The 72,089-nt window shown below is 42.2% G+C and overlaps 4 protein-coding genes across 6 annotated transcripts in view; all 4 read left to right on the top strand.

The window, feature by feature from the left end:
- Positions 1–9,414, top strand: part of lonp1 (lon peptidase 1, mitochondrial) — a 22,406-nt gene extending 12,992 nt beyond the window's left edge. Inside the window, exons 13-20 of the mRNA XM_061888518.1 lie at positions 2,655–2,777; positions 2,836–2,952; positions 3,029–3,169; positions 3,234–3,399; positions 3,463–3,546; positions 8,673–8,800; positions 8,866–9,030; positions 9,107–9,414. Of these exons, the coding sequence (XP_061744502.1) occupies positions 2,655–2,777; positions 2,836–2,952; positions 3,029–3,169; positions 3,234–3,399; positions 3,463–3,546; positions 8,673–8,800; positions 8,866–9,030; positions 9,107–9,271 (1,089 nt within the window). The 3' untranslated portion in view covers positions 9,272–9,414. The remainder of the gene's footprint in view (positions 1–2,654; positions 2,778–2,835; positions 2,953–3,028; positions 3,170–3,233; positions 3,400–3,462; positions 3,547–8,672; positions 8,801–8,865; positions 9,031–9,106) is intronic.
- A 7,454-nt stretch (positions 9,415–16,868) lies between these two features.
- LOC133543645 (leucine-rich repeat-containing protein 24-like) lies at positions 16,869–25,517 on the top strand. 2 transcript variants are annotated; one of them, XM_061888329.1, is made up of 9 exons: positions 16,869–17,677; positions 19,908–19,997; positions 20,530–20,708; positions 20,806–20,892; positions 20,948–21,139; positions 22,287–22,455; positions 22,530–22,792; positions 22,854–23,411; positions 23,541–25,517. In XM_061888329.1, exons 3-9 carry the CDS (start codon positions 20,547–20,549, stop codon positions 23,925–23,927), a joined length of 1,818 nt encoding a protein of 605 aa, XP_061744313.1. In that variant the 5' UTR covers positions 16,869–17,677; positions 19,908–19,997; positions 20,530–20,546; the 3' UTR covers positions 23,928–25,517. The 2 variants fall into 2 exon arrangements, with proteins under 2 accessions (XP_061744313.1, XP_061744312.1); XM_061888328.1 differs by having other exon boundaries at positions 19,905–19,997.
- Positions 25,518–31,433: 5,916 nt separating this feature from the next.
- Positions 31,434–33,447, top strand: LOC133543771 (small integral membrane protein 24-like). The gene is made up of 3 exons (XM_061888555.1): positions 31,434–31,560; positions 32,717–32,846; positions 33,096–33,447. Exons 1-3 carry the CDS (start codon positions 31,497–31,499, stop codon positions 33,184–33,186), a joined length of 285 nt encoding a protein of 94 aa, XP_061744539.1. The 5' UTR covers positions 31,434–31,496; the 3' UTR covers positions 33,187–33,447.
- Positions 33,448–62,831: 29,384 nt separating this feature from the next.
- Positions 62,832–72,089, top strand: part of nfic (nuclear factor I/C) — a 50,571-nt gene continuing 41,313 nt past the window's right edge. The window contains exon 1 of one of the 2 annotated variants that reach the window (XM_061888133.1): positions 62,832–63,077. In XM_061888133.1, the coding sequence (XP_061744117.1) occupies positions 63,027–63,077 (51 nt within the window). In that variant the 5' untranslated portion in view covers positions 62,832–63,026. Of the gene's footprint in view, positions 63,078–67,485; positions 67,777–72,089 lie in introns of those variants that run through there. The other variant, XM_061888132.1, reaches the window with a different exon arrangement.

Below are 72,089 nucleotides of genomic sequence, written 5' to 3'. Positions count from 1 at the left end.
GGCAAAGAATCAAACAGAGACAGCATTAAATTTGGACTCAGATCTGAGGAGAGACGTGGCCACTGTACTCTCTGTACAGTCCTGCACCACGCTCTCCCCCAAGATCGTACTCCTCCTTCTTTTTTTGACTTTCTCCCCTATCCTCCCCACAGCTGCTTCCTGAGGGAAGTGGGTCGTAAACAGCGTTGCCTACGGTTACCGAACAGTTCGAAGAGAGTTCGTCAAATAGTTCAAAAAGAGTTCCATAAAATAGTTCAAAGAGTTCCATAAAATAGTTCAAAGAGAGTTTCATAAAATAGTTCAAAAAGAGTTCGGAAAATACTTCAAAAAGAGTTCTTCTGGAAGTTGGGCATATCCTGCTATCTGTCTGCTTCGAAGTCCCAATGGAGTTTTACGAGCATTCTTCTTGGTAGATTTCAGCCTTTTGTCTTCTTGTCAGTAACACAATGTAATACAACGTTTTTTGTGATGATTTAGAAACAATTATTCGAACAGTCAACAAGCGGTCCTAATCACGTTGGTCTTCTAATGTCAATCAGCATCCTGTTGCCATGGAGACAAAGTTTTATGAGGTTGGGCGACAAGGACAATATGATAGAAATAAATGTGGCCGACCATATAGCTTTTGATACTATCGTAGTATTGTGATCATTTAAATGAAGGGAAAACTATTGAACACTAAAGAGCAATTATTATTTTTTTAAATATATGTATTAGCCGCACCGTTTTATAAGCCGCAGGGTTCAAAGTGTAGGAGAAATGAAGCAGTTTGTGGCCCGGAATTACTAAAAATGAATAGGGAATAAATCCAATAGAAATTAAACAAAACAAGTTATCATCCAAAATAACTATTCTTTTGTTGTCGCCTGCTTTTTGTGCATTACCCTTTCCATCCTTACCCTTTCCATCCTTTGTACCTAAGCTACTGTGCGGAACTGTAAACTTTGTCTAAGTCTAATAATGCGTGTTGTTGACGTATCCTGGCTGTGTGTAAATTTGCATCCTAAACGCAATGTAGCGTCCTCGTTAGCGGCTAATGTCCCTCCACAGTGCAGCTTCTCAATGTGGGAGACAGGGAATAGCTAAACATTCTTCACTACACAGCGGACAAGGATACAAAAAAGCTCACCGCTAAGCTAGAAAAGTTGGTCTAAGCCAGGGATGCCAAACTCGAGGCCCGGGGTCCAAATCTGGCCCGCCACATTATTTAACGTGGCCCGCCAAAGGCCGGAAATAATATACCTTATTAAAATGCTTAATATTTTCTTACTGAATATATTTGTTCTTTCCTTTTTAACATTAAAAATCATGTACTGCATGCAATTGCATGTCTTTTAAAATTTAATATTATCAAAATATGATCATGTATTCCCAAACATTTTTTTACTAAAATAAAGATAAATACTGTACTTAAATATCTGCTTGACTTATTATTTCAAAACAAATTACCAATGAAATTGTAGACTGTAAAATGGACAATAGGCTACGGTTAAATTACGATTGACTTTTTTTTACCGTAAAATCAATTTTGCTACTTTTTTTTATTTACAGTAAGACACTAAAACATTAAAAAATACAAAAAAATATATATTAAAACATCTATTTTACAGTAAAAACAAACAAACTGGCAGCTCTGTTGCTAAAAAAAAAGTGCTATTGTTTCTCCGTTTATTCCAGTTTTTATATGCAGTAAAAAACCCACTGCTTCTACTGTAAAATTCTGGTGTCTCAGTTGCCAGTTTTATTGTTATATTTTTGTTGCAGCTCATGTAAAAAAATATATTGTTGATGTATTATAGTCGAGGTTACTGTGGCTGATCCGTTACACAGTGCTCAATAATGGGGTAGAGCGGAATATTCTGTATGTTAGGTCAGGAAAAAACTGAGGCTATTTCATCCCTACAAGCCTGTTTCCCTGCTTTTCATCGTCTGAAGAGCAGGGAAACAGGCTTGTAGGGATGAAATAGCTCATGCAAAAAAACTGGATATTTCATCCCTACAAGCCGGTTTCCCTGCTTTCCATCCCCTGAAGAGCAGGGAAACAGGCTTGTAGGGATTAAATACCCTTTCCAAAAAAACAGAGGCTATTTCATCTCTACAAGCCTGTTTCCCTGCTCTTCATCCCCTGAAGAGCAAGAAAACAGCCTCTTTATTTTTCCTGACCTAACGTATATTGTCTGTGCGTGCGTGTGTGTGTGTGCGTGTGTGTGTGCGTGTGTGTGTGCGTGTGTGTGTGCGTGTGTGTGTGCGTGTGTGTGTGCGTGTGTGTGTGCGTGCGTGTGCGTGTGTGTGTGTGCGTGTGTGTGTGTGTGTGTGTGTGTGTGTGTGTGTGTGTGTGTGTGTGTGTGCGTATTTTATATATATATATATATTTACTCATTGTTAAAAGCAGCCCTCTGAGGGCAACCATAACTGCCATGTGGCCCTCAATGAAAATGAGTTTGACAGCTAAGCTGTTTTTCTAATTGCTATATTATAATTATCATACCAAATAATCCATTGCGAGAATCGTGTTGACTCGGATCGTCGTCCCAAGAATGTCGTAGGATGGTTCAGTGAGTAAGACTGTCCTCTAGAACTAAAATATTGTCTTCTCAGGAGGATGTAATAAATAATGCGATACAAACTTCAGGCCGTCCCTTATTTGTTGCCAGGTGGACAAGATAGGCCGCGGGTATCAAGGCGATCCGTCCTCAGCTCTGCTGGAGCTTCTGGACCCGGAGCAGAACGCCAACTTCCTGGACCACTACCTGGATGTTCCTGTGGATCTTTCAAAGGTGAGCGCGTGCTAAGCTGAGCGTCTGCGTTGAGCTAACGGTGCTCCCGCCCCCCCAGGTGCTCTTCATCTGCACGGCCAACGTCACCGACACCATACCGGAGCCGCTGCGAGACCGCATGGAGATGATCAACGTGTCGGGATACGTGGCGCAGGAGAAACTGGCCATCGCTCAGGTAGCAAGCTAGCCGACCTTCTTTGGCGGGCGCGCACCTCCTCTGTGTGCTAACTCGGTCCCGCCTTGTGCCGCAGCGCTACTTGGTGCCTCAGCTGCGCTCGCTGTGCGGCCTCAGCGAGGACAAGGCCTCCATCTCGCCCGACGCTCTCAGTCTGCTCATCAGACAGTACTGCCGAGAGTCCGGGGTCCGCAACCTGCAGAAGCAAGTGGAAAAGGTCAGCAGATCCAGAAGGTACCATCCGCGCCGTGCCCTCCCTTCACGTGGCTCCTCCCCATCAGGTCTTCCGCAAGGTGGCGTTCTCCATCGTGAGCGGAGAGCGGCAGACGGTCAGCGTCTCCCCCGACAACCTGCAGGAGTACGTGGGCAAACCCATCTTCACCGTGGACAGGATGTACGACGTCACGCCGCCGGGGGTGGTCATGGGGCTGGCGTGGACGGCCATGGGTGAGTGGCGTGCGCACGCAGGCGGCGCCCCTACGGGCACTAAAAGCTGTTTTCCCTGCGCAGGAGGATCAACGCTGTTCATCGAGACCTCGCTGCGTCGGCCGGTCGGGAAAGATGCCAAAGGGGAGGGGTCGCTGGAGGTGACAGGTTAGTGCAGCGTTGCGATCGCTCCTCCGCGTTAACACACTCATCATAGAGAGGTTGCTCCTCCAGCATGGAACATTCAATGGGTCAAAAGAAAGAGGTCTATGAAGCTACTTAAAGGGGATGTTTCTTACTTCCTCACAGTTAGTTTGCAAAGCAAAAAATACAACAACACAATTGGCAAGCTTTTTTTTTACATGCTTTTAATTTTTCTTTGCTATTTGGGCTTGTTGGACCCTAATTAGAATAAAAATCATATTTTGATTTGATGTACTTGTATGTGTACTTCATGTTTAGTGACATGCTAATTCTTATTTTTACACTCTTTTTTTTTTTTTCCCAAATTCCATTGTATGTTATACTCTTCTGACACCACCAGATGGCAGTATAAGTGTCCACAAAAGTGGCCATAAGACTCCAATTCAGTAGTGTACACCAGTGGTCCCCAACCTTTTTGTATCCGCGGACCGGTCAACGCTTAATAATTTTTCCCGCGGCCCGGGGGGGTGTCCTTTTTATTTCTTTTCTTTTTTTTTTCTTCTTTGTCATGAAAAAGGGACGTTTTTGTCATGAAAAAGGGAGCTTTTTGTGGTTGGTGCACTATTTGTAAGTGTATATTGTGTTTTTTATTTTGATTTAATAAAAAATAAAAAACAATTTTATTTTTTATTTTATTTTTTATTTTTTTTTATAAAAAATTCTTCTGCGGCCCGGTACCAATCGGGGCACCGCGGCCCGGTGGTTGGGGACCACTGGTGTACACCATTTTGGAAATAAGAGCTAAAAGGTGTTGTCCACGCATGTGGCCACTAAACCTTTAGAAGTTAGACCAGGGGCTGTTCTTTACTTCCTCAGTTACAGTTTGCAAAGCAAAAAATAGAACACCACCACAATTGGCTAGCCTCACCTCTTAAGGCCCAAGCTGTTTGTTTACATGCTTTTTTTATTTCTCTTTGCTATTTGGTCTTATTGGATCTTGATTAGAATAAAAATCATCTTTCGATATGATGTACTTAGTCCATAAGTACACAAACGTGTACTTCATGTTTAGTAACATGCTAATTCTTATACTTTTTTTTTCCAAATACCATTGTGTGTTATACTCTTCTGACACCAGCAGATGGCAGTATAAGTGTCCACATAATTGGCCATAAGACCCCAATTAGTTAGTGTACACCATTTTGGAAATAAGAGCTAAAAGGTGCTGTCCACGCATGTGGCCACTAAGCCTTTATAGGTTTTAAAGGGGCTATTTCTTACTTCCTCACAGTTACAGTTTGCAAAGCAAAAAATACAACACAATTGGCAAGCTTAACCCCTTAAGGCCCAAGCTGGGTTTTTTTACACTCTTTCCCCCCCACCCCCCAAATTCCATTGTATGTTATAGTCTTCTGACACCACCAGATGGCAGTACAAGTATCCACATAAGTGGCCATAAGACTCCAATTCAGTAGTGTACACCATTTTGGAAATAAGAGCTAAAAGGTGCTGTCCACGCATGTGTACACTAAGCCTTTAGAGGTTAGACCAGGGGCTGTTTCTTACTTCCTCACAGTTACAGTTTGCAAAGCAAAAAATAGAACAACAACACAATTGGCTAGCCTCATCTCTTAAGGCCCAAGCTGTTTGTTTACATGCTTTTTTTATTTCTCTTTGCTATTTGGTTTTATTGGATCCTGATTAGAATAAAAATCATCTTTTGATATGATGTACTTAGTCCATAAGTACACAAACGTGTACTTCATGTTTAGTAACATGCTAATTCTTATTTTTACACTTTTTTTTCCAAATTCTATTGTATGTTATACTCTTCTGACACCAGCAGATGGCAGTATAAGTGTCCACATAAGTGGCCATAAGACCCCAATTAGTTAGTGTACACCATTTTGGAAATAAGAGCTAAAAGGTGCTGTCCACGCATGTGGCCACTAAGCCTTTATAGGTTTTAAAGGGGTTGTTTCTTACTTCCTCACAGTTATAGTTTGCAAAGCAAAAAAATCAACAAGAACACAATTAGTGGTTTAACACTACACATTTTTTTCTTAGATGATGTAATAACGCATGTTTGTTTCGCAGGCTGACAGAAATGTTGAAATAGAATATTTCTAATACACATTTTTACAACATTGGAAAACATTAGTAAAATGGAGGCTTCTCAGAGGGCGAGATAACTCCTGGATATGAGTGGCTCAGAATGGCCAAAAGTATAGATGTGTGTGTCCAAGTTAAAGGAAACATCATGCTGTCGTTTGCTGTGGTCTGGAACAACATGGCGCACAAACAACTATGAGAAATGCAGCCAATATTACATACAGATAATGTGTCATGAGACATGCAAATATGTTAAATACACAGAGGACATAAGTAAAGGAAATGAAATATAGCTACAAACGAGGCATAATGATGCAATATGTACATACAGATAGCCTACATGCATGTTAGCATGGATTAGCTTGCAGTCAAGGATCGACCAAGTATGCCTGATTAGCACTCCAACAAGTCAATTACATCAACAAAGCTCACTTTTGTGCATTCATGCACAGCATAAAACGTGTGGTGGACAAAATTAGACAAAGGAGTGGCATAAAACACGTCTTTCTCTGGCAGTTTCAGAGACAATGGTGAATTCCAGGGAACAATAAAGTACTTTCTATTCTATTCTATTCTATTCTATTCTATTCAAGGACGGGTGAAATGAGAAGGACAAAACGGCGCTGGCCAAATCCTCTCATGAGTGAAGCATGTTTAATATAAATACTAAACATTTATATTAGGAAGCTTTGTGTCATGTTTGTCCTCCAACAACCAAATTAAAACAACAAACATGTTCTCCCCCCCCCCCCCCCATCTTTTTCCTTTTTCATGCATTTTTGTAAAAAGCTCCAGGGAGCCACTAGGGCGGCGCTAAGGAGCCATGGGTTGGCGACCCCCGGGCTAAAGGATTAACAATGTCTTTATAGTGGCCTAGTGGTTAGAGTGTCTGCCCCGAGATGGTAGGTTGTGAGTTCAAACCCCGGCCGAGTCATACCAAAGACTATAAAAATGGGAGCCATTATCTCCCTGCTTGGCACTCAGCATCAAGGCTTGGAATTGGGGGTTAAATCACCAAAAATGATTCCCGGGCGTGGCCACCGCTGCTGCTCACTGCTCCCCTCACTTCCCAGGGGGTGATCAAGGGTGATGGGTCAAATGCAGTGTGTGTGTGACAATCATTGGTACTTTTAGCTTTAACTTTATTATCAAAATAACACATCAACGGCAAGCTGAACTGTCAATGTGTGCGCTCGCACACACTAAAGTACCTTTGGTGCTCTCAAACATTTACAACCGGGGTGTCCAAAGTGAGGCCCGGGGGCCATTTGCAGCCCGCAGCTAATTGTTTACTGGCCCGCCACACATTCTGGAAATTTTATTGCAAAATTAAAAAAAGACATAAAAAACTAGAAAAAGTTGCTATTTTTTCCACACAAAGTTTATTTTTTTTGTCTATCTTTATTTTTGTTTTTTTGCCATTGCTCCAAAAAAAAAAAATGTTTAAAAAAAAAATCTATATCATAATGAATTATTGACCTGTTCAAAACTCCAATTACTTCAAATATTTCACTTGAAAATGTTGTTTGTGGAAAATATTGCATATATTGTGTGTTTGCCATATAAAAACAATGTTTTTTTTTTGACAAAAAAAAGCATACAAAAAATAAAATAATAATTAAAACGTTAAATCGACAGATATATCTGAAGTTGATCTCATGACTTAAGTGTTGAAAGTTAAAAAAAATAATAATAAAAATGTATAAATTTATGAGTGGGGGACCATTTGGATCCCAAAGATATTCAGTGGGATTTTATTGATCTTTTCTCTGTTATTACTCAAAAATAATAATTAATTAAAATGGATGGTGTCCTGCATTGTTGATCTTTTTAGGGCTCCAATTACTTCACGTCAAACATTTTGGGTGGTGGGGCAAATACTGCATATTTCAGTTCTACTACAAAAAACAAAGTTGTCTTTAACAGAAAAGGCTTTTTTTTTTTTTTTTTACTGTATATCAACCTGAAGTTGATATAGAGATTTAGTGTAAATGATAAATAAAAATGATAATTAGACTTGTTTTTAACATTTTAATGACTGAGACCCTTTATGGTCCCCGGAAGCTCTTAAAGTTAAAAAAATTATTTAAAAAATGTTAAAAAATCCATATATTTTTCCGTGTGCAGCCCTCAGTGGAAAAAGTTTGGACACCCCTGGTTAACAACAATGTTGCTACTTTAAAAACAAATTCCCATTCGTCTTGCTGTTGCCAAACAACTTTTTTGACCCCAGGGGTCCGACTTTTCCACTACAGAGGAGCTCGGGGCCCACTTAAACATTACCTTTGATTTAATAATCTTAGTCTTGATTTTTATCTTATTAACTAATTATAGTTGACCAGAATAAACCTTGTGTAATGATATGAAAGCCAGTGTTAATACATGAAGTGTAGGCTTAGGTCAGGCTGATTTAAAGAAAGAAGTCCTAATCAAATATTCTGCATTAGAAAGGGCTCATTAAAAACTGATGAAAAATTACAATTATCCATCCAATTTTCTACCGCTTGTCCCTTTTGAGGTCATGGGGGGGCTGAAGCCTATCCCAGCTGTGTGTTGTGCTAAAACAAACGAGATTAATAATAAATAGGTTTCTTAACTAAACTGTCAGTACAATTTTAGTCCAAATGAAAATACAGCTTCACCACTTTAGGCATCATTTTTGCGCTTAAGAAACTTCTCTATGACCTTTTGAGATTGTCATTACTGCCACCAGTGGTGGAAAGGTGTATTACAACTTTGAGGAACAAATGTTTTTTGTCGCTTGCTAGGAAACACTGTCATGTTTATGTAGCATATTACCCAGAAGGCTTAGCGCTGGGGCTGGAAGGAATTCGAGTGTTCGTTACGCATCTTTTTGTTCCTACTTTGTTTCGATTGGACGGTTGGCGTTCTCCAAGACAAATTCCGTGATGCTGATTGGACAAAACTGCACATAATTGGCAGCGATCTCCTGAATTGGCGTGATTTGGAAGCCACCGCGACAACGGTGAAGATCAGGAAATGACAATATTTTTCTTGCCACTTCACTTTTTCCGCAGGTCAGCTGGGCGACGTCATGAAGGAGAGCGCCAAAATCGGGTCCACTTTCGCCAGAGCCTTCCTGATGCAGCGGGAGCCCGACAACGACTTCCTGGTCAACTCTCACCTGCACCTGCACGTTCCTGAGGTGAGCGAGCACCGTCACACTTTAGGCGCAGTTGAGAGCGGACGCCTTCTCTTGTCACCTGTCAGGGCGCGACCCCCAAAGACGGCCCGAGCGCCGGCTGCACCATCGTCACGGCGCTGTTGTCCCTGGCAACCGGCCGGCCCGTGCGCCCCGACGTGGCCATGACGGGGGAGGTGTCCCTGACCGGGAAGATCCTTCCTGTGGGAGGGATCAAGGAGAAGACCATCGCCGTGAGTCAGGTCACATGTCCGCGCCCTTCTAGTCCGGGCAGGTCGACCACATGTCCTTTTTTTGGTTCCCTGCCAGGCCCGCCGTGCGGGGGTGACCTGCCTGGTCCTGCCCGCCGAGAACCGAAAGGACTTCTCGGACCTGCCGGACTACATCAGCGAGGGCCTGGAGGTCCACTTTGTGGATCACTACAGTCAAATCTTCCCGGTGGTCTTCCCTCTGGCTGCGAAGTCCAGGTCGTAGCCACCGACCGCCTCCTCTCTTTAGCCAATGAAACGCTGCGACTCTGGTGGGCCGCAGCTCCCACAATGCACTGCTGTGGACAGACTCTTTCCTAGATAAATATTATTTTATATTCATGTCAAATAATAAATCCACTAGAACAATTTCCGCATGTTGGAAGGAGGACGGTGATGACTATGTCATTAAATACCACAATCGGTACAATTTTAACATTAGCATGCTAGCTTTTTAGCAAATTTTGCAGGTAAACACCTTCAAATATTTCGTCACTTGATGAATGAGCACTGTTAGCATGCTAACGCTAGTATGTTGTTTTTTTTAATTTAGCTAGTTATGTAGGTATCCACCTGAGTCATATTTTGGTACTTGTTAGCGTTAACAGGCTAGCATTTTAAACAAGTGACACACCTCACCGTAATATATTTTTGTTATAGTTAGCATTTTAACATGCTCACGTTAGCATGCTAACTTTTCAAGCTAATTTAACAGGCATACACTTCAGTGTCAGATATTGTTGCTTGGAACGAATGATCACTGTTAGCATGCTCACGCTAGTCTGATAACCTTTTGTTAGCTAATTTTGTAGGTATCCACCCTACTCATATTTTGGTACGTGAATAATGTTAAAAGGCTTGCATTTTAAATTACACACCTCAGAGTAGTTTATTTTGGTAATTAACGCAGGTGCAGTTAGCATTTTAGCTTTTCAAGCTAACTTAACGGGTGTACACGTCTGTCAAATATTTAGTTACTTGAACGAAGGATCCCTGTTAGCATGCCAATGCTAGTATTTTCTTATTTTTATTTAGCTAATTTTGTAGGTATCCACCTGAGTCATATTTTGGTACTTGCTAACGTTAACAGGGTAGCAATTTAAACGAATGACACACCTGAGCGTAATCTATTTTTGGTACTTGACGCAGGTACAGTTAGCATTTTAACATGCTCAAATAAGCCTGCTAGCTTTTCAAGCTAACCTAACAGGTCCACGCCGTTTTTAATGCTAACTGTAAGCATGCTATTGTTAGCATAATACTGTTAGAATGCTAGCGTATTTCTTTTTTAAGCTCATTTTGCTTAAAATTGTTTTGTTACTTGACGCTACCTGGCCTGCGTGCTAACTGTTAGCATTTCAGTTCGACTTTGGCTCTTTCAACATTCACACACAGTTACTACCAAAATCGCATTTTGTAGTTCTTTGACAAACTTCTTTACATTGTGTAGGTTTTGAAGGTGAAAACTACCAAAATGGCCACCGCAGCCTTTATTTTATACACAAACCGAGATGATGATGTGGCTAGCTCGCCATTTGTGTACAAGTTCTACTTTTAAGCATTCAAGTCGCCTTATTTGCACCAGGGGAATGGAAGATGTTACCATGGAAACACAAGGGGGTGACGCAGCATCAGGACCAATCGGCAACATTGCTGGCCACTACATTAGGTACACCCTCTACTGTAATCACAAATAGAAATGGTGTAAGAGTAAATAAAATAATATACTTTACGTAGATTAAAGAATGAAGAAGTAAATCGTTGCCGGTGTAAAAAAATGTTGATTGAGAATCACAATTCACAAATTGAGATTTGGTAGTGAGAAAGATCATTTAAAAAAAATTATATTGGGAAAACACTTAAAGGGGAACATTATCACAATTTCAAAAGGGTTAAAAACAATAAAAATCAGTTCCCAGTGGCTTGTTGTATTTTTTGAATTTTTTTTCAAAATTTTACCGGTCCCGGAATATCCCTAAATAAAGCTTTAAAGTGCATTATTTTCGCTATCTTCGAAACCACTATCCATTTCCCTGTGACGTCACACAGTGCTGCCAATACAAACAACATGGCGGTTACCACAGCAAGATATAGCGACATTAGCTCGGATTCAGACTCGGATTTCAGCGGCTTAAGCGATTCAACAGATTACGCATGTATTGAAACAGATGGTCGGAGTATGGAGGCAGATAGCGAAAACAAAATTGAAGAAGAAATTGAAGCTATCGAACGAATAGCTATTGACGCTATTCGGCCATAAAATTGGTGTACCTAATGAAGTGGCCCATAGCATGGCTGCCTTATTAGCGGTAAAATGTGCGGACCAAACGATCAGGACTTTCGCATCTTGTGACACTGGAGCAACTTAAATCCGTCGATTGGTAAGTGTTTGTTTCGCATTAAATGTGGGTATCTAGTTTCAAATGTACATACAGCTAGCGTAAATAGCATGTTAGCATCGATGAGCGTAGCATGTTAGCATCGGTTAGCTGGCAGTCATGCTGCCACCAAATAAGTCAACAACATCAACAAAACTCACCTTTGTGATTTTGTTGACTTAATGGTTGCAAATGCATCTGCAGGTTATCCATACATCTCTGTGCCATGTCTGTCTTAGCATCGCCGGTCAAATGTGGAGACACTCTGGCACATTCAATGGGGGTCTGGCGGCAGATTTCTTGCCAGTGGTGCAACTTGAATCCCTCCCTGTTAGTGTTGTTACACCCTCCGACAACACACCCACCAGGCATGATGTCTCCAAGGTTCCAAAAAATAGTCGAAAAAACTGAAAATAACAGAGCTGAGACCCGGTGTTTGTAATGTGAAAATGAAAATGGCGGGTGTGTTACCTCGGTGACGTCACATTCTGACGTCATCGCTACAAGACCGATAAACAGAAAGGCATTTAATTTGCCAAAATTCACCCATTTAGAGTTCGGAAATCGGTTAAAAAATACATGGGTCTTTTTTCTGCACCATCAAGGTATATATTGACGCTTACATAGGTCTGCTGATAATGTTCCCCTTTAAGTCCACACTATTAAGCATAAACACACACACAATTAATTTCAGCACCATATTTCTGACATGGATACTCATTAGTATGCAAGTTATCAACATTAGCACGTTTGAATACTGTATAATTGTCTAGAGATCATTATTAAGTTATATTTACTTACCATGATCGACAAGACCTAAATGTAATGTAGAAATGATACTTTACAAGACCAGACCGCCGACGGATCAGCCGGTTACAGCGCTCCTTAAAAAGATAAGAAAAGGGTGACGTTATGGGGGGTGTAAAAACAATGATCAGTCCTAGGCTAGACCCTCAGGAGAGGTCTAGACTGAGTCCAAGGAAAAAACCTCACATAGCATGGCACACATTAAACATACATACATCACACCAACTTGCAACAGAGGGAGCGGCCTCCTCTGGGGCCGCTCAGCCATCCACAGCCCCAGAGGAGATAAGCGGTGGTGATTCAAGGGTGGGGGTCGTGTGTGTGCGTATATGCCCGATTAACTCGGGAGAGGTGGTGAATGTTTTTGTATGGCTGAGGCCGATAAAGTTTGGCTACAGATGTTGTTGACAAAAAGGGAGGACAAAAGCGTCTATCTTTGAGGAGTCTTCAGGAGATTTCCTTCAGAACAGCCTGTTCCATGCCAAGGCCATTCAGGGAGTCCAAATAGATAGATAGATAGTACTTTATTGATTCCTTCAGGAGAGTTCCTTCAGGAAAATTAAAATTCCAGCAGCAGTGTACAGAGTTGAGATCAATTTAAATAAAAGTAAAAAGTAAATAATGGGGGTTTACATGGAAACAAAATAGAGAAATATTACAATAAGAATAAAAACTAAAAAGCAACAATGGGAATAAAAATATAACAGTAAAATAAGAATATAACAAGACAAAGTAGGCAGTAGTGACCATGTTATGAAAACGTATCGCACTGTTATTGTTTTGCATCCCCTGTCATCCTAGTACCCCCCGCCCCCCGTCCCAGAGAGGAGTTGTACAGTCTAATGGCGTGTGGGACAAAGGAGTTTTTGAGTCTATTAGTCCTGCACTTGGGATGAAGCAGTCTAGCAGATAGATAGATAGATAGATAGTACTTTATTGATTCCTTCAGGAGAGTTCCTTCAGGAAAATCGTAGATAAAAAGTTGTTTTCCTTCGAGAAGACAAAATATTGACTTATCTTCTCTGTTGTCCATGCTGGATCTCTTTCAGTTCCAATAATACAAAAACAATATATTTTTTACATAAACTGCAAAAAAAAATACACATTTTACTATAAAAACTGGCAGCTCAGACATTAGAATTGTACAGAATCAATCAATGAATGTTAGCTTGTATAGCACTAAATCACAAGTGTCTCAAAGGGCTGCACAAACCACTAGGACATCCTCGGTAGGCCCACATAAGGGCAAGGAAAACTCACACCCAGTGGGACGTCGGTGACAATGAGGACTGAGAACCTTGGAGAGGACAAAAGCAATGGATGTCGAGCGGGTCTAACATGATACTGTGAAGCAGGAAACTGGGTTATACTTGGATAGCGCTTTTCTACTTTTAAGGTACTCAAAGCGCTTTGACACTATTTCCACATTCACACATTGTTGATAGGAGCTGCCATGCAAGGTCCTGACCACCACCCATCAGGAGCAAGGGTGAAGTGTCTTGCTCAAGGACCTGACTTGGTTGGTGGAAGCTGGGGATTGAACCAGGAACCCTCAGGTTGCTGGCACAACCGCTCTACCAACCGAGCCACCCCGTCCAAAATCAGTGTTCTGTTTTTTTTCAGCATAAGGTTTTAGTGGTACGTTCTAGCAACAGAGCTGTCAGTTTGTTTTTTACCCTGAAATCTTGTTGATTTTATGTATTTCTAAGGTTTTATTATCATTATACCGCCGCCTCTTTGAGCTGTAATTTGACCCCCTTAACATGCTTCAAAACTCACCTTATTTGACACACAACAGGAATGGCGAAAATTGCCATCTAATAAAAAAACAAACCCCAAAACTCAAAATTGCGGTCTAGCGCCCCCTAGGAAAAAACACAGACAAAACTGCTTGTAACTTCCCTTAGGAATGTCGTAGAGACATGAAACAAAAACTTCTATGTAGATCTGACTTAGACCTACATTTCATACTCTTACATCATTCAGCAAAAATCAACAGGATGTTGGCAAACACCCTTTCAAAACAAAAGTTTCCTAAAAAATGTCATTTTTGCCTCTTTGAGCTGTAAATTGACCCCCTTAAAATGCTTCAAAACTCACCAAACTGGACACACACATCAGGACTGGTAAAAATTGCGATCTAATGAAAAAACCAAACCCCAAAACTTAAAATTGCGCTCTAGTGCCCCCTAGGACTAAAACAGACAAAACTGCTCCAAGGAAGAAAACACAGACAAAACTGGTGGTAACCTCCGGTGGGAATGTCGTAGAGACATGAAACAAACACCTCTATGTAGGTCTCACTTAGACCTACATTTCATTCATTGACATCCTTCAGCAAAAATCGACAGGAAGTTGGCAATCAGCCCTTCAAAACAAAAATGTTGTAAAAACCCGTCACCTTTTTTCAAACATTATCTCCTCTTGGCGCGTTTGTTGTGTCGGCTTCAAACTCGCACAGGAAAGAGATTGAACTGTTCTCATTAAAAGTTGCGCAAATAGTTTTTTTAACTGCTCCGGTTTTGATTTTACGAGCCTTCAAGATGGCTGCTTAAAAGCAGGAAGCACCAGCGTGACCACACAATGCAGAGAAGGTAAGTACTGTGCGGGTAAAGATATGTTGACTAGGTGAAAGAAGGAGGCACCAGTTTGACTCCAGGATACAGAGAAGGTAGGTAATGTGCAGGTAAAGATATGTTGTCTGGATGATGGCAGGAAGCACCAGCATGTATGGGTGACAGAAAGAAGCACCAGTGTGACCCCAGGATGCAGGGAAGCTAGGTAACGTGCAGGTAAAGATGTGTTGAATGGGTAAAGGCAGGAAACACCAGCAAAAGTCGGTCCCGTCCATCGCTGCTTGCAGCTTTAATTTTGTTTGTTTTTTAATGTTCTGGTGTCTTACTGTAAATGGGAAAAAACAGTAGGAAAGTCGATTTTACGGTAAAAAAAAACTCAAGTATGGGGTATTTAACCGTAACATCTATTGTCAACTTTACAGTCTGCAATTGGATTTATCAAAAGTCAAGCAGATATTTTGGTGTAAATATATTTCATATTTGTCTTTATTTGAACAAAAATATTTTTAATACATAGTATATTTATATTTTGTTGATATGGAATTTTGAAAGTTATGCAATTGCATGCAGTACGTGATTTTTAACGTCGAAAAGGAAAGAACAATTATATTTAGTAAGAAAAGATTAAGCATTTTATTAATGCATGTTACTTCCAGGCTTTCACGGGCCACATGAAATAATGTGGCCCCCGGGCCTTGAGTTTGACACCTGTAAGCTATGCAGTAAAACAGTATAACGGTTTATAAACTCCTTATGCACTTATTTGGAAAATATGCTTAGTAAATAATGAATACCGCATATACTAATGAAATTTTTACCGGAAAAAAGATAAAATAAAAATACAAGTAAACGCATGAATCGTAAGTAGTTTATGAATACGTGTCAAGTAGAAATTAATAAATATATTTCTTGTTTGTAATATTCTTAGGTAATACAATCTCCGAGCGGTCCCTGAAGTACACACGAATATGATTGGCCCAAGGAATGAGGTACTTCCTGTTGTAGCGTTGCCTCTCATACGGAACAAGACATTGTTATTGTACAGTTTTAGGCAGGGGTCACCAACATGGTGCCCGCGGGCACCAGGTCGCCCGTAAGGACCAGATGAGTCGCCCGCTGGCCTGTTCTAAAAATAGCTCAAATAGCAGCACTTACCAGTGAGCTGCCTCTATTTTTTTAATTGTATTTATTTACTAGCAAGCTGGTCTCGCTTTGCTCGACATTTTTAATTCTAAGAGAGACAAAACTCAAAAAATATTTGAAAGACTTGGTCTTCACTTGTTTAAATAAATTCATTAATTTTTTTACTTTGCTTCTTATAACTTTCAGAAAGACAATTTTAGAAACAAAATACAACCTTAAAAATGATTTTAGGATTTTTAAACACATATACCTTTTTACCTTTTAAATTCCTTCCTCTTCTTTCCTGACAATTTAAATCAATGTTCAAGTTTTTTTTTTATTATTGTAAAGAACAATAAATACATTTTAATTCTTCATTTTAGCTTCTGTTTTTTCGATGAAGAATATTTTTGAAATATTTCTTCAAACTTATGATTAAAATTTAAAAACAATTATTCTGGCAAATCTAGAAAATCTGTAAAATCAAATTTAAATCTTATTTCAAAGTCTTTTGAATTTCTTTTAAAATGTTTGTTCTCGATAATCTAGAAGAAATAATGATTTGTCTTTGTTAGAAATATAGCTTGGTCCAATTTGTTATATATTCTAACAAAGTGCAGATTGGATTTTAACCTATTTAAAACATGTCATCAAAATTCTAAAATTAATCTTAATCAGGAAAAATGAGTAATGATGTTCCATAAATTATTTTTTTTATTTTTTACAATACTATTCGAATTAGCTAGTTTTTCTCTTCTTTTTTTCGGTTGAATTTTGAATTTTAAAGAGTCGAAATTGAAGATAAACTATGTTTCAAAATGTAATTTTAATTTTTTTCGTGTTTTCTCCTCTTTTAAACCGTTCAATTGTTTTTTTCATCATTTATTCTTTACATAAAACCTACCGTAAAAGGAAAAAAAATGTACGACGGAACGACAGACAGAAATACCCATTTTTTATATATATATAGATTTATTTATTAAAGGTAAATTGAGCCAATTGGCTATTTCTGGCAATGTATTTAAGTGTGTATCAAACTGGTAGCCCTTGGCATGAATCAGTACCCAAGCAGTAGCTCTTGCTTTGAAACAGGTTGCTGACCCCTGCTTTTAGGCATATGTTGTGATTTTTCTGTTCCAGTCCATTGTTGATATTTGGTGTCCATCATTTTGCTGAAGTCAAGTCGGTGGTTGTCAACATATGTCCACTTCCTGCACGTCTTTCACAACAAAGCACTTTTGTGTTCCTCTCCTTCGCCACTGAGCGACAGAACGGTCGTGCAGGTGAGATACGAGACTCGCAGCCGTTTGTAAAACTCCTTCAGAGTGTGAGAAAGAACAGCTCTGGACGTGATGAAGACACAATTAGACGCTGAACTAGGACGGGGCTTTTATTGTGGAAGCGAGGTGGGCGGAAATGAGCAGTGTACACGAAGGGGGGAAAAGGCGTGAGGAATCACCTGCGTGTATCGGCCGTGGTTTCGTGCTAAGATCCGCCAAACCAAGAACGACAACAACCTTCGCCATCCATCCTCCATCATCCATCTTTATCCACCTCCTCCACCCTCCACTCTCCACCTATTCCACGCTCCGCTCGGACGACGCCACGGGCCCGCCGGCTGCGCGCAAGCGTGGGAGCATCCAGCGATGCTCCATCCTCCGCATCCACAATAAAGGTGGACGATGAGCAGGTGCGGCGCGGGAAGACGTCACCTTCCTTCTCAGCGTCCGCCATTATTATCAGCAGCAGGTAACACAATAACAACACCACCTATTGGCAGCTTCACCTGTGTGTGAGTGTGTGTGTGTGTGTGTGTGTGTGTGTGTGTGTGTGTGTGTGTGTGTGTGTGTGTGTGTGTGTGTGTGTGTGTGTGTGTGTGTGTGTGTGTGCGTGTGCGTGTGCGTGTGTGTGTGTGTGCGTGTGTGTGTGTGTGTGTGTGTGTGTGTGTGCGTGTGTGTGTGTGCGTGTGTGTCCTTCTTGATTGAGACATGAAGAAGGTAAAGTAAATTATTTGCACCTCAAAATGAGGGTGGTCCCAAAAAGGAGGGATTTTTCTAATTGACTGTGTGTCGTTTTTAAAAGTGCTCCCCCTCTGGTCAACATCTGAAATAACAAGTGTGTGCAACAATTTGAAGTGCTCCCTCTCTGGTCAACATCTGAAATAACAAGTGTGTGCAACAATTTGAAGTGCTCCCCCTCAGGTCAACATATGAAATAACAAGTGTGTGCAACAATTTGAAGTGCTCCCCCTCTGGTCAACATATGAAATAACAAGTGTGTGCAACAATTTGAAGTGCTCTCCCTCTGGTCAACATATGAAATAACAAGTGTGTGCAACAATTTGAAGTGCTCTCCCTCTGGTCAACATATGAAATAACAAGTGTGTGCAACAATTTGAAGTGCTCCCCCTCTGGTCAACATATGAAATAACAAGTGTGTGCAACAATTTGAAGTGCTCCCCCTCTGGTCAACATATGAAATAACAAGTGTGTGCAACAATTTGAAGTGCTCCCCCTCTGGTCAACATATGAAATAACAAGTGTGTGTAAGAAATTGTAATGCGCCCCCTTTGGCCAAAATTAATAAAATAACTATGTATATAGAGACCTGTAATAACTTGAAGTAAATAAGATTAAAAAACAATTACAAACAAAATAATAAAAATAATGTACTAAAAGTAGTCTTTTTCCCACAACTTTTTTATTATAAAAATCGGGAACAATTTCTCATATTCTTTCTGTTTCTGTAATATTGCAACATTTTCTCATAAAATGATTACTTTTTAATGCAAAATTGTGACATTTGTCAAAATTCCGACTCATCACAATATTGACAATTTTTTTTTAATTGTTCTTGTAAAATGGTGACATTTGTTGAGTAAAAATTAGTAAAATTCCGATTATTATTAAAATATTGCCAAAAGTTTAAGGTTTTTTTATACAATTGTGACTGTCGTCGAGTAAAATGATGACTCTTTTCATAAAATTGCCTAAATTTGAAGCTTTTCTTGTCAAATTGCGAGTTTAAGTGAGTAAGTATATAATATTTCACAAATTGTAACTCCCTCCAAATAGCACAGACACAATGGCTTTCTTGAACTGATTTATTGAAGGCTTTCTTTCCCTTCAATTCACCGTGAAAACTGTTAATAAAATAAAGCACGTTACAAACGTAAAAATAACATGCACAGCATGTGGCTCAAACATTTACCGAAGTAAAATACAAACAGAAATGACAAATACCTCGTTGGCCTGCATGCTTCTTTTAGGAGGAAATTGTGATCTTCTGGCTGTCATAGCCCAAACGCTGAAAGTCCTTGTGACACTTTTTAGTCCTTGTAACCATCAGTCGCTCTCTTTATCCCTTCTCATTGCATCAAACAGATTTTCCTCATACCCGGAAGTAGCTTCCTTATGTCCCTTCACAGACCAATCGAGACACTTCAAAACAAACACATGCCCACAAACCCAACAAAAAGGCATGAAATTACATTTTTAACCATAGTAACTTAAATAAAGCCTTCTTATGAACTTTTATACATTTTGATTTAAATTCCCTTTTGTGAACTTAACTTATTCTGTTTTTAGAGAAATAAAACAAATTATAATTATTAGTTGCAACAGTTACACAAATATTCAGTTTTTCTTGTAAAATTTTGACGCGCGTTGAGTAAAATGACAACTTTTATTATAATACTGCCAAAATTCTCACTTTGTCTTGGGAAATTCCAACTCATTTTTCACGACAAGCTTTTTTATAGGTGCATAGTATGTATATATTATTCATGTTGTAAATACATAAATTGTGTGTGTGTGTGTGTGTGTGTGTGTGTGTGTGTGTGTGTGTGTGTGTGTGTGTGTCTCATTTTCCAAAAAGCAGGTTAAGTGAAAGAAAAAAGTTTTCTGTGTGTCAAAGTGAGAGTCAGTTACCATGGTAACTTAGTCTGTGAGCTGTCCCTGCTTTCTTTGTCTCCTAGCAGAATATTTATTGCTGAGGATTCATGTCAAGAGAGGACTTTGAGCCACCAGGTGTGAAGTTGGCCAAACATTCAAATAATTGGCCAGTTTGTGTAAGTTATTCTAAAGTACATTTTATGACTAGTGATGTCACACACACACACACACACACACACACACACACACCCTTCCTGGCAAAATCCCCCCAAACTAAAGAAAATAGAAATAGAAATATACCTCAGATTTTAGTACATAATATGTATGCAAAGTGACTTGCTTTGTTGTAGAATAGATACAATACATATATATATACATACATATTTGATTATATTTACTTTGCATTGACTTGACATGTCAAATATAAATTAAAACAAATTAAACATTTTCAGCAACCTCCATTTTTTGTTGAACCTAAACTAAAATGAGATTTTATTCCACATCAATCCTCCACTTTATTCAAGCGGTGTCACAATTCAACTTGTGCATGGAGTCTGGTGGCAATGATCGGTCACTTCAGTCCAATAGGATTTTATTATTCATTTCTCCTTAAAAATAGAAACAAAACCAAGCGTTTGTTAATTTATGGCGCCAAGAGTGATCATTTCGCCATCAAGCTCGTTTGTGAACATTTGCTAAACTCCTCAGCTTGGTCCGCCGTCGCCATGGTGCCGCCCCTCCTGTCCACGTTCCTCCTCTGGCTCCTCCCCCAGGCCGCCGCCGCCTTCGCCACCTGCCCGGCGAGCTGCCGCTGCTACAGTCTGACGGTGGAGTGCGGCTCCACGGGCCTCCAGAGCGTCCCCAAACACGTGCCCCCGCCCACTCAGGTGCCCTCCTTCCCCTCCAGCCCTGCAGGGGGCAGTAACCAGTGGACAGTGGGTTCTTTGTTTTGATTGGCGCGTGTACCTCTTTGTCTCCCGGCAGACGGTCTTCCTGCAGGACAACGTGATTGGTCAGATCCGCCGTCAGGACCTGGCTCTTCTCCGACACCTGCACTACCTCTACCTGCAGGTGCGCACATTACGCCAGGTCTTGCTTTGCAAACGTCAACATCCGTCCTTTCCAGAACAACACCATCTCGGCCGTGGAGCCCGGCTCCTTCCAGAACCAGGCCAAGCTCTTGGAGCTGGCTCTGAACGGGAACAGGATCCACTTGGTGACGGCCGACATGTTCCAGGGACTGGAGCACCTGCGCATTCTTTACCTGGCGGGGAACGACATCACGCGGCTGCTCGACCACACCTTCCGTGGCTTGCAGGTCAGACTGACCCCTTCTTGGTCTAGAACTCCTTAGAACAGGTCAAACCAACCGGCGGCTTGTGGACCACATCCACAGTCAAAGACTTTTTCGCAGCGAAAACACTTGAGTGGTCCTGTTTTATGGAGGAACTTGGATCCTCGCATCTCACCACACCTGAAGTCACATCATTGGTACCTTCACCTTAACTTGCACTGACATTTGAACCTTGCTAGCACCAAACTTATGATTTGCATTGTCAGGTTCAAACACCCACGACATCTATTAAACAGACAAGAAGCAAGGAATTAAACAAAGACGGGATTCAATTTAGCTCAATGAGGAGAGCTTGTACACCTGTACTCTTCTACAGTGTCGTCCCACGCTCTGACCAAAGGATTGCAGGCCTCTTCTTTTATTTGGACTTTCCCTGATTACGTGGCAACGGCTGTTTATAAGGGGAGAGGGGGTCGTAAACAGCTGTTGCCCTCGGTCACAAAACAGTTCAAAGAAAAGATGCTTGGAGCTTGCGTCAGGTCCCGCTTCCTCTCTGCTTTTTAAATCTCGGGTCAAGACAATATCTTCCTGTTGGATCACAATAGATCAAAGAAACCGACACCTTCATGTCGCTTCCCATCGTACACAGTGGAGTTTTACAAGCCTTTTGCTTGGTAAGATCAAAGACAGCTTTTGTCTGCTCGCCGGGAACTCATTGGAACAGAAAGTTTTGTGATAACTTACATGAAATTATTCTGACATGCATAGTTCAGGCGTTCCTCAAGGCGCCCCTTTAAGTACCCTCCTTTTTGCCAGTTAAACATTTCTTTTATAATCAGATTTTTCCAACTGCTGTAGCTTGTTTACTTCCGATAGAGTCAGCAGTCAACGTCTTCAGTTATACAGGAGGTGTTCCTCAAGGTTCCGTTTCAGGTCCTCTCTTTTTCATCGTTTGGGCTTTTCAAATTGTGGCCTCCGAGTTCAGTTCAAAAAACATTTTTTGCAGCAGATTCTTAAAAATTACGTGAGTGTTGTCATTGAGATGATCTTTTTTTGCAGAAGGTCCTAAAAACAGCCTGACTAAATAAACCAAAATGAACAGATCTCCAGGATCTAGAAAGTAGGAGTGGTGGTGGTTTGTGGTTGAGAAGGCTGTGTGGTGTGTCTGCAGCGCCTCCAGGAGCTCCACCTGCAGCACAACAGCATTGAGGTTCTGGCCGACCAGGCGCTGGTGGGTCTGACCTCGCTGGCTCTGCTGGACCTCAGCAGGAACCATCTTCACACCATCGGCCCGGCCACGCTGCGACCACTCGTCAGTCTGCAGGTGCTCCGGATCACAGGTGATTCCCTGGCCGGGCGTCTCCTCCCCAAAAAGGGGTTTCTTTACCCGCTGAAACGGACCTGTGCTCTCCAGACAACCCGTGGCGCTGCGACTGCGCCCTCCACTGGTTGCGGAGCTGGATCGACGAGGAAGGCCAGCGGCTGCTCAGCACGGCCGAGCGTCGCATGGCGTGCTCCGAGCCGCCACGTCTGTCCCACCTGAGCCTGGTGGAGGTGCCGCTCAACAGCCTGGTCTGCATCCCCCCGCTGGTGCAGCTGGATCCCAAGCGGCTGGCGGTGCGTCTGGGCGAGAGCCTGCGGGTGTCTTGCCACGCCTCCGGCTACCCACGGCCGCAGGTAAGGCCCAGGTAACACCTGGAGTAAAGTGGATGTACGGTAAAGTGGCGCACACCTGCAGGTGACGTGGAGGAAGGCGACGCAGGGAAAGGCGGCGCCGTCTCCCAGAGGTCTGGTGCAAGAAGTGGGGGGCGGAGCCAGAAGCGCGGGCAGAGCCGAGGAGCCCTCGGAGGGCGGCCGAGCGAGCGTGCAGAAAAGCAACGGCGAGCACTTTGACCCCGACACGGGCAGCGGCATGCTGTTCCTGAGCAACGTCACCGTGGCCCACGCCGGCTTTTACGAGTGCGAGGCGTGGAACGCAGGGGGCGTGGCCAGGGTGACTTTCCAGCTGGCCATCAACTCCTCCTCTTCCTCCTCCTCCATCTGGGCCACCTGGTCGCAGGTGACCCCTCCCCACTCACGCAACTGGCCCCGCCTGAGGAGCCCCGGCCCCGCCTCCGACGTGAGCCGGGAGCCCCTCTATGCGCTGGGCAGCATGGCTTTCGGCGCGCTGGGTGCCGCCACGCAGACGGCCATCGCGGCGGGCATCTCGCTGCTGGCTCTGACGGCGCTGCTGCTGGTGGCCATGATCTACAGCCGCCATCAGCAAGGAGACAAGGAGGCCGACGCCGCTGACCAGGTGCGTACCAAAATCTTAGGTTCAAAAAGGGTGCAGACTTGGGGACTCAAAACCAGCATCATATATCATCACCCCCTCTGGTGGTTGGTTGTGGTACTGCTGTCAAATCATGTGACCTGCACCCCGCAGGAGGAGAGCATCCTGTACGTCAACGACTACTCGGACGGCCCGACCACGTTCGCCCAGCTGGAGGAGTACCGCGACGAGCGAGGCCACGAGATGTACGTCCTGAACCGGGCAAAGCCGGTGCTGCCCCCGGCCCCGCCCACCACCAGCCTGGGCTGCCCCGCCCCTTCCGACACCAGCAGCCTCAGCGCCTCCTCGGGGGCGGGCCAGCCGGCGATCCCGCCCCTCAGTAAGCAGCTGCAGGCGGACGGTGACATTCGGACCATGAGGAGAATGGCGGGGGAGGGCGGGGAGGCGGAGCCGGTGATGACGTCGGAGGGCGAGGGGATGTTTGTGAACCACACGGGCTTGTTTGTGGACTCGCAGATGGCCTACGAGATCCACTGCTGAGGCCACAGCACACCTGCTGGTCACAATGAGAACTGCAACAGGAAGCTGACACTGTGACCTCACACGCCAAAATGACTGGGGGCGCTTTTATCAGAACCCCCCCAGCAGGATTATGTTCTGGTAGACGTTATTGCTTCTCTGGCCTCTGGGGGCACTGTTGAGCAGCTTGGTCGCTCTATCGCTTTCTTTATGAGTGTTTCCCCTTATTGTTGTGCACGTACCTGCGCCGCGTTGTCCTGACCGTGCTTTTAAAGACAATGTCAAAGAGCCCCCCTGATTTTCCATCCCACCATGCGTTTTGTCGGCCGACTATAAGGTTGTGAGTTCAAACCCCGGCCGAGTCATACCAAAGACTATAAAAATGAGAGCCATTTCCTCCCTGCTTGGCACTCAGCATCAAGGCTTGGACTTGGGGGTTAAATCACCTAAATTACCGTATTTCTTTGAATTGCCGCCAGGTATATAGTATGCGCCTGCCTAGAATTTCCACCGGGTCAAACTCGTCACGTCACGAGTGACACTTCACCTGTCATCATTTTCAAAATGGAGGAGGCTAATTTGAATCATTTGAAATCGCATAAAGGGAAGCAGATTAAGAGCTATTCAGTAGGATTTAAGGTCCAAGCTATTGAATATGCTAATAAGAACAGTAAGCAGCTATGTTTTATTAATATACCGTAGCTGCGTGTGTCAAATATGAGTCATTAAATGACTCCCGCCTCCTGGTGGTAGAGGGCGCTAGTGATCCTTCTTGCGACTACTCGGCTGCAGAAGAAGTGACAACAAGCAGCAAGAGTGAGCAGCCATCCTTTATTTTTTCCTCTTGCTTGCACTTTTAACATGGAGGATTACATATCTAAAATAAAACTGTTTTCTAAACTGGACTTTCAATCGAAGCAGGAGGTAATTAAGGAAGATCTCCATCGAGACAGAGAGACTTTTAAAACTGAAGAAAGATAAGGAAGACTTCTATAAACAAGTTATCGATGCTTTTGATCAGAAGGAGCTGCGTATGGACTTCATTTATAAGTAAAGGTAAGACCATAATAACGTTTTTTTTAATTAAATGTGCTTTTCATGATAGTATCCTTACATCACACTCAAATGTATAAGCGCAGGCCTAAATTTACCGCATGCCTTTGGTAATTGCCGGAGTGAGAAGAAGTTTTAAATTAATTAGCGCCCCGACGGCAATTCAAGGAAATACGTTATTCCCAGGCGTGGCCACCGCTGCTGCTCACTGCTCCCCTCACCTCCCAGGGGGTAATCAAGGGTAATGGGTCAAATGCAGAGGACACATTTCCCCACATCTAGTGTGTGTGTGTGTGTGTGTGTGTGTGTGTGTGTGTGTGTGACTATCATTGCGACTTTAACTTAGCTTGACCTTGTTAGCATGCCGCAGCCCTCCTGGGTTTCATGTTTCCTTGTTAAAGCCTGGATGTTTTTTTTGAGGTCATTTTTATTTGAATGATTTTTAATGTTAATGTTTTTGTCTCCCAACGATGCCAACATTTCTTATCCTAAAAAGGATCTTTTTGTGCATCCACACTCACTGTGAGGGTGTCGCCAATAAACAAACTGCTGACGATGGTTAGCTTCTCGGCTTCATTTAGCAACCAAAAGTAAAGTGGATGGCAGACCTCCTCCCGCTGTAGCAGGGGTCCCCAACTCTTTGTCCAAGAGACGGAATTGTTCTCAGCGGACACTGCAGGGGCCAGAATTGTTAATAGAATACAAATAATAATATTGGTACATGTTATCTATTCACCCTGACTGGGATTTGAACCCTTTTGCCAATCGTTCAAAAACATTATGAAAGACTTGACAACGCATGTATTTTTTAAGAAGAAATCTCCGCTTATTAGTGATTCCCAGAGCCCCCCAAAAAAGTCTGCGGGCTATAGAGCGTTTTCTATTGGGGCTCCAGTACTCTGGAATGTTCTAGCAGTAACAGTTGGAGATGCTACCTCAGTAGAAACATTTAAGTCCCATCTTAAAACTCATTTGTATGCTCTAGCCTTTAAATAGACCCCCCTTTTTGTAACCAGTTGATCTGCCGTTTCTTTTCTGCTCTGTCCCCCTCTCCTTCGTGGAAAGGGGGCCACAGATTTGCTGACCACAGATGATTTGCTAGCTGTCCAAAGTCAGGACCCAGGGTGGACCACTCATCTGTGCATCAGGTGAGGGTGTCTCTGCGATGCTGACCTGTGTCTGCTCGGTATGGTCTCTTGCTGGCCCCACTATGGACTGGACTCTATTATGTTAGATCCACTATGGACTGGACTCTATTATGTTAGATCCACTATGGACTGGACTCTCACACTATTATGTTAGATCCACTATGGACTGGACTCTCACACTATTATGTTAGATCCACTATGGACTGGACTCTCACACTATTATGTTAGATCCACTATGGACTGGACTCTCACACTATTATGTTAGATCCACTATGGACTGGACTCTCACACTATTATGTTAGATCCACTATGGACTGGACTCTCACACTATTATGTTAGATCCACTATGGACTGGAGTCTCACACTATTATGTTAGATCCACTATGGACTGGACTCTCACTATTATGTTAGATCCACTATGGACTGGACTCTCACACTATTATGTTAGATCCACTATGGACTGGACTCCCACTATTATGTTAGATCCACTATGGACTGGACTCTCACACTATTATGTTAGATCCACTATGGACTGGACTCACACTATTATGTTAGATCCACTATGGACTGGACTCTCACACTATTATGTTAGATCCACTATGGACTGGACTCTCACACTATTATGTTAGATCCACTATGGACTGGACTCTCACTATTATGTTGGATCCACTATGGACTGGACTATCACTATTAAGTTAGATCCACTATGGACTGGACTCATGGTGGTCCTAAAAAGACCTGCAGATCCCCGATTGTGATAAGACACACTCAATACAACTAAAAACAGTCTTTTTTAACGCAGAGTCTGTGTGTGTATGTATGTATGTATATATATACATATGTGTATATATATGTGCCTGTGTGTATATATATGTATGTATGTGTGTGTGTGTATATATATATATATATGTGTGTGTATATATATGTATACAGTATGTATATATGGCAGCACGGTGGTAGAGGGGTTAGTGCGTCTGCCTCACAATACAAAGGTCCTTAGTAGTCAGGGTTCAATCCCGGGCTCGGGATCTTTCTGTGTGGAGTTTGCATGTTCTCCCTGTGACTGTATGGGTTTCCTCCGGGTACTCCTGCTTCCTCCTACCTCCAAAGACATGCACCTGGGGATAGGCCCCTCCCACCTCCAAAGACATGCACCTGGGGATAGGCCCCTCCCACCTCCAAAGACATGCACCTGGGGATAGGCCCCTCCCACCTCCAAAGACATGCACCTGGGGATAGGCCCCTCCCACCTCCAAAGACATGCACCTAGGGATAGGCCCCTCCCACCTCCAAAGTAATGCACTTGCGGATAGGCCCCTCCCACCTCCAAAGTAATGCACTTGTGGATAGGCCCCTCCCACCTCCAAAGTAATGCACTTGCGGAGAGGCCCCTCCCACCTCCAAAGACATGCACCTAGGGATAGGCCCCTCCCACCTCCAAAGACATCCACCTGAGGATAAGCCCCTCCCACCTCCAAAGTCATGCACCTAGGGATAGGCCCCTCCCACCTCCAAAGACATGCACTTGGGGATAGGCCCCTCCCACCTCCAAAGACATGCACTTGGGGATTGGCCCCTCCCACTTCCAAAGACTTGCACCTAGGGATAGGCCCCTCCCACCTCCAAAGACATGCACCTGGGGATAGGCCCCTCCCACCTCCAAAGACATGCACCTGGGGAAAGGCCCCTCCCACCTCCAAAGACATGCACCTGGGGATAGGCCCCTCCCTCCTCCAAAGACATGCACCTGGGGATAGGCCCCTCCCACCTCCAAAGACATGCACCTGGGGATAGGCCCCTCCCACCTCCAAAGACATGCACCTGGGGATAGGCCCCTCCCACCTCCAAAGACATGCACCTGGGGATAGGTTGATTGGCAACACTAAATGGTCCCTAGTGTGTGAATGTGAGTGTGAATGTTGTCTGTCTATCTGTGTTGGCCCTGTGATGAGGTGGCGACTTGTCCAGGGTGTACCCCGCCTCCAGCCCGATTGTAGCTGAGATAGGCACCTACGACCCCAAAGGGAATAAGCGGTAGGAAATGGATGGATGGATGGATGGATATGTATATACATGTGTACGTGTATATACATATATATAAGTGTGTGTGTGTACATATATATATATGTATGTGTATACAAATGTGTATATATGTATATGTACATTTGTGTATGTATGTGTATATATATATATGTGTATATATGTATATTCATGTATGTATGTGTATATATATATATGTATGAATGTGTGTATATATGTATATGTATATATATATTGGTGTTTGTATATATGTGTACATTTGTATATGTACATTTATGTATGTATATATATATATACTGTATATGTATTATATATATATATGTGTATATTTACATGTGTGTATATGTATGTGTTTTACACGTATGTATATATGTATCATACATATATATATATTATACACATATACATATACATATATATATATATATACATATATACCGTATTTCCTTGAATTTCCGCAGGGTGTATAGTATGCACCTGCTATGAATTACTGCAGGGTCAAACTTGCTTTGCAAAATAATTAGCGCATGCCTGGTATTACCACCTGGTCAAACTTGTGACACTTCATCATTTTCAAAATGGAGGAGGCTGATTTCAATACTGGTAATTTGAAATCGCATAAAGGGAAGAAGATTAAGAGCTATTGAGTACGATTTAAGGTTCAAGCTTACATCACACTCAAATTTTTACTGCATGCCTTTGGTAAGCGCAGGAGTGAGAAGAGGTTTTAGCGCATACTTACTTTTACTGCATGCCTTTGGTAAGCGCAGGACTAAGAAGAGTCTTTAAATTAATTAGCGCCCCAGCTAATTATATATATATATATATATATATATATATATATATATATATATATATATATATATATATATATATATATATATATAGTGTCTTTATTTTGCCGTTTTTAATTGATTAGTATTAATTAGTACAACCCTATTCGGAATTTATAGTAATTGTTGATTTTCCTTCTGTGCTCAAGTTGAATGATGGTGAGCCTGATAAAGCACCCGAGGAGGACGTGTTGGAGCGCCGAGAGGTGCAGAGCTCCACTCAGAGAAGGCCCAAAGATGGGGGATCTACCCAAACACCAGTGGAGTTTAGGGCCAGAAGAAGAGAGAGGTTGTGGAATTCTAATCTTTTTATTGACTCGCCACCTGCGGCGATCACAAGGCGCACTTTAAACCGCCTTTTGCTGCGGCAGTTGTACGGCGAGAGGGAAGGGACAAATGAAGAGGTGGATCAGTGTTGGTCAGCTGAGAAGTGCAGGCGGGGGCTTCAGGACTGTGGTGGAAGGACAGCCTGCACTGGGGCCCCACCTCGCCAGGCCCCGGGGGGGTAGAGTCCTGCCACGGAGTTTGTGGGATTATCATCAAATAATCAAAATGTTATTTAATCATTCTTTTGACAATGGAATCCAATCATGCCAATGATGATATTGATGGATTATTGGATGTTTCAGATCAATTATATTGGTGGGCGACTTCCTCCTCCTAGAATTAGGAGGACAGCCATTGTCTGTCTGTCATCCTGAAGGAGTGAGGAGTGATATAGTTTGTTTACCACTAAATATGTTTTTTTTGATTATATAGAAAGTCAACCACGGTGAATATTTTTTGTCTGTGAAAATAAATGATCGACATTTTGAATCGGGAAGTATCTCCCCGAGTGCTTATTAGGAATTTAGTGCGTCATAAAACCTCCTCAAGGCTACTCTGCTAAATTTATTTTTATTTATTCTAACCCTTTTTGGAACGACCGAGTAGCCGCAACTGCTTGGCTTTGTCTTCCTGAAATAAGCAGGGGCGTCCATGATAACGTTGCTTGGATGACAACATATGTTGCTGCAAAACCTGTATGGACCATTCAGCATTAATGGTGCCTTCACAGATGTGTAAGTTACCCATGCCTTGGGCACTAATGCACCCCCATACCATCACAGATGCTGACTTTTGAACTTTGCACCCATAACAATCCGGGTGGTTATTTTCCTCTTTGTTCCGGAGGACACCACGTCCACAGTTTCCAAATATAATTTGAATTGTGGACTCGTCAGACCACAGAACACTTTTCCACTTTGCATCTGTCCATCATAGATGAGCTCGGGCCCAGCCAAGCCAACGGCATTTCAGGGTGTTGTTGATAAATGGCTTTCACTTTGCATAGTAGGGTTTTAACTTGCACTTACAGATGTAGCGACCAACTGTAGTTACTGACAGTGGTTTTATGAAGTGTTCCTGAGGCCATGTGGTGATATCCTTTACACACTGATATCGGTTTTTGGTGCAGTACCGCCTGAGGGATCAAAAGTCTCTAATATCATCGCTTACGTGCAGTGATTTCCAAGGGATCCCCTGAACTTTTTGATGATTTTTACGGACCATAGATGGTAAAATCCCTAAATTCCTTGCAATAGCTCGTTGAGAAATGTTGTTCTAAAACTGTTTGACAATTTGCTTACAAATTGGTGACCCTCGCCCCATCCTTGTTTGTGAATTACTTAGCATTTCATGGAAGCTGTTTTTATACCCAATCATGGCACCCACCTGTTCCCAATTAGCCTGCACACCTGTGAGGATTCCTCAACTTTATCAGTATTTATTGCCACCTTTCCCAACTTCTTTGTCATGTGTTACTGGCATCAAATTCTAAAGTTAATGATTATTTGCCCAAAAAAAAATGTTTATCAAGAATGGGAAAGAATTCCACTTTCAAAGCTTCAACAATTAGTTTCCTCAGTTCCAAAACGTTTATGGAGTGTTGTTAAAAGAAAAGGTGATGTAACACAGTGGTGAACATGCCCTTTCCCAACTACTTTGGCACGTGTTGCAGCCATGAAATTCTAAGTTAATTATTATTTGCAAAAAAACAAAAAGTTTATGAGTTTGAACATCAAATATGTTGTCTTTGTAGCATATTCAACTGAATATGGGTTGAAAAGGATTTGCAAATCATTGTATTCTGTTTATATTTACATCCAACACTATTTCCCAACTCATATGGAAACAGGGTTTGTAGATGATTCGCCTGAGAAGCTGGACAGGACACAAAAAATAAAATAAATAGATAAATAATAATAGTAATGATTCAGATATTGTTAGACTGCAACAATCATAAAAAAAGGTTGCGAAACACTGTTTTTGTTTACCGACCACAAGTTTTATGTCCCACACGGATGCACTTAAGTGGTTATCAGGCGTTAATGACGGTGACAATGTGTGCGTTGCTAATGAATAACGCCGACACGCCCAGATTGGCCGCAGGAAGACAGGTGAACTTTGACCACGGTAGAAAGTCTCGGCCTGCTTGAGGATCCTGTGTGGGAAGGAGCTGATCGGAAGACTTCAGCATGATTTGGCCTTTTATTCTCTGGGCCGGCCTGCAAACTGCGGCCCAGTGCTCGGCTCACAAAGGTAAACAAACGCTTGCGTTGGGAATTTTTCATTGGAATCGGAAAGAAAAAAAGAGCGTGGATTGTTTTGTCGACGAGTCTCACGGGGTTTTACCCAGAGGATGGTGATGGTCTGCCATTGGAGCGCTTACGTGGTGTTTGTGTGTCAGGTGTCTGAGTGCACTTACGTGGTGTTTGTGTGTCAGGTGTCTGAGTGCACTTACGTGGTGTTTGTGTGTCAGGTGTCTGAGTGCACTTACGTGGTGTTTGTGTGTCAGGTGTCTGAGGGCACTTACGTGGTGTTTGTGTGTCAGGTGTCTGAGTGCACTTACGTGGTGTTTGTGTGTCAGGTGTCTGAGTGCACTTACGTGGTGTTTGTGTGTCAGGTGTCTGAGTGCACTTACGTGGTGTTTGTGTGTCAGGTGTCTGAGTGCACTTACGTGGTGTTTGTGTGTCAGGTGTCTGAGTGCACTTACGTGGTGTTTGTGTGTCAGGTGCACGAGCGGCCAGGGGGTCTGAGCGCCCTTACGTGGTCATTGATTGTATGTCAGGTGGCCAGGGGGTCTGAGTGCACTTACGTGGTGTTTGTGTGTCAGGTGGCTGGGTGTCTGAGTGCACTTACGTGGTGTTTGTGTGTCAGGTGGCCAGGGGGTGTGAGTGCACTTACGTGGTGTTTGTGTGTCAGGTGGCCAGGGGGTCTGAGTGCACTTACGTGGTGTTTGTGTGTCAGGTGGCCAGGGGGTCTGAGTGCACTTACGTGGTGTTTGTGTGTCAGGTGGCCAGGGGGTGTGAGTGCACTTACGTGGTGTTTGTGTGTCAGGTGGCCAGGGGGTGTGAGTGCACTTACAGTACGTGGTGTTTGTGTGTCAGGTGCACGGGCGGCCAGGGGGTGTGAGTGCACTTACGTGGTGTTTGTGTGTCAGGTGAACAGGGTGTCTGAGTGCACTTACAGTACGTGGTGTTTGTGTGTCAGGTGCACGGGCGGCCAGGGGGTCTGAGTGCGCTTATGTGGTGTTTGTGTGTCAGGTGGCCAGGAGGTCTGAGTGCACTTATAGTACGTGGTGTTTGTGTGTCAGGTGCATGAGCGGCCAGGGGGTCTGAGCGCCCTTACGTGGTCATTGATTGTGTGTCAGGTGGCCAGGGGGTGTGAGTGCCTTTACGTGGTGTTTGTGTGTCAGGTGTACGGGCGGCCAGGGGGTCTGAGTCGGTGACGCTGCAGCCTTGGTTGACGGGTCTGACAGCCGTGGTTATCTTCCTCTTCCTTGTCTTCGTCATTGTTGTCATCAGAAGACTGCTGCAGAAGAACAGGTCACACACACACACACACACACACACACACACACACACACACACATATATATATATATATATATATATATATATATATATATATATGTGTGTGTGTGTGTGTGTGTAAAAAATTGGACAGCACAATTATCATTTTCAGCTCAGTGTTGAATGTTACATAAAAAAATAGATGAAGTTATTGAAGATTTAAGATTTATTAACCCATGAACACAGAAGGACTAACCTGCTTGTTGTTGGCTTGTGTCACAGGTGGGAGGAAGACAAGCAGGAGGATGTGTTTGGATATGAGAACAAGGTAGTGGAGATGGAGGAAGATGACGTGAAGAACACCTACTTTTAGGAGCAGTGGAAGACTTTTGTTTGTGAGCTGACTGACATCATCAACCACTGAGCAGCTTTCTTTCAGAAACATCTTCTTCATGATGATGATGATGAATATTAGTATGTAGTTTTCACAGCCTTATTCCAAAATGGTATCCGCTCATTTTATCCCTCATAATTCTCCAAAATGACAACATTAAACACAGTTTTGGTGATTTTTGCAAATGTGTTCAAGTAAATAAATAAGAAATCATGTAAGTATTCTTGTCACAAAGCTGAATGTGGTGCATTCATTTTTGTACTCATACTCCTTGAGATGTTTCTACAGCTTTATTGTCGTCCACCTTATGGGTGAATTACAAAGTCTTCACTTGTCCAGCCGAGCATCGCCCAATTAAAAAAGGCCTAATCAAAGTAATCGAAGCCTTCAAACCTGCTTTGATCACCTATGCAGTACTCCCGCCAGCCAGCGGGGGGCAACAGCCAGGTTTATGTGTCACAGTGAGGCAGCAGCGGGGTGAGTAGAAGACAACTCATTCAAACACTGAGATTAAAAAAATCCAAATAAATTGCAAAAATTGGACTTTTAACAACAAATGGACAACAAAGTACGACAATTCTGCCCCGAGTAACTGCTTAAGTCATTGTTTTTATGTTGGACCTTTTAAGCGACGAACACAGTGTTGTAGTTAAGAAGCAACAAGTGTAAACTTCATCTTGAAACTTGGTCAAATGTCTTTAAATAATTATTGTGCATACATATATTTATTTTCTTTTGGATCCAAATTACTGGTATTGTAATGTATTTTGTATTCGGGGTCGTAGTGTTTGTTGTTTTTTTTATCTGAAAGTAACTGGCGATTAAAACGCGTTTAATACATGTAGCGCTAAATTTGACCAGTAGAGGGCAATATAGATACATCTTAGGTTTAATTGTGTGTAAAGTGGGTGTTGTTTTGCTTCTGGGTAAACATCCATATATTTTCTACCGCTTGTCCCGTTCGTGGTCGCGGCGGGTGATGGAGCCTGTTTCAGCTGCATTTGGGCAGAAGGCGGGGTACACCCTGGACAAGTCGCCACCTCATCACAGGGCCAACACATACATCTGTAGTTTATTGTGGGAATGTATTGATTGATTGATTGATTGAGACTTTTATTATTAGATTGCACAGTACAGTACATATTCTGCACAATTGACCACTAAATGGTAACACCCCAATAAGTTTTTCAACTTATTTTAAGTCGGGGTCCACGTTAATCAATTCATGGTAACGCTAAACATTCTATTTACTTCTGTAAAATACACAATGGAAATTTTTTGGTAAAATTTGCAATCAACATTATACTTTTGTAATGTTTAAAGGAATAAGTGTAAAAATAATAAAACTTAGGAAGGAAAATATCTCAATACCTAACATAACTTCTGAAGCTTCTCTCTCTTCATGCTGTCAACTATCTGTGTGGCTGCACACGCTGGACGGAGTAACAGGGGTAGAATAATAATTTATTGACAGTGCAGTGTAATAGTAGCTGATGTATTTATTTACTTTGTAATTAAGTAAACGCAGTCTCAAAGGAATAACCCGTGGAGGCACTTTCTAACAAAACATGCACATGTCGTTGTCCGGCCCCTGAGCCCCTTTGGCTCTTGAAACTGTGGCCCTCTTCACTATGTGGTTGAATAGCCCAGATTTAGGGAGTTATGTGTAGAATTGTAAAATAAACGTGTTGTTTTTCATTTTGTAATAGAGCTGTAGCTTAACATATTGACAAATATGTTAAGTGAAGCACTTTAAAAGTTTTTAGTCTCAGTGCACCAGGTGTTCTTAACTTTTTAGACCTTGGGGCTCAACTTTTTCACTACACTACATAGGGGCCCAGGCCCCACTGCATTAGTAATCTTACTCTTATTTTAATTATCTGCAAAAATGATATCTAACCTACTTACAGTTTAAGAGGAGAAACCTTGTGAAATGATATGAAACCATGTGGTATTTAAAAATATCATCAAGGCTTAGGTCGGGCTGATTTCAAAATTGATACGAATCAAATATACTGTAAAATAAGTGACTCTTAAAAAATGATTTAAAACAGATTTAAATACACAGTGCTAAAATAAATTATTTATCACTAAATTAAGGATAAGTGTCATATTTTCCGGACCATAATCCAAATCCAAACAAATTCTTTTGTTTTTCTCAAAACTCAACAGGGCGCCTTATAACCCCTAATATACGGAATAATTCTGGTTTTGCTTACCGACCTCAAAGCAATTGTATTTGGTACATGTTGTAATGATAAGTGTGACCAGTAGATGGCAGTCAAACATAAGAGATACGTGTATAAAAAATTATTTTCAAGGTAAAAGTTGATTTTCAAGGGAAAAAAAAGATTTTCAAGGTTAAAGTTGATTTTCAAAGAAAAAAAACATTTAAAGGTAAAAGTTGATTTTCAAAGAAAAAAATGATTTTCAAGGTAAAAGTTGATTTTCAAGGAAAAAAATTATTTTCAAGGTAAAAGTTGATTTTCAAGGAAAAAAAATCTTTTCAAGGAAAAAATTAATTTCAAGGTAAAAGTTGCTTTTCAAGGAAAAAATGATTTTCAAGGTAAAAGTTGATTTTCAAGGAAAAAATGATTTTCAAGGTAAAAGTTGATTTTCAAGGAAAAAATACATTTTCAAGGTAAAAGTTGATTTTCATTACAAAAAATGATTTTCAAGGGAAAACAATGATTTTCAAGGTAAAAGTTTACTTTCAAGGAAAAAAATGATTTTCCAGGTAAAAGTTGATTTTCAAGGGAAAAAAATATTTTCAAGGTAAAAGTTGATTTTCAAGGAAAAAAATGATTTTCAAGGAAAAAAATTATTTTTAAGGTAAAAAAAGATTTTCAAGGATAAAAATGATTTTCAAGGTAAAAAGTTGATTTTCATGGGAAAAAATATTTTCAAGGAGAAAAATGATTCTCAATGTAAAAGTTTATTTTCAAAGAAAAATAATTTTTCAAGGAAAAAATTATTTTCAAGGTAAAAGTTTATTTTCAAGGAAAAAATTATTTTCAAGGTAAAAGTTGATTTTCATGACAAAAAATTATTTTCAAGGAAAAAAATGATTTTCAAGGTAAAAATAGATTTTTCAAAGAAAAATAATATTTTCAAGGTAAAAGTGGATTTTCAAGGAAAAAAAATATTTAAAGCTGCAAATATGATGGCAATATGACTCAAGTAAACAAAACCAACATTTTATGTGTTCCATTGAAAATACACAACATTACACATGGCGCTCAAAAATCTATCCTATATATATATATATATATATATATGTCCTATAATCTGGTGCGCCCTATGGTCCATAAAATAAGGTAATAATAAAATATGTTTCCTAAATAAACTGTCAAAGCAATTTAAGTGCAAATGAAAATACAGCTTCACCACTTAAGTCATATTTCTTGCACTCGAGAGACTTCTCTATGACTTAATATTGTCATTACTGCCACAAGTGGTGGAAAAGTGTATTACAACTGAGTACCGCTATGGTTAAGAAACACTGCTTGTACCGCAAGGCACCACTAATGGTAAGGACATATATAGGAGATGTACGGGACACCACTAATGGTAAGGACATATATAGGAGATGTACAGGACACCACTAATGGTAAGGACATATATAGGATATGTACGGGACACCACTAATGGTAAGGACATATATAGGAGATGTACAGGACACCACTAATGGTAAGGACATATATAGGAGATGTACAGGACACCACTAATGGTAAGGACATATATAGGAGATGTACAGGACACCACTAATGGTAAGGACATATATAGGAGATGTACAGGACACCACTAATGGTAAGGACATATATAGGAGATGTACAGGACACCACTAATGGTAAGGACATATATAGGAGATGTACAGGACACCACTAATGGTAAGGACATATATAGGAGATGTACAGGACACCACTAATGGTAAGGACATATATAGGAGATGTACAGGACACCACTAATGGTAAGGACATATATAGGAGATGTACAGGACACCACTAATGGTAAGGACATATATAGGAGATGTACAGGACACCACTAATGGTAAGGACATATATAGGAGATGTACAGGACACCACTAATGGTAAGGACATATATAGGAGATGTACAGGACACCACTAATGGTAAGGACATATATAGGAGATGTACAGGACACCACTAATGGTAAGGACATATATAGGAGATGTACAGGACACCACTAATGGTAAGGACATATATAGGAGATGTACAGGACACCACTAATGGTAAGGACATATATAGGAGATGTACAGGACATCACTAATGGTAAGGACATATATAGGAGATGTACAGGACACCACTAATGGTAAGGACATATATAGGAGATGTACAGGACACCACTAATGGTAAGGACATATATAGGAGATGTACAGGACACCACTAATGGTAAGGACATATATAGGAGATGTACAGGACACCACTAATGGTAAGGACATATATAGGAGATGTACAGGACACCACTAATGGTAAGGACATATATAGGAGATGTACAGGACACCACTAATGGTAAGGACATATATAGGAGATGTACAGGACACCACTAATGGTAAGGACATATATAGGAGATGTACAGGACATCACTAATGGTAAGGACATATATAGGAGATGTACAGGACACCACTAATGGTAAGGACATATATAGGAGATGTACAGGACACCACTAATGGTAAGGACATATATAGGAGATGTACAGGACACCACTAATGGTAAGGACATATATAGGAGATGTACAGGACACCACTAATGGTAAGGACATATATAGGAGATGTACAGGACACCACTAATGGTAAGGACATATATAGGAGATGTACAGGACACCACTAATGGTAAGGACATATATAGGAGATGTACAGGACACCACTAATGGTAAGGACATATATAGGAGATGTACTGGACACCACTAATGGTAAGGACATATATAGGAGATGTACAGGACACCACTAATGGTAAGGACATATATAGGAGATGTACGGGACACCACTAATGGTAAGGACATATATAGGAGATGTACAGGACACCACTAATGGTAAGGACATATATAGGAGATGTACAGGACACCACTAATGGTAAGGACATATATAGGAGATGTACAGGACACCACTAATGGTAAGGACATATATAGGAGATGTACAGGACACCACTAATGGTAAGGACATATATAGGAGATGTACAGGACACCACTAATGGTAAGGACATATATAGGAGATGTACTGGACACCACTAATGGTAAGGACATATATAGGAGATGTACAGGACACCACTAATGGTAAGGACATATATAGGAGATGTACAGGACACCACTAATGGTAAGGACATATATAGGAGATGTACAGGACACATCAGTTGGTGGGGGCACTCTTTTAAATATTTGAAGTCATAAACTGTTCTGGAGCTTTGTGTCAGACATGAAGTATTACTGTTAAGTAGATTTTTGATAAAAGAAAAATAAACAGGAGGATAGAAATAATGGAATGTTTTCTTACACTAAAGAGCGTGCAAGTAATTGACTTCCTGGAAATGCAGACTAAATATGTGATCGGTGCCCTCATTTCACTTCATTTCAACATGGCTGGTTTTTTACACAACAAGGGTGGAAAAGGATAGGATATGATAGGACGTTATTGTCATTGCACAAGTACAATAAAAGGTTGTTTTCAACACAAACCCGTTCAGGATGAGACAAACAAACAGTGTACAGTGTTAGAGAACAGGACTGCTGATGGGTCGGCACAAGGCGCCCCGTAAAAGATGGGGAAAAAGGTCAAACGCTGGGGAAGAATGAGTAAAAAAATACAATCTAGACTGGGCTCCTAAGGGGGTCCAGTCTGGAGTGGGAAAAAAGCTCCACAGCAAAGCACATATACATATTACAACATACATCTCCAGATATCTAGCAACAGAGGGAAGGGAGTGCGGGGTCATGGTGGTAGGTCGCAGCTCTCAGGTGCTGCCCATCCTTCCACCACCCTTATGGGATTTGTGTCGAGGGCATTGGATTGGGGGGGAGGGGTATGTATGTATGTGTGTGGCGTATATTTTTGTGGATTCTTGTTTGTGTAAATGGTAAATACGTTGTACTTGTATAGCACTTTTATACCTTCAAGGTACTCAAAGCGCTTTGACACTACTTCCACATTCACCCATTCACACACACATTCACACACTGATGGCGGGAGCTGCCATTCAAAGCCCTAACCACAACCCATCAGGAGCAAGGGTGAAGTGTCTTGCTCAAGGACACAACGGATGTGACAAGGTTGGTGGAAGGTGGGGATTGAACCACTCTCCCAACTACGCCACGCCGTCCCCTGCAGCGTGTCTCTGTTCCGCGGCCTTGATCTTGTGCAGCCGCTAGTCCAATGTCAACTACAACAAGTGTGTGTCCATTAGAGACAAGAAGGGAGTTTGTTGTGTCTTCGCTGCACTGTCCTTCGGGAGAGTCTCCAAGCCGGGGAAAACAATCCAAGTTAGAATGTTTTGTATACGAGTGAAAATAACATTTGCTTTTCACTCTAAAATGTCTATGACTGGTCCTCAAATTCAACCTGCAGGGCAGACAGTCCCATGTGATCCAAAATCACAAGAGTATCCACAGTTCTTCCCGCATCCTCCAATCATTTGTGGCAGCTTTGGGCTACTTTGAAGGCGGCCAGCAACTTCCTGTTTGTGGACAAACCAGAGCAAGGCTTACTCCAATCTGCAGATATCCTGTTGTCATCATTCCCAATAGCTTGATATCTTCACCTCCTCCAATGAAAAGGGTCGCCAGCCACGCGACTCTCCTTCTTCTCCCAAGAGTCCGTGGTGTGTCCAGCAACAACTGCTCCTTCATGCAGAAACATGACCACATCACACCAACTCTTGAATCCTTCGCTGGCTTCCTGTTCCACTCAGGATTGAATTCAAAATCTCCCTACTAACTCACCAGTGCCTCTACCTCAAGGAAATGCTCACCCCCAAAATCCTCTACACGACACCTCCGCTCCAAACAGGCGAACCTCCTCCAACCTCAGAAGACAAAACTACCAACAATGGGAGACCGGGCTTTCTGTCCCGCTGCTCCCAGTCTGTGGAACGCTCTCCCTGACCACCTGAGGGCACTTCAGACTGTGAAGGCTTAAAAACCCATCTTTTTAAAAATGCCTTTTTATAGACATGCATGCTGGTTCTAGCTATTGGGCTGTTTTTAGTTTTATATTTTAATTATTTTTATTATCTTTTTATTATTATTACTATTTTTTATTTTATTTTTACACTGTGGCACTTTGAGGTTGTTTGCTCAACGTAAAGTGCTTTTTTACAAATAAAATCCATCCATCCATTTTCTACCGCTTATTCCCTTTCGGGGTCGCGGGGGGCACTGGCGCCTATCTCAGCTACAATCGGGCGGAAGGCGGGGTACACCCTGGACAAGTCGCCACCTCATCACAGGGCCAACACAGATAGACAGACAACATTCACACGCTAGGGACCATTTAGTGTTGCCAATCAACCTATCCCCAGGTGCATATCTTTGGAGGTGGGAGGGGCCTATCCCCAGGTGCATGTCTTTGGAGGTGGGAGGGGCCTATCCCCAAGTGCATGTCTTTGGAGGTGGGAGGGGCCTATCCCCAGGTGCATATCTTTGGAGGTGGGAGGGGCCTATCCCCAGGTGCATGTCTTTGGAGGTGGGAGGGGCCTATCCCCAGGTGCATATCTTTGGAGGTGGGAGGGGCCTATCCCCAGGTGCATATCTTTGGAGGTGGGAGGGGCCTATCCCCAGGTGCATGTCTTTGGAGGTGGGAGGGGCCTATCCCCAGGTGCATATCTTTGGAGGTGGGAGGGGCCTATCCCCAGGTGCATATCTTTGGAGGTGGGAGGGGCCTATCCCCAGGTGCATGTCTTTGGAGGTGGGAGGGGCCTATCCCCAGGTGCATGTCTTTGGAGGTGGGAGGGGCCTATCCCCAGGTGCATGTCTTTGGAGGTGGGAGGGGCCTATCCCCAGGTGCATGTCTTTGGAGGTGGGAGGAAGCCGGAGTACCCGGAGGAAACCCACGCAGTCACGGGGAGAACATGCAAACTCCACACAGAAAGATCCTGAGCCTGGATTTGAACCCAGGACTGCAGGACCTTCGTATTGTGAGGCAGACGCACTAACCCCTCTGCCAACGTGAAGCCCACAAATAAAATCTATTATTATTAAATCTTTTATAACCCAAGATCTTGTCGATTTGGTTGAGGCCAGGTAAATAGTTCCAATGTTGATTCGGAGAGCAGTGCAAAAAGAGGCAACAACAAAGTTGAGACGAGACCAAGAAGCAAGCAGGAGAGGAAAGTAGAGCGTCCACCCTCCTTGAGCGCCAGAGAAAAACTGAATCTTTACCCTTTAGCTGCTTCACTAGACGCGGGCCACAAATGGTCCCTGGGCCGCACTTTGGACACCACTGTGGTGCAACTACTACTTTTGAACGTGAAAGTAGAGGACTGACTGTGTGTGTGTGTGATGTGCACTCTAAGAAGCATTTGATGAAGACTCAAATCCTCCTCTCCTCAGTGACTGAGGGGCTTTTTTTGCAGTTTTTTGGAGGATGTGCAGGATCTGAGCTGCTCCTCGGTGGACCCGCTCAGTTGTGAGTGACAGGAACCGGACGGGGCCACAGGAAATAGTGGACAATTAGAAGAAGAAGATTAGCGGATATTTCCTTTACCATCTGATTTTGGTTGCTGAAACCGTGGGACTTCAATCATGGCAGTTTGACCACTTGTGGGCGTCGTCATGGCAACGCTATCCACAGGCTGCGAGGCGGCGAGCGGCTCCTCGGTGAGGTGGCAACTGTGTTACGATGTCTCGGCCAAGACGTGGTGGATGGTGAGTGAAAGTGTGGAGAGAAAGGGGGTGTGTCGGGTATCCTCAGTAGTTCTTTTGCACAAAGTACGTGCGGAGGAGTTGGTGTGGAAGAAAACCTCCGGAGTGAGCTAACCCAGCAGGCACAAGACACAAAACACCGTTGAGAACTTGTTGAATTAGGTCCTGAGGTTGAGCAACTCAAAGTCAACGCTGGAACAACATGCCTTTTTTGTTTTTGTGACCTGGATTTGACATTGAATTTTGGTCATTTATATTCTACAACAGGGGTCGGGAACCTTTTTGACTGAAAGAGCCAAGAAGCCAAATATTTTAGAATGTATTTACTTAAGAGCCATATAATATTTTTTTAACACTGAACACAACTAAACATGTGCATTTTTAAGTAAGAGCAACATTTCAAGAGTATAATAAGTCTCTTATTCTTTGTCATAACATTGTTATTCTGAAGCTAACTGTGGAGGGGGCGTGGCCTGCGGGCCTGCAGCGAAGCGGGGTGTTGCCAGGATCGGCCTTGAAATCAGCGACAGGTGCGTAGATGGCCTACCAGGGCCTTGTTATCTAATCACCTGTCGCTCTGTTATAAGCAGCAGCCAGGAGGAGAGACGGGGTTGGGGCTGGGGCTGGAGCCAGAGCGTGAGCGAGAACGAAAGAGAAAAAGACAATTGCTGGAAAGCAACTGAGGGACTAATTGAAAAATAAAACAATATTGAAACCCTGAAACAGGCTCTCATGTCAGTGCTTGGTGGTCTGAAGAACCCCCAGGAGGGCAAGCCCCACACTAACCAATAATAAATAAATAACTTCTTACCTTTAATGCAACTTCTTGAACAGGTGCGGTAGAAATGGATGGATGGATTAAAAATGCATGAGAATGTTTTAAATTTTGAACGTTATTTTTAACACTGATTACAAGTGGAATTATTCATTACTTATCCTGTTAAGCAATGTCAGCTCAGATTTATCCGAGAGCCAGATGCAGTCATCAAAAGAGCCACATCTGGCTCTAGAGCCGTAGGTTCCCTACCGCTGTTCTACAACCTTGAAACAATGTACTTTTAACAACGTTTAAAGTTAAAATGCCACTGATTGTCAAACACACACACTCGATGCGGTGAAATTATCCTCTGCATTTGACCCATCCCACAGGGGAGCAGTGAGCAGCAGCGGTGGTCCCGCCCAGGAATCATTTTGGTGATATAAACCCCCAAGTCCAAGCCTTGATACCGAGTGCCCAGCAGGGAGGTAATGGCTCCCATTTTTATAGTCTTTGAACTCACAACCTACCATTTAATCAATGTCAGTTGATCGTTGAAATTTGGTCATTTTTCAACCAATATTCTACAACACGGGCTTCGCGGTGGCAGAGGGGTTAGTGCGTCTGCCTCACAATACGAAGTTCCTGCAGTCCTGGGTTCAAATCCAGGCTCGGGATCTTTCTGTGTGGAGTTTGCATGTTCTCCCCGTGAATGCGTGGGTTCCCTCCGGGTACTCCGGCTTCCTCCCACCTCCAAAGACATGCACCTGGGGATAGGCCCCTCCCACCTCCAAAGACATGCACCTGGGGTTAGGCCCCTCCCACCTCCAAAGATATGCACTTGGGGTTAGGCCCCTCCCACCTCCAAAGACATGCACCTGGGGTTAGGCCCCTCCCACCTCCAAAGATATGCACTTGGGGTTAGGCCCCTCCCACCTCCAAAGACATGCACCTGGGGATAGGCCCCTCCCACCTCCAAAGACATGCACCTGGGGATAGGCCCCTCCCACCTCCAAAGACATGCACCTGGGGATAGGCCCCTCCCACCTCCAAAGACATGCACCTGGGGATAGGTTGATTGGCAACACTAAATGGTCCCTAGTGTGTGAATGTGTGAATCTGTGTTGGCCCTGCGACGAGGTGGCGACTTGTCCAGGGTTTACCCCGCCTTCCGCCCGATTGTAGCTGAGATAGGCGCCAGCACCCCCCGCGACCCCAAAAGGGAATAAGCAGTAGAAAATGGATGGATATTCTTCAACATGTGTGGAAGTTGCTTCCTATCACTTCCACTATTATACACGGCACGAGAGCCAAGCTTGCCGTTTTTAACAATCTTTTAATGTCCGTAGAAATTTGTTACACTTTTCTCTCCGGCGTGACGTGACTTTTCAACAACATCCGTATCCTCTCCCCCTCCTGCTCTCGGCCGCTTACTTTTAAAGACAACAGATGATTGGATTAACACGTGCCACCTGTGAAGTCTAATCACCTGCCAGCTGTGTCTCGCCCTCAGCACACGTCCCGCCCCTATCCGACGATGCTCGTCCTCTGCACCATGGACAGAGGCGGTGACCTTTGCTCCTGCAAGCGCGCTGGCCACACCTCCTTCCACAGCACAAATACAACGTTGAAACAACAAGCTTTTTAACGACGTTTAGTCAATGTCAGGTTGTGGCGTTCATTTGACCGTTGAATTTTGGTCATTTCCCAACCATTAACGTGGATCTAACGTGACACATTAAAGTTGTGTCAATTTAGAAGTCCGTTTTAAAGAACGTATAATCAACGTTGTATCAATGTCTTCCATCCCCGCTTCAGCCATCCTAGTCACTGCCGTTGTGTCCTTGGGCAAGACACTTTACCCACCTGCTCCCAGTGCCACCCACACTGCTTTAAATGTCACTTAGATATTGGGTTTCACTATGTAAAAGCACTTTGAGTCACTAGAGAAAAGCGCTATATAAATATAATTCACTTCACAATGTTGGATGCTTTTGTCGAGTGTTGTTTGCATGTTCTTCTGTGAGACCCTTTTTTCTCTGGCTTCTAGATAGTAAAAAACTGCTCAGCACAAGGCAGCTAACAATGCACACAGAGGGGATTCATCTAGTCCGCCTAAAAACCTTCTAAAACGGTGAATATATACTCTATGTATTGTAGTAACATCCATTTTTTTGTCTGTCCATTTTTTTTTTACATTTTTGAGCAGAGGTGTGCAAAGTGCTCTTGCGGCTACTTTTTGAATGGCCAGTGGTACATTGTGAAAGTAAATATTACAAAAAAGTGAAAAAAAAGAGCAGACAGGTGAAATATAAGGATGCAAAGTTGCAATGTTGACTCTACTAAAAGAAAGTTTTATTCTTTAAAACTGTCATTGCTGAAAAAAAATAATGTTCTTATGAATTATTGACCAGCCATTGCTTTCGGTCCCCTAGGAGGGGTTGCCCATATATGCGGTCCTCTCCAAGGTTTCTCATAGTCATCATTGTCACTGTCACTGACATCCCATTGGGTGTGAGTTTTTCTTGCCCTTATTTGGGCCTACCGAGGATGTGGTTGTGGTTTGTGCAGCCCTTTGAGACACTTGTGATTTAGGGCTATATAAATAAACACTGATTGATTGATTGATTGATTGATTCAGTATTTTCACTTCACATGCAGTCAGTTCAGTCGTTTGTTCAACTTCTTTAGTTACACTTGTGGTGTTCCTCAAGGTTCTATCTTAGGTCCTCTTTTTTTTTCATCTTTTTTTTTTTGTATTTCAACTGGTGGCCGGCAACTTCCGTTTGAAAAAGTTGTGAAAAATTCACATTTTTCAACACTAGAGTGCTGTCTAGAGATGATCTTTTTTGCAGAGTCCTTTAAAACCACAGAGCCCTACCATAACTAACTAAATATATTCATCAAAATCAAATGTCTGCTGTAAAAGGATGCTGGTTCTTTTGTTCTTTGGGGACGGCTTTACAGTTGGTAGAGTGGCCGTGCCAGTAACCCGAGGGTTCCTGGTTCGATCCCCACCTTCTACCAACTTAGTCACGTCCGTTGTGTCCTTGAGCAACACCCTTGCTCCTGATGGGTCCTGGTTAGGGCCTTGCATGCCATCAGTGTGTGAATGTGTGTGTGAATGGGTAAATGTGGAAGTAGTGTCAAAGCGCTTTGAGTACTTTGAAGGTAGAAAAGCGCTATGCAAGTATAAGACATTTACCATTCTTTAGGAATATACAAAATAAGACAAGTAGTGAAGGGAGAATTCCGGTTCTTAATGTCATCAATACCACAATGTTTACATGTTCTTCTTAGAGGGGAACATTATCACAATTTCAGAAGGGTTAAAACCAATAAAAATCAGTTCCCAGTGGCTTATTTTATTTCTTGAATTTTTTTTCAAAATGTTGCCCATCCCGGAATATCCCTATAAAAAGCTTTAAAGTGCCAGATTTTCGTTATCTGTGAAGCCAATGTCCATTTTCCTGTGACATCACATAGTGATGCCAATACAAACAAATGGTGGATAGCATAGCAAGATATAGCGACATTAGCTCGGATTCAGACTCGGACTTCAGCGGCTTAAGCAATTCAACAGATTACGCATGTATTGAAACGGATGGTTGGAGTATGGAGGCAGATAGCGAAAATTAAATTGAAAAATAAACTGAAGCTATTGAACAAATAGGTATTGACGCTATTCGGCCATGTTTGCCTTAGCATCGCCGGTAAAATGTGCAGACCAATGATCGGAAGTTTCGCATCTTGTGACACTGGATCAACTTAAATCCATCGATTGGTAAGTGTTTGTTTGGCATTAAATGTAGGTGGAGGGAAACGCTGGATGTAAATATAGTTTCACATGTACATACAGCTAGCCTAAATAGCATGTTAGCATCGATTAGCTGGCAATCATGTCGCGACCAAATATGTCTGATTAGCACATAAGTCAACAACATCAACAAAACTCACCTTTGTGATTTCGTTGACTTTATCGTTGCAAATGCATCTGCAGGTTATCCATACATCTCTGTGCTATGTCTGCCTTAGCACCGCCGGTCAAATGTGCAGACACTCCGGCACATTCAATGGGGGTCTGGCGGCAGATTTCCTTGACTTTATCGTTGGAAATGCATCTGCTTTGAGTGTCGCAGGATATGCACTAAATCTTGCCATCTCTATAGTAGCATAGCTTTCGTCGGTAAAGTGTGCGGAACAAACAACTGACCATTTCATCGGCTTTCCCCACACCCTCGTATTTTGAACAAATTCGTCCAATTTCTTGCCACTTTGGCATCTTTGGGCCAGTGGTGCAACTTGAATCCCTCCCTGTTCGTGTTGTTACACCCTCCGACAACACACCCACCAGGCATGATGTCTACAAGAATCCAGAAAATAGTCGAAAAAACTGAAAATAACAGAGCTGAGACGCGGTGTTTGTAATGTGTTTGAGAAAATGAAAATGGCGCCTGTATTACCTAAGTGACGTCACGTTCTGACGTCATCGCTCCGAGAACGATAAATAGAAAGGCGTTTAAATCGCCCAAATTCACCCATTTAGTGTTGGGAAATCGGTTAAAAAAACATATGGTCTTTTTTCTGCAACATCAAGGTATATATTGACGCTTACATAGGTCTGCTGATAATGTTCCCCTTTAACATTTATGTCTTAACATAGCTAAGAAAGAAACGTAGCTTAGCATAATTTAACTCACACAAAATTCAATTCATTAAATATGCTAATATCAAACTAGTTAATATTAGCATATTTGATGAATTAAACTGTGAAGAAAATCATTCTTTAACTTTCTATATGCGGTGGGGTTTAGACAACCCTTGTATTCATGCTAACAAGGCTCGCCTACCAACATGTTTACATGTAGCCAGGTGACGACAACAACTTGCTAAGAAATGTGTGTTTTTATGACATTCAAGCAGAGTGGAACTATGGAGTTTGCTTGCAAAGGCTTAGCTTGGTGGCTAACGTCCAGCGCATCCGATTTGGACTAAGCACCGCCGCTCACCACCGCCATAATGACAACCATTGGCGGGAAAAAAAGTTTGTACTATCCCGACTTGCAGGGTTTGGCAGAGTCCGTTTAAGTCAGCCCCCTGATGGGCCCAAGACATTGAAACAAGGTTGAGAACTTGTTGACTCAGGTCCTGACGTTAAGCAACTCAAATACAACATTGGAACAACATGCTTTTTCACAACTTTTATTCAATGTCAGGTTGTGACGTTGACTTGAGCGTTGAATTGTGGTCATTTCCCAACCAATATTCTACAACACAAATACAACGTTGAAACAACATGTTTTTGACGGCGTTTCATCAATGTTGGGTTCTGACCTTTGCATTTTGGTCATTTTCCAACCAATATTCTTCAACACCACATTGAAACAACATGCTTTTTGACAACGTTTATTCAATGTCAGGTTGTGACGTTTATTCGACCGTCGAAATGTGGTCATTTTCCAACCAATATATCATATTACACACACACACAACATTGACACAACATGCTTTTTGACAATGTTTAATCAATGTTGGGTTCTGACGTTTATTTGACCATTGAATTTTGGTCATTTCCCAACCGATATTCTAGACACAACGTTGAAACAACATGCTTTTTGATGACCTTTAATCAATGTCAGGTTGTGACGTTTATTAGACGGTCGAAATTTGGTCATTTTCCAACCAATGTACACACACACACACACACACACACACACACACACACACACACAGACACAACATTGACAGAACATGCTTTTTGATGTTTAATTACTGTCAGGTTCTGACGTTGATTTGACCGTTGAATTTTGGTCATTTTCCAACCAATATTCTTCAACACAATGTTGAAACAACATGCTTTTTGACAACGTTTAATCAATGTCAGGTTATGACGTTGATTCGACCGTCGAAATTTGGTCATTTTCCAACCAATATATCCCAACAGACACACACCATACACAACATTGAATAACGTGCTTTTTGACAACGTTTAATTAATGTTGTGTTCTGACGTTAGTTTAACCATTGAATTTTGGTCATTTCCCAACCGATATTCTACAACAAAATATTGAAACATGCTTTTTAACAACGTTTAATTAATGTTGGGTTCTGACATTGATCTGACCATTGAATTTTGGTCATTTTCCAACCAATATTCTTCAACACAACGTTGAAACAACATGCTTTTTGATGACGTTTATTCAATGTCAGGTTGTGACGTTTATTAGACCGTCGAAATTTGGTCATTTTCCAACGAATATATCATAACACACACACACAACATTGACACAACATGCTTTTTGACAACGTTTAATCCATGTTGGGTTCTGACGTTGATTTGACCATTGAATTTGAGTCATTTCCCAACCAATATTCTACAACACAACATTGAAACATGCTTTTTAACAACGTTTAATTAATGTTGGGTTCTGCCATTGATCTGACCATTGAACTTTGGTCATTTCCCAACCAATATTCTGGACACAACGTTGAAACAACATGCTTTTTGACGACGTTTGTTCAATGTCAGTTTGTGACGTTGATTTGACCATTACCCAACCAATAGTCTACAAATCACATACAACGTTGAAACAACATTCTTTTTACAACGTTTATTCAATGTCTGGTTCTGGTGTAGATTTGACCATTGAATTATGGTCATTTCCCGCCCAACAACGTGGATCTAACGAGCGTTCCAACGAGCGAGCTGTTTTGCAACATTGTTTTTGCCTGCTGGGGGCCGAATCAAACGGACTCTGCCAAACCCTGCAAGTCAGGATAGTCCAAACTTTTTCCCACCCAGGGCTGCACGTAGAAATGGTCAGGATACAGAGACACTTTGATACATTAAGTGCATTAAAGATGCTTAAACCAATCCATTTTAGGTGAACATATGCTAAGCTATCTGAAGAATACATCCACATCTTAGCTCCGTGTTACAGATGACAAAGCTCATGAGTGTAGAGTCTAAAATGATATTGTATTGATATAGAATGACTTTCATGTTCACAATATGCTGGGGAATCAAGGTCCTCGTTGAACCACTTCAAACGGGGGGCCGCCGTGCTGAAGTGCAGACCGGGCGGGAAGAAGCTGAGCTCGGTAAACCCAGCTGATCTGTCTTAAAAGGGATTATTCCTACAGCAACATCTGTACTCGTGTCCACTTGATCACGTCCACAGCGGATTAGCCGAGGTGGACGAGCATGTCTGCTACCAGCAGAGACCATGTGCTCACGTCCTCCCCGATGCCTTGACCCACCACCAAACAAATTCAGGAAGGCTAGCACGCTTAAAGTTAGCATGTTAACGGTCAACATGTGTCGGGTACCAGGTTATTCGACACTGATGCCTTGATCCCCCACCAAACAAATTCACGCTTAAAGTTAGCATGTTAACGTGTCGGGCACCAGGTTATTCAACACTGAGGTGCACAGCTGCAAAACTGGCTAAAAAAAAAGTTAGCACGCTAACAGCTAGCATTTGCCAATGACCGAATGATATGACCTTGAAGTGAATCGCTATAAAAGTATCTGTCAGGTTCAAACGCTGATGACATCTATTAAACAGACAAAGAAGAAAGGAATTAAACAGAATTCAATTTACTGTAGCTCAATGGAGGAGAAACGTCTGGGCTGTACAGTCTCCCACCACGCTCTGACGAAAGAATGTATGCCTCCTCTTTTATTTAGACTTTCCCTGATTACATAGCAACAGCTGTTTCTAAAGGCAGGGGGTCATAAACAGCTGCCGCCTTTGATCACAAAACAGTTCAAAGAAAAGGTGCCTGGAGGGGAGTTAGGCCCTGCTTCCTCTCCGCTTTGTAGATCTCGGGTCAAGACAAAATCTTCCCGTGGATTACATTACATCAAAGAAACCGACCCCACGTTGCTTCCCATCCTACACAGTGGAGTTTTAAAAGCCTTTTGATTGGTAAGATCAAAGACAGCTTTTATCTGCTCGCCGGGAACTCATTAAAACACAGAGTTTTGTGATAACTTAGATTCAATTATTCTGACAGTAACCAAGCAAGTTAGCGTGCTAACAGTTAGCATGTGTCAAGTCAATTGTCATGTGAATTTGAGGTGTTTGGCTGCAAAATTGGCTCAAAAAAGTTAACATGCTAACCCTTGACAATAAGACAATACTGACAAAAAATATATAATCAATCAATCAATCAATGTTCATTTATATAGCCCTGAATCACTAGTGTCTCAAAGGGCTGCACAAACCACTACGACATCCTCGGTAGGCCCACATAAGGGCAAGGAAAACTCACACCCAGTGGGACGTCGGTGACAATGATGACTATGAGAACCTTGGAGAGGACCACATATGTGGGCACCCCCCCGCCCCCATAATAATAATAATAATAATAATAAAAGGATTACTCCTTATATGTGTGTGTGTGTGTGTGTATATATATATATATATATATATATATATACATATATATATATATATATATATATATATATATATATATACACAGTACATATTTATGTGATATAGATATATTTTGAAGAGTGCATTTTTGGAAATAAAAAACTCTAAACAACTATTATTGATATATTATTACTATTATTATTGTTTCTGTTGCTTTCAAAATGTTTGCTTTTCTTTTATTGTATTTGTATGTCTTCTTAATTACTTTGTACATTTGATCTAAGTATTGTAAAACTGGGATTAGCTTGGAGTTGCTTTACTTTCTATTAATTTTATTTGGCTATTCTGTGATTTTTGCAAACATCATATTTCAAATCCATCCATCCATTTTCTACCGCTTGTCCCAACAAGATTGCGCGTATAAGTCATGCGTCAACAGCCGAGCTTTTGTAACCTGCTTTGAAAAGCTTTGATTATAATCCATATGCCAAATAATATATTATAGACTTTGACTTAGACTTCCTTTTTATTGTCATTCAAATTTGAACTTTACAGTATGAACATTGTGTTGAATTGAGGATTTATTCTGAATGGAATCATCTCTCCCAAGAATCAGAATCCAATGCAATCAGGACAATCTTCCTGTCTCTATGACGTCTTAACTCTGAAAATAAATGAAGACCACCCGACTGATGATCGACCTCATCTTCTCTCTTCTTTTTCCCCCCATTACCTCCGCGGAGTCGTTGAGGAAGGGAAGTGCTGACTCCACAAAGAGCAAAAAACAAAAACATTTCCTCCCTGCTTGCTGTGGCCATTTTTCATCTTGCCTTTTTTCACGCAATGAACGTGAGCACCAGCAGAGGGAGCCAGCGGGGCTGCTAGAGGAGGCTGAGTCAGCAGCGGCCTACAATACACACACTCGCACACACACACACACACGCACACACACACACACACGGATCATGAAGCCGGCTGGAATGCAAAGTGATTACAAGCAAAAACAACTACCGTATTTCCTTGAATTGCCGCCGGGGCGCTAATGAATTTGAAACCCTTCTCACTCCGGCGCTTACTAAAAGGCATGCGGCAAACTTAGGCCTGCGCTTAAAAATTTGAGTGTTATGTAAGGATACCATCATGAAAAGCACATTTAAAGGGGAACATTATCACCAAACCTATGTAAGCGTCAATATATACCTTGATGTTGCAGAAAAAAGACCATGTATTTTTTTAACCGATTTCCGAACTCTAAATGTGTGAATTTTGGCAAATTAAACACCTTTCTGTTTATCGGTCATTTAGCGTTCTGACGTCGCCGAGGTAACACACCCACCATATCTATTTTCACATTACAAACACCGGGTCTCAGCTCTGTTATTTTCCGTATTTTCGACTATTTTTTGGAACCTTGGAGACATCATGCCTGGTGGGTGTGTTGTCGGAGGGTGTAACAACACTAACAGGGAGGGATTCAAGTTGCACCACTGGCAAGAAATCTGCCGCCAGACCCCCATTGTGAATGTACCAGAGTGTCTTCACATTTGACCGGCGATGCTAAGACAGACATGGCACAGAGATGTATGGATAACCTGCAGATGCATTTGCAACCATAAAGTCAACGAAATCACAAAAGTGAGTTTTGTTGTTGACTTATGTGCTAATCAGACATATTTGGTTGCGGTGTGATTGCCAGCTAATCGATGCTAACATGCTATGCTAATCGATGCTAACATGCTACGCTAATCGATGCTAACATGCTATTTACCGGCGATGACAGACATGGCACAGAGATGTATGGATAACCTGCAGATGCATTTGCAATGATAAAGTCGACGAAATCACAAAAGTGAGTTTTGTTGATGTTGTTGACTTATGTGTTAATCAGACATATTTGGTTGCGGCGTGATTGCCAGCTAATCGATGCTAACATGCTACGCTAATCGATGCTAACATGCTATTTACCGGCGATGACAGACATGGCACAGAGATGTATGGATAACCTGCAGATGCATTTGCAATGATAAAGTCAACGAAATCACAAAGGTGAGTTTTGTTGATGTTGACTTATGTGCTAATCAGACATATTTGGTCACGGCGTGACTGCCAGCTAATCGATGCTAACATGCTATTTACCGGCGGTGCTAAAGCAGACATGGTACAGAGATGTATGGATAACCTGTAGATGCATTTGCAACTATATTACGTTTCCTCCCACCCACATTTAATGCGAAAAAAACACTTACCAATCGACGGATTTAAGTTGCTCCAGTGTCAAAAGATGCGAAAGTCCTGATCGTTTGGTCCGCACATTTTACCGGCGATGCTAACGCAGCTATTCGGCCATGCTATGGCTATGAATAGCGTCAATAGCTATTCGCTCAATAGCTTCAGTTTCTTCTTCAATACTTTCATACTCCAACCATCTGTTTCAATACATGCGTAATCTGTTGAATCGCTTTAGTCGCTGAAATCTGAGTTTGAATCCGAGCTAATGTCGCTATATCTTGCTGTGGTATTCCCATTGTTTGTTTACATTGGCAGCACTGTGTGACGTCACGGGGAAATGGCCAGTGTCTTCGCAGAGAGCGAAAATAAGGCACTTTAAAGCTTTATTTAGGGATATTCCGGGACCGGTAAAATTTTGAAAAAAAATACAACAAGCCACTGGGAACTGATTTTTATTGTTTTTAACCCTTTTGAAATTGTGATAATGTTCCCCTTTAAAACCACTTCTCACTCCGGCACTTACCAAAGGCATGAGGTAAATTTAGGCCTGCGCTTATGAATTTGAGTGTGATGTAAGGATACTATCATGAAAAGCACATTTAATAAAAAAAAACGTTATAGTCTTACCTTTACATATAAATAAAGTCCATGTGCAGCTCCTTCTGATCAAAAGCATCGATGACTTGTTTATAGAAGTCTTCCTTATCTTTCTTCAGTTTTAAAAGTCTCTCTGTCTCGATGGAGATCTTCCTTTATTACTTCCTGCTTTCATTGAAAATCCAGTTTAGAAAACTATTTTATTTTAGATATGTAATCCTCCATGTAGGGCTGGGCGATATATCGATATGTAAGATATATCGCAGGTTTGTCTCTGTGCGATATAGAAAATGACTATATCGTAATATTCGATTACATGTTCTCACACGTTGCTTTAAGCTGCGTGTATTACATTACTGGCATGTCTCACTCCTTCTCGTCTGTCCTTCTTATCGCCCAGCCCTACCTCCATGTTAAAAGTGCAAGTCAGACGAAAAAAATAAACGATCGCTGCTCACTCTTGCTGCTTGTTGTCACTTCTTCTGCAGCCGAGTAGTCGCAAAAAGGATCACTAGCTGCAGCCGAGTAGTCGCAAGAAGGATCACTAGCGCCCTCTACCACCAGGAGGCGGGAGTCATTTAATGACTCATATTTGACACACGTAGCTACGGCATATTAATAAAACATAGCTGCTTACTGTTCTTTTTAGCATATTCAATAGCTTGGACCTTAAATCCTATTGAATAGCTCTTAATCTTCTTCCCTTTATGCGATTTCAAATGATTGAAATCAGCCTCCTCCATTTTGAAAATGATGACAGGTGAAGTGTCACTCGTGACGTGACGAGTTTGACCCGGTGGAAATTCTAGACGTGCGCGAATAAAAATAATATTTTGCAAACGAGTTTGGCCCGGCAGTAATTCTAGGCAGGCACATACTATATACCCGGCGGCAATTCAAGGAAATACGGTATGTCAAAACCTTATTTTTTATGGCAAAAAAAGACAAAATATGCAACATTTCCCCCAAACACTTTTCAAAGTGGAATATTTGATGTGAAGTCATTGGAGTTTGAAATAGGTCAGTAATTCAAAACAAAATATATTTGAATTCATTATTACTGTTTGACCAATGACAGTTTAAAAAAGTCCCAGTAAAATTCTCAGGGATCCAAAAGGGCCAACGTATAAAAGTGTCAAAAAAAGTGATACTTTAAAAAAAAAAAATGTATTTCAACGTTTAAGTCCCTATAGATCTATAGGTCATTTTAAGTTTTTTTAATTATGGTTTCATGTGTTTTATGCAGTTTTTTGAAAAGGTAAACTTTGTTTTGTTTTTTATGGCAAACACACACAAAAATGCCATATTTCCCCCCCCAAAAATATTTCAAATGGAATTATTGATGTGAACTAAATGGAGCCCTGAATAGGCCATTGATTTGGATTCGTTATATTTTTTTAGCAATGACAGCCAGTAAGAATCAATCAATCATCCATCCATCCATTTCTACCGCTGGCGCCTATCTAAGCTACAATTGGGCGGAAGGCGGGGTACACCCTGGACAAGTCGCCACCTCATCACAGTGCCAACACAGATAGACAACATTCACACACTAGGGACCATTTAGTGTTGCCAATCAACCTATCCCCAGGTGCATGTCTTTGGTGGTGGGAGGGGCCTATCCCCAGGTGCATGTCTTTGGAGGTGGGAGGGGCCTATCCCCAGGTGCATGTCTTTGGAGGTGGGAGGGGCCTATCCCCAGGTGCATGTGTTTTGCAGGTGGGAGGGGCCTATCCCCAGGTGCATGTCTTTGGAGGTGGGAGGGGCCTATCCCCAGGTGTATGTCTTTGGAGGTGGGAGGGGCCTATCCCCAGGTGCATGTGTTTTGCAGGTGGGAGGGGCCTATCACCAGGTGCATGTCTTTGGAAGTGGGAGGGGCCTATCACCAGGTGCATGTCTTTGGAGGTGGGAGGGGCCTATCCCCAGGTGCATGTGTTTTGCAGGTGGGAGGGGCCTATCACCAGGTGCATGTCTTTGGAGGTGGGAGGGGCCTATCCCCAGGTGCATGTCTTTGGAAGTGGGAGGAAGCCGGAGTACCCGGAGGGAACCCACGCATTCACGGGGAGAACATGCAAACTCCACACAGAAAGATCCCGAGCCTGGATTTGAACCCAAGACTGCAGGACCTTTGTATTGTGAGGCAGACGCACTAACCCCTCTGCCACCGTGAAGCCCATCGATCAATCAATCAATCAATGTTTATTTATATAGCCCTAAATCACAAGTGTCTCAAAGGGCTGTACAAACCACAACGACATCCTCGGTAGGGCAAGGAAAAACTCACACCCAGTGGGACGTCTGTGACAGTGACAATGATGTTGAATTTACAACCCCCTGGCGCTCTTCTGTACTGTTTTTATAATGTTTTGTAAAGTTTATACTGTTGTTGGACTTATTTTGATCATTGTTTCTCAACTCTTTGTAAATGTTGAAATTTATAAATATATATATATTTTTAAAAGACAGTGACAATGTTTACTATGAGAAACCTTGGAGAGGACCGAAAGCAATGGATGTCGAGCGGGTCTAACATGATATTGTGAAAGTCCAATCCATAGTGGAAGAAGAAAATTTACAATTTACCCGTCGATCTACGTTCCCATCCTCACCTATGGTCATGACCGGAAGGACAAGATCTCGGGTACAAGAGTGTCCTCAGCCGGGTGGCGGGGCTCCCTCTTAGAAATAGGGTGAGAAGCTCTCCACATGGAGAGGAGCCAGATGAGGTGGTTCGGGCATCTGCTGAGGATGCCACCCAAACACCTCCCTCGGGAGGTGTTTCAGGCACGTCCGACCGGCAGGAGGCCACAGGGAAGACCCAGGACACGTTGGGAAGACTACGTCTCCCGGCTGGCCCGGGAACGCCTCCGGATCCCCTGGGAAGAGCTGGACCAGGTGGCTGAGGAGAGGGAAGTCTGGGCTTCTCTGCTTAGGCTGCTGCCCCCGCGGAAGATAAGCGGAAGAAAATGGATGGATGGATGAATGAGTGTTATTTTTTAATGAATTCTGCTCGTGTGCCTCCGGATTTTTTCAATGAAAACAAAGTTGAATAGCAGTGTGTTTGTTTGGGCACATCTACAACCCCTGTTTCCATATGAGTTGGGATATTGTGTTAGATGTAAATATAAACAGAATACAATGAATTGCTAATAATTTTCAAGCCATATTCAGTTGAATATGCTACAAAGACAACATATTTGATGTTCGAACTCATAAACATTTTTTTTTGCAAATAATAATTAACTTTAGAATTTGATGCCAGCAACACGTGACAAATAAGTTGGGAAAGGTGGCAATAAATACGGATAAAGTTGAGGAATGCTCATCAAACACTTATTTGGAACATCCCACAGGTGTGCAGGCTAATTGGGAACAGGTGAGTGCCATGATTGGCTATAAAAACAGCTTCCCAAAAAATGCTAAGTAATTCACAAACAAGGATGGGGCGGGGGTCACCACTTTGTAAGCAAATTGTCAAACAGTTTTAGAACAACATTTCTCAACAAGCTATTGCAAGGAATTTAGCGATTTTACCATCTACGGTCTGTAAAATCATCAAAAGGTTCTGAGAATCCGGAGAAATCACTGCACGTAAGCGATGATATTACGGACGTTTGATCCCTCAGGCGGTACTGCATCAAAAAGCGACATCAGTGTGTAAATGATATCACCACATGGGCTCAGGAACACTTCATAAATCCACTGTCAGTAACTACAGTTGGTCGCTACATCTGTAAGTGCAAGTTAAAACTCTACTATGGAAAGTGAAAGCCATTTATCAACAACACCCAGGAACGCCGCCGGCTTGGCTGGGCCCGAGCTCATCTATGATGGACTGATGCAAAGTGACAAAGTGTTCTGTGGTCTGACTAGTCCATATTTCAAATTATATATGGAAACTGTGGACGTGGTGTCCTCCGAACAAAGAGTAAAATAACCATCTGGATTGTTATAGGCGCATAGTTCATAAGCCAGCATGTGTGATGGTATGGGGGTGCATTAGTGCCCAAGGCATGGGTAACTTATACATCTGTGAAGGCACCATTAATGCTGAATGGTCCATACAGGTTTTGGAGCAACATATGTTGTCATCCAAGCAACATTATCATGGACGCCCCTGCTTATTTCAGCAAAACAACGCCAAGCCACGTGTTACAACAGCGTGACTTCGTAGTAAAATAGTGCGGGTACTTTCCTGGCCAGCCTGCAGTCCAGACATGTCTCCCATGGAAAATGTGTGGCGCATTATGAAGCGTAAAATACGCCAAGCCACGTGTTACAACAGCGTGACTTCGTAAAAAAAGAGTGTGGGTACTTTCCTGGCCCGCCTGCAGTCCAGACATGTCTCCCACGGAAAATGTGTGGTGCATTATGAAGCGTAATATACGACAGCGGAGACCCCGGACTGTTGAACGACTGAAGCTCTACATAAAACAAGAATGGGAATGAATTCCACTTTCAAAGCTTCATCAATTAGTTTCCTCAGTTCCCAAACGTTTGAGTGTTGTTAAAAGAAAAGGTGATGTAACACAGTGGTGAACATGCCCTTTCCCAACTACTTTGGCACGTGTTGCAGCCATGAAATTCTAAGTTAATTAATATTTGCCAAAAAATAAAGTAGCATATTCAACTGAATATGGGTTGAAAAGGATTTGCAAATCATTGTATTCTGTTTATATTTACATCTAACACAATTTCCCAACTCATATGGAATCAGGGTTTGTATATCATCCGTCCAAATGATGCTGGGCAGTAGACTGACTTTTCTTGCTATTCAAATAAAAGTTCATTTCGATGTGACTCTTATGCAGGTCCAATAAAGTCGGTGTAGTTGCAGCAGCGGGGCAGCAAGGAGCACGAGACCTCCTGGGGGAGGTAAAGAGAAAAAGGTGAACGTCCATTCTGCTCTGCCGCAGCCTGCCGGGGGGGAGGGGGAAGGGGGTGCCGGACGGGGCTTGACGCGGGACGGTTCTGGTCGTGGAACGTGTGGAGGATGGACTAAACCCCCCCCCCCCCCCCCCCGCGTCCCCGCTGGCCCGGACAGCATCGCGGCGGTGACATGGAGTGAAACGGGAGGGCGGCTGGAGATGGGCCGGCGTTGACAAACCTTCAACTTCCTCGGCTGGCGGCTCAGTTCGGACATGGTAGGACATACAAGCTGTTCCGAGTCCCCGAACGTCTCTTTTCGGTCACCCCACCCCCCCAAAAAAAAGTGTCAACGAGACGAGTTTCTGGAAAAATTGTGCTCAGCAAGTCTGCTGTCTTCCCGCCGCTCTCGTCTGTAATGTCCCGTGTTTAGTTTGGAACTGCCTGTGTGGCGTCTGCCAAACTTCATTCACAATACAGCACATTCTACAACATACGCACGTCGGCGGAGCAGCGCTGCTCATACGACACAACCGGTTACATTTTTAAAACACTAAGGATTTAAACTGGAATTCGGTTGACAAACAGCTGCGATACACAACCCTGAGCATGATAAAAGCTCCCCTTTAAGAGTGGAGTCGCCGGCCAACTGCTCGTCACACTGTCCTCGCATGGCGGAAGTTAGCGTTGGAAACGAATGTCAAACTTGCTATTTTCTCGCTTTCGGCCTTTTTATTCTTTCTCATGTTGACGCCGAATTTCGCGAAACACTACCTAAATCGAGGCTATCGGTTTTTCAACACCAAACGCCGCCCGATTCCCCCAGGAATATCGGGTCAAGTTAGATGTGTTGCTTTTTCTAAGGGTGTTCGGAGTAGGGACGGCACGGTGGTAAAGCGGACCTGTCGGTGCTGCGGGGGACTCGAACTCGCGTGTACGCGCGCGTGCGTGTGAGGCCAAGACCACTTTGGAGGCTCCGGGTTGAATTTTGGAGCGTGTCCGGGCGAGAGAAGGCCAAGTTGAAGTTCACCCGGGCTCCAACTGTCGGCTTGTTACTCAGCAGAAAATGGCCGCACTCGGACTCAGCGGGCAGAGGGAGAGTCTGTGGCCGACAGAGGGCCTCTCATCCCGGCGCACAGCTGGACAAAGAGCCGCCGTCGTCATGTGCGGCTGCTGCATTAATAAGAAGTAGCACACAAAGACAAAAGGCCAAGTCACTGTTTACGGCTTGAAGTGAAAATGTTTATTTGAACCTCCACACTCTATGCCTGCTGTACAAAATACATCCTTAATAAATACTACTAATAAATATACAGCAGCGGTGTACAAAGTGCGGCCCGGGGGCCATTTGTGGCCCGCAGGTCATTTTTTAACGGCCCCACAGCACATTTTAAAAATACTATGGAAAACAATTAAAAACATAAAAAGTGGTATAAAAGAGCAAACAAGTGAAATGTAACAAGAACAGGATGCAATGTTTAGTCTGATAACACAAAGCTGCCATGCAGGCTGTTTCTTTCTTTAAAGGGGAACATTATCAGCAGACCTATGTAAGCGTCAATATATACCTTGATGTTGCAGAAAAAAGACCATATGTTTTTTTAACCAATTCCTGAACTCTAAAAGGGTGAATTTGGCGATTTGAACACCTTTCAATTGTTCGATGACCTTTCACCTGTGACGTTACAACGGGAAGCAATCCGCCATTTTCTCAAACACATTACACACACCAAGTCAAATCAGCTCTGTTATTTTCCGTATTTTCGACTGTTTTCCGTACCTTGTCTCGTCGGTGTGTTGTCGGAGGTTGTAACAACACGATCAGGGATGGATTTAAGTTGACTTACGTGGAGTGATTAGCACGGCATGCTAATCGATGCTAACATGCTATTTAGGCTAGCTGTATGTACGTATTGCATTGTTATGCCTCATTTGTAGCTATATTTGCATCCAGCCTTTCCCTCAACCCAGATTTAATGCCAAACAAACACATACCAATCGACAGATTTAAGTTGCATCAGTGTCAAAGGAGGCGAAAGTCCCTCGTTTGTGCTGCACATTTTACTGATTATAGCGATGCTACGACAGAGATGATAGGGACGGCGTGGCGCAGTGGGAGAGTGGCCGTGCGCAACCCGAGGGTCCCTGGTTCAAATCCCACCTAGTACCAACCTTGTCACGTCCGTTGTGTCCTGAGCAAGACACTTCACCCTTGCTCCTGATGGGTGCTGGTTGGCGCCTTGCATGGCAGCTCCCTCCATCAGTGTGTGAATGTGTGGGTGAATGGGTAAATGTGGAAGTAGTGTCAAAGCGCTTTGAGTACCTTGAAGGTAGAAAAGCGCTATACAAGTACAACCCATTTATCATTTATGTGTGGATATCCTGCGACACTCAAAGCAGATGCATTTCCAACAATAAAGTCAACAAATCCACAAAGGTGAGTTTTGTTGATGTTATTGACTTATGTGCTAATCAGACATATTTGGTCACGGCATGACTGCCAGCTAATCGATGCTAACATGCTATTTAGGCTAGCTGTATGTACATTTGTAGCTATATTTGCATCCAGCCTTTCCCTCCACCCACATCTAATGCCAAACAAACACTTACCAATCGACGGATTTAAGTTGCTCCAGTGGTCAAAAGATGCAATCGTTGGTTAGAAGGCGATCGCCGAATTCGTCCCCGTTGCCTTTGTCTGTCGTGATATGGCTCAATAGCTTCAGTTTCTTCTTCAGTTTTGTTTTCGCTATCTGCCTCCACACTCCAACCATCCGTTTCAATACATGCGTAGTCTGTTGAATTTGCTTAAGCCGCTGAAATCCGAGTCTGAATCCGAGCTAACGTCGCTATATCTTTCTGTTCTATCTGTCATGTTTGTTTGTGTTGGTGTCACACAGTGACGTCACAGGAAAATGGACGGGTAGATTTACAGATAGCGAAAATCAGGCACTTTAAAGCTTTTTTCGGGATATTCCATGATGGGTAAAATTTAAAAAAAAACTTTGAAAAATAAAATAAGCCGCCGGGAAATGATTTTTATTGGTTTTACCCTTCTGAAATTGTGATAATGTTCCCCTTTTAAAAAAAAAAAACAGTGAATCAAAATCAATTATGAATTATTGACCAATTCAAGGCTACAATTACGTCACATTTGGGGGCAAATGTTGCATATTTTGTGTTTACCATATAAAAAAACTGAGCTGTTTTTTTTTCAAAGAAGGGCCTAAAACAAAAAAACAAACTACAAAAAAAACTTAGAATAGAGAAATAGATCTGAAGTTGATCTCGAGACCATTGTGTTAAAAGTAAACAGTAAAAAAATATATATATTATTTATTTTCTAACACTTGAATGAGTAAGACCCCTTAGGATCAGTGTGTTTTGTTTTTAAGTGTCATTGCACAAATGATAATAGTGAATTAAAATCAATGGTGTTATGAGTTGTTGACCTTTTTACGGCTCCAATTATTATATAATCTCAAATATTCTACTTAAAATTGTATTGGGTGAAAATATTGCCTATTTTGTGTTTTTTTTACATAAAAAACATGGTTTTCTCTGACAAAAAGAGCATACAACTTAAATCTTTACAAATGTCATATTGACAGATAGATCTAATGTTGATCTAGAGATGTAAAACTTGAATAATAATAAAAATAATAATACTGAATAATGACACATTTTTAACATTTTATTTTTACAAAACCCTTTGGGGTCCCCGGGATCAAGCCTGAGTGGAGGCCTAACTGTGCATTTTTTATACATATATTGTATTGGTTTTTAAAATAAATGGCCCCTGCTGGCTTTGATTTTTCAGTGTACAGCCCTCAGTGGAAAAAGTTTGGACACCCCTGATAGTTTTAGTACAGGGTGCATTCAAGATCACAACTTGTTTGCACACGTTCGCCTCTGCTAAAAGTCCTGAGTGGGCCCATCAAGGTTTTATTGCTCTCCAGGTTCTGCAGGCAGCATAACAAAACATTTGAAGTGTTCACTGCATACTTGCAACAATGTTGTAGAAAAGGCATCTGGAGACGACGACAGCGCGAGTCATTTTGTCGCCGAAAGAACGTTCCACTTGGCGTGGCTCAGTTATTTTGGTATAGTCGTCACAATGTTGCACAAAACTGCGAGCTGCTTTTACTTTGGAAGTGTTTCCCATGTGGTAAGTAATGGACAACATCTGACTCAAACCGTGGCTGTTCTAAACACTTTGTAAGGTTTACAGGCAACGTTTGCCACATTTTGACATTAATATGTGCCGTTCAAGTGTAAAAAGAAGTATGAAGTGTTAAAGTGGGCCTATAATGAAACACCAACTTTTCTTACCTGTCGGTATATGTTTTTGTGTATTTGGGATATGTTCCGAAAAAGGGAAATCCATGGAGGTATTCATAAAACAATCTTGCCTTCTTCCTAACTTGCTCCAACGACTCGTTGGGAATTTGAGACTTAGGTGCCGTATTTTGCCTTAGTTTTGTCATATATGGTCCAAATATGGTCGAGGTATACCAGAAGAGCTTTACAGGAGTCCGCTATTTTTATTCAGTTGTAGTCTGTCGTGGTCAATAAGCAGACTGGCTCATACATGCACATGCATGCTTAAATCCCTCGCTGTTTTGGCCATTTGAAGAAAAAGTAGCGCATAGTTTTAACTTGCAAAAAGTACAACATGGCTGACGGGACTTGACACAGACAGGGGGGTGGGGGTCGGCTTGGAAGAGGATTTCAACCTGAAAAACCTGCAAAATGTTGCATCCTAAAGACAGTCAGAAAGCGGCGTGAAGACGGTCTATAAAACAATCTGTGCTGACCAACAAACCACATTCACCACAAATAAGTGTTTTAAGTGTAGAAAAAAAAAACTTTGTTGTTTTTGGTTAATGATAACGATTTGTCGAGCTAACGTTAGCTAGCATTGAATGTGTGGTCCATCGCAGGGGTGTCCAGACTTTTTGAACGGGGGGCTGCATTGGGATAAAAAATTTGGTCGGGGCCAAAAGCTGACTGCATGCAAAGTAATCATATATATATATATATATATATATATATATATGCATATATGTGTGTGTGTGTGTGTATATGTATGTATATATATATATGTATATATATATGTACACACACATATATACATACATACATTGATATATATACACACGCATATATATATATATATATACATCAATGTATATATATAATATATATGCATATCAATGTATATATATGTATGTATGTATTGATATATATCAATGTGTATATATATATGTATATACAGTATGTATGTATATATATATATGTATGTGTGTATATATATATAATATATATATATATATATATATATATATATAAAGAGCCTTCCGCCCGATTGTAGCTGAGATAGGTACCATCGCGACAGGCGGTAGAAAATGGATGGATATATATATATATATATATATATATATATATATACACAGTATATATATGTATCAGATAGGCGACCCCCAAAAGAGACAAGCAGTAGAAAATGAATGGATGGATTTATACATGTAGATTTACTGTTTATATGTATATGTGTGTGTGTTTTACATATTTTAATGATATAATGGATATAATTCATCATTATTAAAATCGAATATTAAAAGTATGTGGAAGTTCACCTCCTACCTTCTTTTCTTCCGTGACTACCTCTTTAAAGCTTTGTAATCAATCAGAAATACCATGCATCTAAAAGTCAAACATGGATAAGTGGGGAGAGAGTATAAAGCATTTTTGGATTTAAATAGTTGTAATTTAAACAATTTTATGGTGATGGGGTGTTTTTTTAAATAATAGCCACAAAGTTCAGTAAACAGGTTGTGTTAGGTGTGACTATATTTGTCAAATGTTTGTGCTGCATCATGACTAGGAAAGGTTGTTTGGATTGGGTTATATAAATGAATGCTGTGCTTGTAAAGTCAAGATAATATCGTTAGGGTCAGCGACACGAGTTTCTCACATTGTTTATAGGCAGGCGGCAAGTGGCCACCCCTCAGCTCCCTGGGTATTAAAATGAAATATGAAAACACTCCCCAAAGACCAGTTGCATATTGAAGTTTAAAGCCTGCCTTTGTTTCGTGGGCCAAATTGGAAATACCGGCACACCGCATTTGGCCCGCAGGCTGTGGTTTGGATACCCCTGGTCTATTTAAAATGAGTTGCTTCTCTGCTAATGCTTTTGTGTATTGTGCAACAATATGAACATTTCACAACACAGTTATTGTCACTGTATTGTGGAATGTACTCTGACAAAACTTAAAATAACTCTTTTGTAAATACGCTTTGACACTATTGCCACATTCACACACTGATGGAGGGAGCTGCCATGCAAGGCCCTAACCACCACCCATCAGGAGCAAGGGTGAAGTGTCTTGCTCAAGGACACAACAGATGTTACTAGGTTGGTAAAAGGTGGGGATCGAACCAGGACAAACAAATTAAATACGATATGTAAATAGTCACACAATATTATTTTTTGGGCAGAAGAAATATGTTATATAATAATAATGTTCTTTCTACTTAAGAGCCATGTTATGCATTTTAATATGTACAAATGTGTTAGTGTTTTTTTTTTTAATGATGAAGGCAAAAACGTGTGTTGGGTGAAGTCACGCAAATTGACTTTCTGTTGTCATGTTGCTTGGAGTATCCATCCATCTGTCAGCAAGCACAGCCTGTATGTTCATTGTACGCAATTAAATATCTTAGTTGCTCAGGCAGTGATGTGTTTATACGAGTTTTAGATTGGGCAGTGTCCTCTTTTAAAGAAGAAAGACCTTCGTGTCTCTTGTTTTCACGTTAGCATTAGCTTGCGTCTCCAGTCGCTAAAGGAGCAGCGTTTATAAAAGTGTTGCTAATCAGGAGGATTTACATTTAAAATAATAATACTAAGTGTGGGGAGTTTCCTCACGGTTTGTCAATTGCTGTTTATCCTTACTCCCTGCTTGGCACTCAGCATCAAGGGTTGGAATTGGGGGTTAAATCACTAAATGATTCCATCCATCCATCTTCTTCCGCTTATCCGGGGTCGGGTCGCGGGGGCAACAGCCTAAGCAGGGAAGCCCAGATTTCCCTCTCCCCAGCCAATTGGTCCAGCTCTTCCCAGGGGATCCTGAGGCGTTCCCAGGCCAGCCGGGAGACTTGGTTTTCCCAACGTGTCCTGGGTCTACCCCATGATTCCCGGGCGTGAAACATCATTGAAAATCATGTTCATCCATCCATTAATACCGCTTATTCCCTTTGGGGATCTCAGCTACAATTGGGTTGAAGGCCAGGTGCATCCTGGACAAGTCGCCACCTCATCGCAGGTCCAACACAGATAGACAGACAACATTCACACACTAGGACCATTTAGTGTTGCCAATCAACCTATCCCCAGGTGCATGTCTTTGGAGGTGGGAGGGGCCTATCCCCAGGTGTATCTCTTTGGAGGTGGGAGGGGGCCTATCCCCAGGTGCATGTCTTTGGAAGTGGGAGGAAGCCGGAGTAGAACCCACCATTCACGAGGAGAACATGGAAACTCCACACAGAAAGATCCCGGGTCCGGGATTGAACCCAGGACTAGTCAGGACCTTTGTATTGTGAGGCAGACGCACTAACCCCTTTTTCACCGTTCTGCCCAAAAAATCATGTTGTTTCCTAGAATTTGTGTTTTAGAGTACTGGTTGAAAAATGACCAAAATCCAACGGTCAAATCAACGTCACAACCTGTCATTGACTAAACGTTGTTAAAAAGCATGTTGTTTCAACGTTGTATGTGCTTTGTAGAATATTGAGCGGAAAATAACCAAAATTCAATGGTCAAATCAACACCACAACCTGACATTGATTAAACATCATCAAAAATCATGTTGTTTCGTTGAATGTGTGTTGTCGAGTACTCGTTGAAAATTGACCAAGATCCAACAGTCGAATCAACGTCACAACTTGTCATTAAATTAACGTTAAAAAAGCATGTTGTTTCAACGTTGTATTTGTGTTGTAGAATAATGGTTGGAAAATGACCGAAATTCAACGGTCAAATCAACGTCACAACCTGACATTGATTAGACGTTAGGTTGTGAGTTCAAACCCAGACTATAAAAATGGGAGCCATTACCTCCCTGCTTGGCACTCAGCATCAAGGCTTGGAATTGTGGGTTTAATCATCCAAGTGATTCCCGGGCGTGGCCATTGCTGCTGCTCACTGTTCCCCTCGCCTCCCAGGCGGTGAGCAAGGGGATGAGTCAAATGCAGAGGACAAACTTCACACCTAAATTGTGTGTGTGACAATCATTGCTACTTTAATTTGAGCTTTACATCCCTACCACTTTAAATCATTTAAAAATGTTTTGTTAAACCACTTCTAGTTCGATTAATAACCTTTGGTTTTATTGTTATGTTTGTGTGGTTATAAAATGCGACTTTGAGCAAGTTGCCACAGCTTCTTCAAGTAAACAGGAAACTTGATATTGTATGACTGGCTATTTTGCAAAGTGCGGGGGTGAAAGTTTTCCAACCCAAAAATAAATGAAAGTGAAAGAAATGCTATTTAGTAAGAGTGCCGCACGTGAATCTGCAGCTTTAAGTGACTTCTCTGGGATGGGCTCCCTCCACGTCATCCCTCTTCTCTCTTTTTATTTTTTTGAATCCCAACTCGCCTCTTTCCTGCGTGGACGTGACACGCTCCTCGGCGCCATTAGCAACTTTTCCCTCTCCTCTTTTCCCGCCATCCCCACCGTTCCCGCCGCGTCCCCTAATATGGCGCGAAGACGCGGAGTCATCTGAGGACTCGGGGCGGAAGAGGAGGCGATGACGCGCTAATACTGCTGCCGTCCAACATGATGTGGTCTCCTCTTGCTCTGTGTCAGGTAAACAAAGACGGACAAAAAAAAGAAGCGTCGGTGCTTTTTTTTTTTTTTTTTGTTCGACACGACACTGCAGGCGCAAGGGCTTCTTTGGAAACTCGGAAGTGACGTCACAGCTAGAGTTCATAGTGCAACTTGAGTAACAAAGTTGATTGAAGTGTTGTGATATTTCTACTGTTGACTGGCTTGCAAACATGTTGTTGGACAAGAGTTATAACTTATGTGTTAGTTTGGAGACTCTGCATTAAATGCAGCAGAATTAGTCAAAAGGCTGTTTTCCTCTTTTCTCCCTTTAAGTGAGACTAAAAAAGATTATACTGTGAACAATGCAGATAGAGAAGTCAGTTAGGGTTGCCAAGTCCCCTGGAAAAAAAAACTAAGGCACCAATGTTAATTTTGACAGCTGTTTTTCATTTAGTTTTAGTCATAGTCTCCTGACGAATATGTATTTTTGTCATCTAAAATAATTGACTTTCCCTCAACGTTTTTGTGGACTAAAATTACAGTAACTCTGCGATGAGGTGGCGACTTGTCCAGGGTGTACCCCACCTTATGCCCCAATGCAGCTGAGATAGGCTCCAGCACCCCCTGCGACCCTACAAATGACAAGCGGTAGAAAATGGATGGATGGATTACAGTAAATTTTGTCGACTAAAATATCAAGTGTAGCAGACTATCTGTCTTGGCCCCGCGATGAGGTGGCGACTTGTCCAGGGTGTACCCCGCCTTACGCCCCAATGCAGCTGAGATAGGCTCCAGCACCCCCTGTAACCCTACAAATGACAAGCGGTAGAAAATGGATGGATGGATTACAGTAAATTATGTCAACTAAAATATCAAGTGTAGCAGACTATCTATGTTGGCCCTGTGATGAGGTGGTGACTTGTCCAGGGTGTACACGCATTCCGCCCCAATGCAGCTGAGATAGGCTCCAGGGACCCAAAAAGGGACAAGCGGTAGAAAATGGATGGATGAATAACATTAAATTTTGTCGACTAAAATATCAAGTGTAGTAGACTATCTGTGATGGCCCCGCGATGAGGTGGTGACTTGTCCAGGGTGTACACGCATTCCGCCCCAATGCAGCTGAGATAGGCTCCAGGGACCCAAAAAGGGACAAGCGGTAGAAAATGGATGGATGAATAACATTAAATTTTGTCGACTAAAATATCAAGTGTAGTAGACTATCTGTGATGGGCCCGCGATGAGGTGGTGACTTGTCCAGGGTGTACACCGCCTTCCGCCCGACTGCAGCTGAGATAGGCTCCAGCAGCCCCCGCCATCCCAAAAGGGACAAGCAGTAGGAAATGGATGGATGGATGAAGGCGATGCATCTTTGAAGTTTTCTTGAAAGCATTTTCATTCAATATTATTGCAGAGCATCTCAGACATTTAATGCACAAGCCCTCGGACCCACGTTTTTCTCAAAATTTGGCCCCCGTAGTCCAAATAATTGCAGGCCTGGCTTAAACTGCTGCAGACTTGTGAAGCTATTGGCGTTTGAAAGAATCTATTGATATTTTGCAGAGTATTTTTAATTTTCACGATGAAAAAATTACAGGACAAAGTGCATCCTTTGACAGCTCAACACGGATCGCGTACTTTTGTTTACAAATACAGGACAATTCAGTTTTTCAAAGGGAAGGTTAGCCACCCTAAAGTCAGACAAACTCTTCCTTCCTTGCTAAAAAAAAAGTAGTATGTATTTTGTACATAGCGGCCACTTATTTTGCTACCCTGAACATTTTTTTATTTCATAATATCAACATTTTCTGCAATAATGCAAGGTGTTGATAGATTGAGTCTTGGTTGTTATTATTTAGCTGTTTACTCTTTTTTGGATCAATTTACCACCACATGAATTATTTTCTTGTTATCATTTGGTTTCTTCCATATTATTTAAGTAGAATAAGTTAATAATAAATTAACGCACGCTTGCGGTTAACATAATAGTTTGGATGTTTGCGGTGCTGTACATGATACATTTGCACGACTACACGACCATTAAGGATGCGCATAAAAAAACGATTCACATTTGAATTGCGATTCTCATTCATCCCGATTCTGAATCGATTCACGATTTCTTCAAAATCTATGTAAAAAAAAAAAAAATGAAATTTCAATTTTTCTAATAAGAATCAATTTTTAAATTAAAGCTGCAAGCAGCGTTGGTCGGGTCCGCCTTTAGCTGCTGCCCCCGCGACTCAAGCCCTGGTCTTAGTCAGACCTACATAGAGGTTTTCGTTTCATGTCTCTACGACATTCCTAACAGAAGTTACAAGCATTTTTGTCTGTGTTTTTTCCTAGGGGGCGCTAGAGCGCAATTTTGATTTTTAGGGTTTGGTTTTTGATTGGATGGCCTTTTTTGCCAGTCCTGATGTGTGTGTAAAATTTGGTGAGTTTTGAAGCATGTTAAGGGGGTGAATTTACAGATAAGCGTTTCTGGATGTTGTTGATAAGTGGCTTTCGCTTTGCATAGTAGAGCTTTAACTTGCACTTTGAAGCATTTTAAGGGGGTCGAATTAAAGCTCAAAGAGGCAAAAATGACATTTTTCAGAAAAAATTGAGCAGGGGTTCTTTGAAGGCTAGATCGCAATTTCTGCCAGTCCTGATGTGTGTGCCAAGTTTGGTGAGTTTTGAAGCATCTTAAGGGGGTCAAATTTAAGCTCAAAGAGGCAAAAATTGAATTTTTTGCGAAAATTTTGTTTTGAAGGGGTTTTTGCCAACTTCCTGTTGATTTCTGCCCTAGAAGGTAGCATTATGAAATGTAGGTCTAAGTTAGACCTACGTGACAGTTTTTGTTTCATGTCTGTACGACATTCCTAACGGAAGTTACAAGCAGTCTGTTTTTCTTTCCTTCCTAGGGGGCGCTAGCGCGCAATTTAGATTTTTCTGGTTTGGCTGCCTAATAAGTTGAGAAGGCATGCCATACCGATGTGTGTGTCAAATTTGGTGAGTTTTGAAGCATGTTAAGGGGGTGAATTTACAGATAAGCGTTTCTGGATGTTGTTGATAAATGGCTTTCGCTTTGCATAGTAGAGCTTTAACTTGCACTTTGAAGCATTTTAAGGGGGTCAAATTACAGCTCAGAGAGGCAAAAATTACATTTTTCAGGAAAATTTGAGCAGGGGTTCTTTGAAGGCTAGACCGTTACAAGCAGTCTGTTTTTCTTTCCTTCCTAGGGGGCGCTAGCGCGCAATTTTGATTTTTCTGGTTTTGCTGCCTAATTAGTTGAGAAGGCATGCCAGACCGATGTGTGTGTCAAATTTGGTGAGTTTTGAAGCATGTTAAGGGGGTCAAATTACAGCGCATAGGTGCGCAATAAAGAAAGAAAGAAAGAATAATAATAATAAAACGCACCAGTTTCAATAGGGTCCTTTGCAATGGGCCTGGTGGACCCTGAATACGTTTCAAGTAGGCACCAGTGCCCCCCGTGACCCTAAAGGGATTAAGCGGTAGGAAATGGATGGATGGATGCTTCAAGGCTATCTCCAGGAGCTTTTCTTACCTTTAACAAGGTATGAAAATATTATGATTTTTATACCTAATAATACATTGCGAAAAGGGGTTTGAATCGAGAATCGTGTTGAATGGAGGATTCATTCTGAATGGAATTGTCACCTCAGGAATCAAAATGGGATGGAATCATTAGGTGTCCACAGATTCACCCCCCTAACGAGCATGCTCCCTTGGACAGGTGGGGGAAATAATCGATTTTTAGATGTTTCGCAATTTTGGACATGTACGATTATAAAATTGATTACTAAACAGCAATAATTAGAGATGTCCGATAATGGCTTTATTGCTGATATCCAGTATTCTGATATTGTCCAACTCTTCATTACCGATATCAACCGATACAGTCATGGAATGAACACATTATTATGCCTATTTTTGTTGTGATGCCCCGCTGGATGCATTAAACAATGTAACAAGGTTTTCCCTAAAATTAAATTCAACAAATTTCCCCCAAAAATGCGACTTACAGTATACTCCAGTGCGACGTATATATGTTTTTTCCGTTCTTTATTATGCATTTTCGGCTAGCAAAAAAAAAAGAATATTGGAAAATACAACACTGTACTTTGAGAACCACAGGTCTAAATGCTCAAAATGTGGTGTGTGAACACATAAGACATGCACTCGTGTACAAGTTGTGTGTGTTCAGCAGTCACGTTTTACATACGTCACATCTTAAACTCACATCTCTGCTTGTTCAGTCTGTATGTGCGTGTGTGCGCGTGTGCGTGTGTGTGAGTGTGTGTTTGTGTGTGTGTGTGTGTGTGTGTGTGTAGTCTCACCTGACTTAACATACT

Source organism: Nerophis ophidion, linkage group LG26 (assembly GCF_033978795.1).
Source record: "Nerophis ophidion isolate RoL-2023_Sa linkage group LG26, RoL_Noph_v1.0, whole genome shotgun sequence".
In the NCBI taxonomy this organism is placed as follows: Eukaryota; Metazoa; Chordata; class Actinopteri; order Syngnathiformes; family Syngnathidae; genus Nerophis; species Nerophis ophidion.
This window is presented reverse-complemented; position numbering and strand designations above follow the sequence as displayed.

Excerpts from the sequence above, each read along its gene's own strand:
- LOC133543645 (XM_061888329.1), top strand. The coding sequence starts at position 20,547 with ATGGTGCCGCCCCTCCTGTCCACGTTCCTCCTCTGGCTCCTCCCCCAG. Across the intron at positions 20,709-20,805 it reads ACGTGCCCCCGCCCACTCAG|ACGGTCTTCCTGCAGGACAA; the intron begins GTGCCCTCCTTC and ends GTCTCCCGGCAG. Across the intron at positions 21,140-22,286 it reads ACACCTTCCGTGGCTTGCAG|CGCCTCCAGGAGCTCCACCT; the intron begins GTCAGACTGACC and ends GTGTGTCTGCAG.
- LOC133543771 (XM_061888555.1), top strand. The coding sequence starts at position 31,497 with ATGATTTGGCCTTTTATTCTCTGGGCCGGCCTGCAAACTGCGGCCCAG. Across the intron at positions 31,561-32,716 it reads CCAGTGCTCGGCTCACAAAG|GTGTACGGGCGGCCAGGGGG; the intron begins GTAAACAAACGC and ends TTTGTGTGTCAG. Across the intron at positions 32,847-33,095 it reads AGACTGCTGCAGAAGAACAG|GTGGGAGGAAGACAAGCAGG; the intron begins GTCACACACACA and ends CTTGTGTCACAG.